This window comes from Sphaerodactylus townsendi, linkage group LG03, assembly GCF_021028975.2.
Source record: "Sphaerodactylus townsendi isolate TG3544 linkage group LG03, MPM_Stown_v2.3, whole genome shotgun sequence".
NCBI classification, from domain to species: Eukaryota; Metazoa; Chordata; class Lepidosauria; order Squamata; family Sphaerodactylidae; genus Sphaerodactylus; species Sphaerodactylus townsendi.
The window spans coordinates 148508903-148579798 of NC_059427.1; the positions used below are offsets into that span (position 1 = coordinate 148508903).

The 70896-nt window shown below is 53.1% G+C and overlaps 3 protein-coding genes across 3 annotated transcripts in view; 2 read left to right on the forward strand and 1 right to left on the reverse strand.

The window, feature by feature from the left end:
* LOC125427913 (keratin, type II cytoskeletal 75-like) overlaps window positions 1–6543 on the forward strand; it is a 17146-nt gene extending 10603 nt beyond the window's left edge. Inside the window, exons 6-7 of the mRNA XM_048487479.1 lie at window positions 1320–1445; window positions 6313–6543. Coding sequence (XP_048343436.1) covers window positions 1320–1445; window positions 6313–6543 — 357 coding nt within the window. The remainder of the gene's footprint in view (window positions 1–1319; window positions 1446–6312) is intronic.
* A 7231-nt stretch (window positions 6544–13774) lies between these two features.
* Window positions 13775–24257, reverse strand: LOC125427914 (keratin, type II cytoskeletal 1-like). The gene is made up of 4 exons (XM_048487480.1): window positions 23621–24257; window positions 17978–18192; window positions 16208–16268; window positions 13775–13882 (listed from the first exon to the last, which is right to left on the reverse strand). Exons 1-4 carry the CDS (start codon window positions 24158–24160, stop codon window positions 13775–13777), a joined length of 924 nt encoding a protein of 307 aa, XP_048343437.1. The 5' UTR covers window positions 24161–24257.
* Window positions 24258–24293: 36 nt separating this feature from the next.
* On the forward strand, window positions 24294–57417 carry LOC125427915 (keratin, type II cytoskeletal 60 kDa, component III-like). Its single transcript, XM_048487481.1, is given in 7 exon segments — window positions 24294–24313; window positions 25996–26059; window positions 39399–39524; window positions 42747–42967; window positions 54906–54940; window positions 55929–55978; window positions 55981–57417. Coding segments are annotated over 7 exon segments (768 nt in total). The 3' UTR covers window positions 56233–57417.
* Window positions 57418–70896: the final 13479 nt, after the last annotated feature.

Sequence of the window (70896 nt, forward strand, 5' to 3'; positions counted from 1 at the left end):
CATCTTCATTTTCTTGGTGTTTGCAGTTGCCACACAGCCTTCAACTGTAGACATTGGATGGTCAGGACAAAAGATAGGGTTTTCAATCTCCACATTCTGCTGGAATCCACTCTATGGAGTCAAATTCCTTCTGTGTTTTCTCCCCTCCCCTCCCCAACCTCCACTATCCACCAGTTCCACCCAGAGGTGGGATCCAAAAATTTTAGTAACAGGTTTCCATGGTGGTGGGATTCAAACAGTGGCGTAGCGCCAATGGGGCTGGGTGGGGCATTCCGGGGGCATAGCCAGGCATTCCAGGGGCGGGGCATTCCTGGGCAGGGCTGTGGCAAGGATGCAGGGCACGCGCACCCCAGGTGCAGTTTGCTTTAAGGAGTCTCCAAACAGCTAACAAACACCCCCCCCTTTCCTCTCCCCACAAACAACCCCTTGTGGGGCAGCAGGTGGGGCAGAGAATGTGGGGAATCAAACTCAGCTCTCCAGATTACAGCCCAGCCCCACAGCAAAAGTTAAGAAGCCAGGTGCTTCATGCCCCCCCCCCCCCATCAAGCGCCTTCATTCCTACAATTGCAAACAAGATTTTAGGGATAGAAGTGCAGTTTGGATTTGCACATTACCTTTAAGGAGTCTCCAAACAGCTAACAAACGCCCCCCCCCCCGTTTCCTCTCCCCACAACAAACACCTTGCAGGTGGGGCAGAGATTGCCTCCCCTAGTTTGCTCCATGGACTTCTCCTCCTGTGCTGGCACGGGCACCTGGTCTGCTGGGGAGAAGGCTTGAGACTGAGAGCAATGGCAAGGACTTAATGGAGAATAAGGCACTTCACTCTGGGTGAGAGGGAGGGGAGGCGGAGCTCCCCAGTCCTCATCCTGGGAGCACAGTGGTATTTCTCCCCCACCCTCTGGACACTCAGGGCCACCGTAGAGAGTGGGCGGGGCTATGTCAGGTTTCCTCAATTCCGGGCTTGGTGGGGCTTGCAAAATCAGTCTGTGTGGGGGGACATTTTGGCGCCCGCCCCACAAGACTGCAATGGATGCACCCAGGGACATGGGGTACCCCTTGTCCCTAGGCAAATATGCCACTGCCTCTGAGCCGACCCAATTAGTAACCCCCTCTCGGCACACACAAATAATGAGTAACCCACTCTCGGGAACCTGTGAGAACCGGCTGGGTCTCACCTCTGGTTCCACCCCAAAAATGTTCCAAGCTGAAGTAGGCAACCTTCCCAGGAGAATCCCTTCAGATGGCTGCATTTTGGCCACTGATTTATCCTAATCATGCGTAGTCCTTGACTCCTGTTGTAACATCTTGGCACATGCCAGTTTCAGGAACTCCAGCTCACGGCTGGGAAACACGATGATGACTTGAAAAACTCCAAGGCGGAGATTTCTGAGCTAAACAGACTCATCCACAGGCTGAGAGGAGAAACAGAAAATGTAAAGAAACAGGTAAGCTTTGCATTGCATGAGTGAGATACAAAATGTCTCAGCCTCTGGGATTTCATACACTGGAAGCAGAATAATGTAAGACATGCAGAAGAAGAGATTGGGAAATATTTTTTTAAAAAGGTGTTTAAAATAAACGAGATCTATATCATCATCAATAACCTTTATTAGGCATACAGAGTAAAAAATAAATAAAATAATGCAGTGAGTAATATAAGCAGGTCATGTTCCTTGCTATTTATTTATTTATTTATTTATTTATTTATTTATTTATTTATTTATTTATTTATTTATTTATTCATTCATTCAGATTTTTAGACCGCCCCATCCCCTAAGGGCTCTGGGTGGTGTACAACATCATAACCATAAAAACAGCTAAAACCTTTAAAAGCAGCAGTAAAAATAAGAGACTAAATATAATAATTAAATTAATTTGTAAAATGGCATCCAACAATCTCATTTTCAAACCCTCTTTCAGAGAGGGAAGGATAGTAAATCCCAAGATAACAAAGGCACAGATGTAAAGGCCATGGGAGGGGGCACCATCAACGGCTGGTACCTCCAAAGGCCCGGCGGAACAGCTCCGTCTTACAGGCCCTGCGGAATTCTGTGAGGGTCCTCTGAGGGGCCCGGATAGCTGATTGGAAGAGCTGCCGCTCTACTCCTCAGGCTGGGGCCAGGGCTGTAAAGGCCCTGGCTCGTGTGGAGGCCAGCCGTATCATCGAGGGGCCGGGGACCACCAGTAGATTGGCCTCTGCTGAACGAAGAGGCCGTATTGGGACATGTGGGGTGATGCGGTCCCGAAGATATTTGGTTCCGTACAGCAATCACTTGCAGTAGAAATTCAGCCGTCTTTTCCAGTGTCTCCTGTTTCTTGCTGTTGAGAAGGAAGTTTATTTGCAAGTCAGCTGGACAAGTTAGTGCTTTAAGGTATATAGATTGTGCTAAGAAGTATCTGATGTTTGAGTACTCAGGACAGAAGAAAATCATGTGATTTAAGGTTTCTACTTGGTTCAGACAATAGGGACAAAATCTTTCATTGGATGGAATAGAAAGTAGTCACCCCTCTTCTATTGCCGATGGAAACATGTTGCATCTGGTTCAGGTTAGGGCCTATCTCTGTGTTGGCTCCAGTAATAGGTCAATGTAGTGCGCCAGCTGCCGATGTATGGGTACTATATTGTGGTATAGGGGGGAGCATGATCAGTTTGCTGATGCTAGAAGCAGCTGTTGTTCCTGGTCTAGTAGTCTTGTTTTTAGTAAGGGGAAGATCTCATTTGGGTTAAGCATGTGGAATGTTTCCAGTGAGAAACCAAGAGATTTGATCTTCCTAATGATGTTGGACCACCAGTTGGAACTCATCAGATCAGGCATCGTGAGTTGGATTAGGCTGTCTTTTCCTGTATTGAAACAGAGTCTCAGCCAGAATTTCAGAGTAGATAGCCATGCTCTGGTTTCTAGTAGACTCAGGCCTGCTTCCAGACATAAAACTGAATAGGGAACAGAATGTGGCACCCCAAACACTTTGTAAAGAAAAACAGATTGTACTCTTTCAGATGACTTATTCCAAGCTTTTATCCAGATTGGTACGCCATACATAAGATGTTGAATAACTTTGGCTTTGAATACTTCAAGTGCTGCTGGTATATAGCCTTGCCCTTTGGAGAAATGTAATTTTAATACTTCCATTTGAGTATGGCATTCTTTCAGTACCCTGTCACGATGACTTGCCCAGTTGACTTTGTAATTGAAATTAAGTCCTAAGTATTTATGGTTCTTGATCTGTTCAAGTTTGTTACCATTAAGGTACCAGTTAGAAGGTTTGAAGGTGTTGGCACAAACCATGATTTTGGACTTTGTGGGGTTGATTTCCAGATCGTTTAGGACACAGTATGCATGCCACTTGTTAAGAAGGTGTTTCAAACCAATCTGGGTTCTTGATATCAGGATTGCGTCATCTGCCAACAATAATAGGTTCAAACTCCTGTTTCCTAGAGTTGGACTATGGGTACCAGCCTCACTCAGAGTTTCTGCCAGATCGTTGATGAAGAGATTAAATAGAGTCGGTGCCAGGACACATCCTTGTTTGACTCCTTTTTTCACCATAATTTTTGAGGTCAATTTTCCAGAGTTGTCACATTTGATCTGGCAGGTGGTATCTTTATGTAGGGACTTTAAAAGAAAAAGGAGTCGATTTTCAATCCCTAGTCTTTCAAGTTTGTGTCAGAGAAGTTCTCTGGAAACTGAATCAAACACTCCCTTTAGGTCGAGGAAGTCTAGATAAAGTTTGGAATTATTCTTCCTCATATATTTAGATAGTAGGGCGTTGAGAGTCATGCAATGATCGAGCATGGTGCTGTTGCTCCTGAACCCTGTTTGCTCAGGTCTAAGGATCTTGTTGTTGTTTATCCAAGTAAGCATTAAGTATTTTGCATATATTTTGCCTGTGATGGGAGATCTTTTAAAACAAATCTTTTAAAACATTTTGACGCAGGAAATAAAATGTTTCCTCCATGAAGTTCTTCATTGCCCCCCCCCCTTTGGTTCAAAGAACATTTTATTTTCAGTCTCAAAACATTTTCAGTTTAACCCTTTAAAAACAATTATTTAGGCTTAAGCATTTTCAAAATGGCTTCACTTGCTGTGCGATCTCTTTAAGACATTTTCCCTGCTTTTCTGCCATTCCCAAACTTTCTCCTTGGCATCATTTTCTGAGCTCGCTCTCTGTTCCCTCTCACCTATTTCTTTCCATCATTTTTGTGAGTTTCTTTGGTTTTTCTGGGGGGGGGGGATCAAGGCAAGATTATATGAGATATGAAGAATCACAGCATGAAGTTGTGAAGAGTTGAAGCTCTGATTAATTCAACTTACCAAAAAGGGGGGGCATGTATCATGAAGGGGGTGACTACAGACATACATCATGGTAAAGGGAGAGAAGAATTGAAAAGATTCTCCAAACATTTTAAGTGATTTGTGCAGAAATGAATGATGTTAATTTGACTACCGGTAGTTTAATGCACTTTAACAACAATAAAATACACAATGACAGTGTGATGCTGTAATCCCACTTTTCTGGGATTAAACCTCATTGAATAGAAGTGAGTAGGATTCTGAGACCTGCTCTGGACAGGACACTAAGAGCACAATCCTAAGCAGAAACAAGACCCGCTGTATTGAACAGGACGTATTCGCAGCTAAGCTTGTACAGGTGTGCCCTGTTAAGCTTGTTTGCTTCCAGCCAAACCTTCAAATTCAACAGAATTCCTTAATGGGATTATCATCAAAAAACCAAATCAAATATAAATAATGTTCAAATTTTAGAAGTAAATTCAACTAAATAGAATTGAAGAACATGATTTGTTTTTAACTGGTTTACTGTCTTTTTCTTCCAAATACTTACTTATTTTACAATCTGTTTTGGTCTGGTGTGCCTTCATTTATCAATGAATTGCTTTCATCCATTACTTTAATCCTGTATATTACATGGATTCCTAGATAGCTAAATTCATGAAAACTGATTCCTTCCTCCTCCTCAATGAAACAGAACAAAACATTTAAGGCAAATCATCATCATTATCATCTGTATTTATTCAGTCTTATTCTGTATAATTAATGTTAGCATGTCTCCTTCCAAGGGAATAATCTCCAAAGTCACATGGTCATTCCCTCTCAAGGGAACATGCTAACATTAATTATATGGAATAAGACGTCAACAATTAAAAGATCCAAGCACAAGAAATCCTGGGTCAATGTAATCTTGTGGCAATACAAAGGTTACTTGATATGTAATGATGGGGACTTTATCCTCCAACACAAAGTTAACTAAAAGATTGCTTGGGCAATTACGGGGATAAGAATGGCCAAAGCATCAAAACAACAAGGGTAGTATTATGCTTTTTCTAATATCTACATAAAATTGGAAGTGCAACAATATATGAGTAATTGTCTGCCGGTATACCTCTGAACACTAATCCAAGATAAGGTCAAATACAGCAGCTGTGGTCTGGCAAAGCTGACCTCAAGTCCAAACAAAGTCATGAGGTAAAGTCATGAGGACAAGGGAGGGAGGGTGAGGGGGTGAGGGTGGCATGCAAGGGAGGGGAGGGGGCCCAGCATCTGGACATGGTCCACCCACCCTAGCGAAGAGAGGGGGAAGGGAGGGAGGGGTGGTATGCAAGGGAAGGGGAAGGAGTGAGGGGAGGGAGAGAAGGGTGGCATGCAAGGGAGGGGAGGGGGCCAGGCATCTGGACATGGCCCACCCACCCTAGTGGAGGGAGGGGGAGGGGAGGGAGGGGGAGGGGTGGTATGCAAGGGAAAGGGAAGGAGTGAGGGGAGGGAGTGAGGGGTGGCATGCAAGGAAGGGGAGGGAGGGATGGCATGCAAGGGAGGGGAGGGGGACAAGCATCTGGACATGGCCCATTCACCCTAGCGGAGAGAGGGGGAGGGGAGGGAGGGGAAGGGGTGGCATGCAAGGGAAGGGGAAGGAGTGAGGGGAGGGGAGGGAGGGGAGGGGAGGGGAGGGAGTGAGGGGTGGCATGCAAGGGAGGGGAGGGGCCCGGCATCTGGACCTGGCCCACCTACCCTAGCGGAGAAAGGGGAGGGGAGTGAGGGGGAGGGGTGGTATGCAAGGGGAGGGGAAGGAGTGAGGGAGTGAGGGGTAGCATGCAAGGGAGGGGAGGGAGTCAGGGGTGGCATGCAAGGCAAGCAATGTACTCATTGCTAGTACATGGGCACAAGTTTGTTGTCGTTGGCCATTTTTGAACCTTCCCTATTAATAGGACTGATGGAAATTTAAGACAAATCTGGAACCTTCATGCCTTAGAATGTAAAATCCATGCAACTTGGTTTCTGTTCTTTGTGCTTTGCCCAGTGCGTTCATCTTCAGTCAGCCATTGCTGACGCCGAAGACCGCGGAGAGACCACCCTCAAGAATGCGAGGGAAAAACTAACAGATCTGGAGAATGCCACCCAGAAATCTAAGGAAGAACTGGCTCGACTCCTGCGTGATTACCAGGAACTCCTGAATCTTAAGTTAGCCCTGGATATTGAGATTGCCACCTATAGGACACTTCTGGAAGAAGAGGAGTTCAGGTGGGGATGACGATGGAACAAATTATTAGGGATGATTATGAAATCCAGTTAGACTGCACTTGCAATCAGGGACATTCCCCCATTCTCTCAGACTGCTGTTTGTTGGGGTCGCCAACCTCCAGGTGGTGACTGGAGATCTCCCAGACTTACAACTGATTTCCAGGTTACAGAAATCAGAAGAAAATGGCTTCTTTGGATGGTGCACTGAATGACCCTTCTGAGGCTCCTCCCGAAATCACACCCTCCTCAGGCTCTGCTCCCAAAATCTCCCAGAATTTCCTAACCTGGAGTTGGTGACCCTGCTGATTGGATTGAACCTCATTCCATCCAATGGCCTTCTGATGCCGAGACCAAATGTTAGAGCCAGTGCCGGCACCTAGAGATGCATGCTTCTCAGCTCTGAGACATCATCTGGGTCAGGGGTCTGCAACCTGCGGATCTCCAGATGTTCATGGACTACAATTCCCATCTGCCCACTGCCAGCATGGCTGCTGGCAGGGGCCGCTGGGAATTGTAGTCCATGAACATCTGGAGAACCGCAGGTTGCAGACCCCTGATCTGGGTACTTGGAAGAACTTTGCTGCAATTGTCATTCACATTTGGGGGAAATGGGTAAAAAGACAGGAGAGGGAAGCAAAGGAAAGACCATCCCCTCACTTCCGGTGGTCTGCTGTACTGCCGATTTCAAACTTTGGTGGAAGACCCTTACATCAAATCACCAAGAAGGGACACTAGAGGAATAATCTCCACAAATATATTGCCATCAGTGGTGTATTTGCCTAGGGAAGAGGGGTACCCTCTGTCCCCGGGCGCCACTAATCTGGTCATGTGGGGGTAGTGGTGCAAAATCGGCCCCCACATGACCAGGAAGACATCAAGGCAGCAGGACGTTCTGCTGCCTTGTCGTCTTCGGATATCTTTGACCTCGCCCTGCCACTCCAGCCCCCCTTGCTCCCGACTCCCAGCCCTCCGGGGAGGCCAGAAGCAACTGCCGTCCCTCGGCCTCTGAGACCTGCTTTTATAAGCACCACTGGCATAATGCCCATTGGGCAAGGTGGGCAGCTGCCCAGGGGGGGGCATCAAAATGCTGGGTTTGTTTTTGGGTATTTTAGTGGTTTTCCATTTTTGGCCTGCAGGGGGCGCAGTTTTTAGGCTAGCGGCACCAAAATCTCGGCGTATCATCAGGAGACTGTCCTTATGCTACCCCCCAAGTTTGGTGAGGTTTGGTTCAGGGAGTCCAAAGTTATGGACTCCCAAAGGGGGTGCCCCTATCCCCCATTGTTTCCAATGGGAGCTAATAGGAGATGGGGGCTACAGTTTTGAGGGTCCATAACTTTGCCCCCCCTGAACCAAACTGCACCAAACCTGGGGGGTATCATTAGGGCAGTCTCATGATGAGACCCTGAAAGTTTTGAGACTTTTGAGTTTTGAAATGTACCCCCCACAGCCTGCAACCCCCATTGACAGCAATGCAGAAAACTCAATGCAGAACAAAGATTCTTCGGCAAATTTCTAGGATGTTCCTGCAGGGGGTGCATTTTTGGATGTATCGGCACCACAATTTCAGGGTATCATCTGGAGATGATGGCACCCCCCAAGTTTGGTGCAGTTTGGTTCAGGGGAGCCAAAGTTATGGACCCTCAAAACTGTAGCCCCCATCTTCTATTACAGGGGTAGGGAACCTGCGGCTCTCCAGATGTTCAGGAACTACAATTCCCATCAGCCCCTACCAGAAAGAGATTATTCCTGTCCTGTCATGCAAGCGGAGGAAATCCTGGATGGCACCAGTCACATGATTGGCAGTTGCGTTTGTTATTCATTTGACTGTGCATAGCAGTTCTCTAGAGGAACTCTTGGCAACTTTTAAAATAAACAAGGAGGAGCTTTGAAACTTTCCCTCCATCTCCATAGCACCTCACCCCTTGTTAAATTCTCCTTTTCTGAAATGCAACTTTTATGGAAAAATAATTCCAGCACCAAATCAGTCAAAGCTTGTATTCATCATACAGCCAATTTGGGGTGGGGAAGGGGCTTGACTGACATCCTCTAAACTTCAGAAATGCTTGAGGTGTAATTGTGAGGGGAAAATGTCAGCAACTTCCCAAAGACTGAGTGTAAGATTTGGCCACAAAGCAAGGGACAGAGGGTGCTTCTTCCTGTTATAAGGCAGACCATACGGTAGATTGCAGTCAAAGTAAAACAGATGGAGCCTTCTATTTACCTTCCTGAAGCAGAAACAACAGGAAACATGATTCATGTTAGGAGAAACAAAGCCTCCCCTGATCTTCGTTTACAGATTCATTTCCAACACTGTAGCCAAATTAAACAAAATTATGCTGCCAAAGGAAGCCCCAAAACACATTGCTTCAGTGACTACAACTTACCATTTGACAAGCTGTTATCCCACACAATTGCTCAAGTCCCCAGAGTCCCTTTCAGCTGCTGGTATTGAGATATCTATATCTAGATAAGGCAGACCTGGGCATTGCTCTGACCCCTTGAGACCACATCCGACCGCTGGATGACCCTGACTGGCCCAGGGGAAGAAGCCAGCAGCCTCAGCCGAGCAAGGGCCACCCATGCCCGCCCCTGGACTCTCCTGACGGCAAGGTCAGTCCTGGCGGCAGGGGAAGCCCTGCCCAGAATAAGCCCAGCCCCCTGCCTTAAAGGCAGGGCGGGATGAGCCTAGAGGCGGAAGGGTGGGCCAGGAGGAGCATTCTTGAGATTGGCTTATGTCGTCCTGAGGGATAAAAAGGAAGAGTGGAGAGGTGGAGGCTGTGCTGAGAAGAGAGAGAACCTTGGACTGGAGTAAGCGGAAGAAGCAGAAGGCGAGCCTGAGGGATTTCGGGACAGGCGGGTTACCATTGCATTCTGGGCCTGCATGGGAGAGAGAAGGCGGAGAGGCTAGACTTGAAGGGACAGACCCCCACCCCAATCCGGGGAGCTCAATTTGAAGTAGCGCTGCCCAACTGAGAAACGAGGGTGAGGCCAGCGTTACCAGCAGCTACCGTGAAGAGTTGGAGGGCCGGATTGGCCTAATATTTTCTGTTTCTTATGCATTTATGGAAAAAATAATTGCCCACCCTGAGATAGGTGTGTCAGGACTGGGTAGTCAGCTCAGAGTCTGAGCAGAAGAAGTAGCCTTTCCAACATGATTTTTTGGGAGGCCCCTCACAGTGCAACAGTAAAGCTGTGAGGGTCCAGCTTCTTCCTCCTGGTTCCATATCTCATTCGTTTTAAGGGGGGAGGGAATTTTTCCCGCCATACTGGTTGTGATGAGCAAATAGAGCAGACCAAATCTGAGACTAGGGAGAAGCGTTCTCCAGGTGAGCTGAGAATGCTATTACAACGATCTCCAGGTGACCAAAGATCATTTCACCTTCTCCCCCACAAATCTCAGAGTGCGATCCCAGCCTGAACCTGGCAACTCTATCTGGGACTCACCAAGAATTCCTAACACTGCCTTGCATGGGAATTTGGTAGAAGGAGGGACTGGGTTCAAGAGGATGTGATGTTATTTCCAGATGATGCCGTGTGGTCTCTCTGGTCCAGAGGCGTGTCGGGGGGGGATGTACCCTGAGACAAATGGTCTCTGGGTGCTACACTCATGCGGGGTGGAATGCCCCACCCCAGCACCACGCCCAGCCCGGGCTCCTGGAGCCCTTGGCCGGCAACCTAGCTTCTGCTTTCCCTACTGGGGACAGCAGAAGAGACTGAAGAGGTGCTTTATAAACACTGGGGCTGGGGTGGAGCTTAATGATGACATGCTGGGTGGGGCTGAGGCCGAAGGGAGCCCCGAGGGGGGGGGGAGCTCGGGGACTTCCTGCTGCCTGCCTTCGTGCCCAGACCAGGTCACAATTTGAGCCCCCCATGTGACCAGATTAGTGGCTGAGGCAAGGGTACCCACAATCCCTGGGCAGATCCTACTACTCTGGTCTTAACTAGAAGACTAGGAGGGATTTCTAAAAGCATAGCCATGTGGAGGCCATTTTTCTCCCTCCTCAATTCTTTGTGTGTGTGTGTGTGGAGATAAGGCCCTGTGTGATAAATTATGTAACTCGTCCATTCCCAGACCTGTTCACTAAGACTAGGGATATTTGGATATGTTTATCTTATTTATTTGTTCCATTTGTACCCCACCCTCTCTCCTGGCAGAGCCCGCCCATTAAATTCCTTTGGAAAAAATAGAAGTCATTAAGGTTGTACTAACTCTCTAGCAGAATCCCAACCCAGAGGGATTCTGGGAAACTCTCTTGCTCTGGGTGAGATGGACCCCCATATTGTTATATATGAAGCTTGGGTTGCTACAGCATCTTTGGCAATCTAATACTTCTTGAATAGGTCATCCTGGGGCATGCCATAGCTTTTTTAAAATTATTACTGTTCTGAATGTGTTGTTTTCTCTTACATAACTCAGTCTCTCCTCTAGCACTGAGATATCTTTGAACTTCCCTCCCTTGCCTCAGGGAAAAATTATTCCCTTGGAAGAAACACAGTAAGTTATATATACACCCAAGATCATGCCTATAGGGCAGGGAACTTTCTTTTTTGAAAAAGCAGTCACTGGCAGTGATGGTGGATAGCTCTAGGATCACTGGAAACTCTAAGATTTTACCCATGGCTCCCTGGGAGCTAGCTGCTGTCAATTCTATGGCCTTGCACAAATCACCTGAAACATTTCTAAAATGTTTCAGTCCCCCTCCTTACCATGAAATATGTCTGCACTCACCCCTCAAAATGATTCATGGCTGCCATTGCTGCATGTTTCCCCTACTTTTTTGGAGTAGGCATTGAAACAGTGCTTCTTCTATTCTCCTGCAATTTGGTGAAAATAAGCAAGTGAGGGGGAATGGAGTGAGTTCAGAAAATGGTGCTGAGTGAGGAGGAGGAGGAAGTTTAAGGAGACAACACAGAGGTGTGGAAAATGTTATAAACAGATTGCACAGGCAACTGGAGATGCTTTAAGCGTTCCACCAAAGAATCGTTTTAAAGGAGATACTTTAAAATGTTTCACGGTTGATAAAATGTTCTCGGGGAGGTAAGGGGAAAAAAGAAGACAATGCAGGAATCCATGGAGGAAATGTTTTATTTCCTGCCTCAAAACTTTTAAAAAGGTTTGTGTGGAGACGAATTATGTTTGGACTAGCAGTAAAGCCCATTTTAAAATGAAATAAAATGGTCTCTAGACATCGGGGGTGTGAGGATGGCCGCTCCCACCTTGTTTCCAAAGCCCTGCATGGCTTGGGAAACAGCGAAGGGTCTCCAATCCTCCATGAAAACCTGCACAGCTTGGGAAACAGGAAAGGGGCCCTGATCCTCCATGCAGGGCTCAGCTAGAGAATTGGGTTCTTCTTCCTCTTCTCCATGTTTCCCAAGATCTGTGCAGCTTAGGAAACAGGGAAGGGAGGTGGGGGGCTGATCCTCTGTGCTCGACTCAGCATGCTTCTCCCCCCACCTCCCTGCCCAAGGCCTGCAGGTCTTAGGGAGACGGGGGGTGGGGGTGGTTGGAATGTGAGGGACCGATTTCTAACCAGTGGGTGTGCAGGACTCACTTTGTGTGAATCCTGCATGCCCATTAACAGGAGTTTGTCGTCAGGACATTAAACCCTTAGCGAGGTATGTTTAAGGGCGTGACATGGTTATGCTGGTGCTGCTGCCTTGTTTCTCTGCCCCCACTTGAATATTAAGTTCCCCAGTGACAGTGGATTCAGCAGTAGGAGTACCTAGGGAGGTGGTGAGTTCTCAGTCTCTGGCAGTCCCTGGAGCCAGAGGCTGGATGAACACTATCAGGGGTTCATATAGGCTGATTCTACATTGAGCAAAAGGTTGGACAAGATGGCCTGTCGTGTCCAGCCCCTTCCATATTCTATGAGTCTATGGGCGTTCCCCACTTGCCACAGCCCCCTATGCGTGTGCTACTCTCCAGCGTGCATCATTTCTGAGATTGCATGGCTTCCCGACCCCGGTCTGTGAAGGTCATCAACAAGCCCGTTTGGAAGGCGCCAGGAATGATCTTGGCTGGCTGACAGCCCTTGGCCGATGGTAAACTCGCGTTATTAGCGCTTACTCTGTAGTGGGAGTGCTGGGGACCCCAGCTATAGCTACAGTAGCCAGCAGCTACTAGTAGTGGGAAAAGCGCTCTATGTTTTCCATGATTCTCAGTTCTCCCTACTCATAGGGACTTTCTTCCTCCACTCCCTAGTTCTCCCCCTCAAAAATCTAGCCAGTTCATTTTCAGAGTAATTTGCTGATAAATGCTTAGGTCTGAGAGCTTGAGTCTTGTCCCTGGTCAGAGGGGACAAACTTGTAGTAAACCCTCTTTAGAGAGTAGAGTTAACCAGCATCCCTTGCCTCTAAAGCAGCAATACATATGAACTGTACAGGGGCTTTAACAAAGGTCACAGAGATTACTTCATACACATTAAAAAAATATAAAGAAGTTTAATAAAATAAACAGTGCACGGCCTTAAACACAACAGGCAGGGAAATGGACCAAAAACAAAGCTCGTACAAATGAAGGGAGGGAAGGGAAGGGGAGGGGAGGGGAGGGAGCCCGGCATCTGGACATGGCATCTGGAGAACCCTTAAGTATGCCACTGCTCTGCAGAGTTTTCCTTGACGTCCTCCCTTCCAAGCACTGACCCTGCTTAGCTTTTGAGAGCTGATGAGGTTGGACCACACCACACCACCTCCCACTCCACAAGCCCTAAATCCACCTCTTGAAAAAAGAATCTCTCATCATCTAGATTAATGGGGGCAGCACAGTCCACGATTCATTCCCTGTTCTGCATGTAGAGAGCAAGAGATGAAAGGGCAGTGTTGTGACTCAGCCCCCTGATGGGCCTCTGAAATATCACATTTGAGAATCTGAATAGCAGGTCACAAGTCTGGAAAGGCACCAGTCACATTTGCTCCTGATTCATAAAAGGGATGTTTGCAGTGGTCCACTCTTTGCAAGTTGTAGTGCAATGCAAAGACTGGCCCTCTCAGCTTGACCTATCTCACAAAGTTGTTGGAGGAGGGGAGAGCAATGTTGTATGCTACTCATGGAGGAGAAAAATGTGGTATAAGCGACCTAAATATCTAATGAACTAATATCAGTCAGATTCCAATCTACCCCCTGCTGATTGAGGTGAATCTTCTTCACAGAATGCTACAAGTTCGATCAGCGGAGCAGGCCTCAAAAATGATTTGAAAGTGTTTGCAAGATAATAATTTTAAAAAATAAAAGAACAGCAGAATTAAGCACTTACCGCATCATAGAGCGCTTTCAGGAAGTTTAATTCATCTGTCAGGCCATCTGACTTAGCTTGCATCTCCACTTTGTTCATGAAAGAACCATCTACTTCCTGAAATAATGTAATGAATTTGTATTCTGTTAAAACGTGGCAGCAGCAGCTGAGAACATAAGAAGAATTGGGGCTGAATTGGACCAAGGGTTCATCTAACCCAGTATCCTGTTTTCAGTGAGGGCAGCCAGATGCTTCTTAGCATTCACAAGCAATATCAAAACAGGACTGATCATCTCTGTCCCCAATGAAGTAGACTCAATGTCACATATCTTACTGCATTGCAAGTTACATGAAGGTGAAAGGAAGCTGTTGATCCAACCATTGTTAACTCATCATGTATATCCATTCATAGATAACTCAGATACGAATTCTGTAAGAATATTATTAGAAGATCGTGTTTCTGCCATTTCACAGAAGGTAGCTAAATTTTGTATATTGGTACACAACAAGCGTAGTTCCTTATTAAAACAAAGAGCCGCACTGTGTGATGAGGACTGTAATAATGCCTGAAGCTAATGTTATTTATGAATAGATTTTATAATGGATTTTAATTTATATTATATTTTTGTATAAGTGGAGTGCTATGTATTCACATGTACTCTGATTTTAAACTATTGGCTGGCCAAAAGGCCGTAATTAATTAATTAATTAATTAATTAGTTAATTAATTAATTAATTAATTAGTTGATTAATTAATCAATCAATTAATTGATTAGCTAATTAGTTAATTAATCAATCAATCAATCAATCAATCAATCAATTAATATCTATCTATCTATCTATCTATCTATCTATCTATCTATCTATCTATCTATACTCTCTGTCCCCAAGATTTTACATTCAGAATATACTTCCTCCATAAATAGACATTCTTATAGCTCTCTTGCAGTTACTTAGTGCTTCATATTGATTACTTCTATCATCTTTCCATCAATCCTGCAATGTAGAATTACATTATTGTAGCCATAGCACAGATCGGGAGGGAGGGCTGAAAGAGAGCACCTTTCAAAGCCAGTTTGCTGAAAGATATGTGGTTTAAACAAAGGCTCCCAGCTCACTCTCTTCAGCCCTGCCTGGGACAGATCCTCCCTGTTGGTTTGCCTGCCTGCCTGCCTGCCAGCCAAGCAGAAGTCCACCTGGTGAGATGCCACCTGCTGCCCATGGGAAAGAGTGAGAGTCCTTCGCCACCCACCCCACTGGACACACCTGCAGGGGGTGGGGTCCTATGTTTATTAATTTTTTTGCTGGATGTTATTGCTGATGTTTGGTATTATACTGTTGTTGTTCAACGCCCTGAGCCCTTCAGGGGAGGGCGGTATACAAATCAAATAATGCCATACAATACAATATGGTAAAGATTCTGGGGAAATCTCTCTTCCCTTAAACTGAAAGCATTTTCTGTGGTTGCTATCAGTTGGCTGCTGCCAATGGAGACAAGTAATGACTAAAATAAGAGATCCACCCTGGCGATAGGAGAGGACTGATAATTCAATCATCTGGAGAATGACTGGATGATGTCCAGTTTGAATCCCACTGCCTCCTCTAATACTCACCCTAAGAGCTTAATCAAAAAGTTACTTCTCCCTGGACATACAGCTGGGAGAATAAAAATATGTTCTTTGTACGTAAGCCTCTTTTACTAAAACAGGAGTCCAGAACTGCTGAACAAGAAGGCATTATTCATTTACAAAAGAACTTCAAAGGGAGAAACCAATGGGAAATTGCTGAGGCAGCATTCTTCGGGGGGGGGGGAGTTCAGTGCTATCTCTTCACAAGGCATCAGCAAGGACCTACCATTTCTCACATAGGTGCAGATATCTTAGCACATCCAACCCTTTATGGATGTTAGTTAGTATAGCTACCCAGCACTAAACCTGTTTTGTGTTGATTCTACTTTGCCTGTCAATAGTTCTTTTGATTGGATATTGTTTGGAATTGGCCTCCCTTTGTAATATCTCCCCCCCCCCTTCATACACACACACACACACACATCATTTTGTTGCCTGCAGCTTTGAGCATAAATACATCTGCCTCATGATTGAACACTGCCTGCATTTGATGAAGCAATCCCGGACTCATGGAAGATATGGCTGGAATAAATTTTGTTAGTCTTTAAGGTACCAATTGAATGTTGTTTAATTTTGCTACAACAGAACGACCCAGGCCCCTCCCACACATGCAGAATAATGCACTTTCAGTCCACTTTCAATGCACTTTGTAGCTGGATTTCACTGTGCAGAATAGCAAAATCCACTTGCAAACAATTGTGAAGGAGGATTGAAAGTGGATTATTCTGCATGCGGGGAAGGGGCCCAAGTTACACACCAGGGATCAAGCATCTGTTAGTTAGCCACGAAACAGTTTTAAAGAACAGACTATTACCTTCTTGATGGCGACAAATTCATTTTCAGCTGTCGTGCGCCTGTTGATTTCGTCCTCGTATCTGTTAGGGATAGAAAGGCAAGTGTGTTGTAACTATTTTTTTTTTTTAAGGGGAAGGGGACAACGAGCAAAGTTAGGCATCAAAAGAATGTCAAGAAATGTCATTCCAACATTTCCGCCTGTGATGTTATCACTGGCGTAATGCCCATTGGGCAAGGTGGGCAGCTGCCCAGGGCATCACCTTGTGGGGGGCATCAAAATGCTGGGTTCGTTTTTGGGTATTGTAGTGGTTTTCCATTTTTGGCCTGCAGGGGGCGCAGTTTTTAGGCTAGCGGCACCGAAATTTCAGCGTATCATCAGGAGACTGTTCCTATGCTACCCCCCAAGTTTGGTGAGGTTTGGTTCAGGGAGTCCAAAGATGGGGGCTACAGTTTTGAGGGTCCATAACTTTGGCCCCCCTGAACCAAACTGCACCAAACTTGGGGGGTATCATTAGGGCAGTCTCCTGATGAGACCCTGAAAGTTTTGAGACTGTGCCTTCAGAAATGTGCCCCCCACAGCCTGCAACCCCCATTGACAGCAATGCAGAAAACTCAATGCAGAACAAAGATTCTTGGGCAAATTTCGGGATGTTCTTGCAGGGAGGGCATTCTTGGACGTATCAGCACCAAAATTTCAGGGTCTCATCTGGAGACTGTCATGATGGCAACCCCAAGGTTTGGTGCAGTTTGGTTCAGGGGGGGCCAAAGTTATGGACCCTCAAAACTGTAGCCCCCATCTCCTATTAGCTCCCATTGGAAACAATGGGGGATGGGGCACCCCCTTTGGGAGTCCATAACTTTGGACTCCTTGAACCAAACCTCACAGTCTCCTGATGATATGCTGAAATATTGGTGCTGATATGTCTAAAAATGCACCCCCTGCAGGCACCAATGTCCTGGTGCAAAAAAAATTTGGTCATGGTGAAGTGGCCACCCATGGGGGGGGGGGCATCCAACTCAGGTTTTGCCCAGGGCTACAGTTTGCCCAGGGCTGCCTCGTTACGCCCCTGGATGTTATAGTCTCAATCACTGTGTTTACTGATAACCACATCTCTTTATATTGAGTCTTTTCCCAGTATCTGCCATTTAGGACAAACTGCTACCAGTTTCAGATAGACATTTTTTGGTGGCTGTGTACTCTTGCTTGGGAGAAAACCCCATTGCTCATTCTGAGCAGGAGTGCCTTCATTGTTAAAAAACATTGAAGGAAAGTTTTCCTGGCACATCTCAAACATTTTTTATTAATGGGATGAGCAGTCATGTTATATATGACACTAATTACAACTCCCTGGATGTTATTGCTCTGTTCCACAATTTTTACAGTCCTATAAAGACTTGTTATAAATGCCCTCACTTCTTTAATGTGCCATGGATGCATCTCCTGTCTCAGCCATTGGCCAGAGTCCATGCCGGAAGAATCAAGAGATCATGGTCTGATACAAAGCCCTTCAAGCTCTACCTCATTCGTACTGGTGGATTGACCAGTGCAGAAATGAATGGACTGCTCCATTTCAGAGGGTGAGGCAGAAGCACCCAACTTGCTGAAAACAAGAACATCAGGCAAATAGATGGGGTAGATCGTTTCTCCAGGAAATGCTCATTTCTACCTGTGAGGAGCATTTTTTCCCTGAAGGGAGCATAACAAATGGTGTCCCCACTGCCACCATCTGAGGTCATGGCTAATGCCCTGTCTTGATGAACTTCCTGCATCCTTCCCGGGCTCACTTACTTCTTCCTGTAATCTTCCACAAGATCCTGTACATTTCTCAGCTCTCCATCCAGTTTTGACCGGTCATTCATCAGGGAATCCATCTGCTTCCTCAGGTTGTTGATGTAAACCTCAAACATGGGTTCTATGTTGATTTTGGTGGCCGTGCTGCCATGTTGCTGCAGGAGACTCCATTTGGTCTCCAGAACTTTGTTCTGCTGCTCCAGAAACCGCACCTGAAATCCATCAAGGGACATTTCAGTGGCCTGAAAAGCACAGCTGGAACCAGACCACACAATGGTCAATGCAGACAACCTCAATATGATGCATCTATGACTGGTTCTTGGTAGCATTGAGGTGAGCAAGCACACTTTCTGCCATCTAAATCCTCCATACATCAACAGCAGACAAGACTATGTTAGAATGAGCCAGGAACGGCATAAAGGCTCAGGAACCATGGTGCAGATTTCAGTACAGATTTTACCTTAACAACAATAACTGCCACATGGAGTTGTATAGTGGTTAGAGCAGTGGTAGTCATTCTGTGGCTCACAAAAAGCAATATTTGTGATTACCATCAACCAGAAAAGCCATGTTTACTTTCATTCCTGGCTTGAGGCCTGCACCCACTGGCATAATGCCCATTGGGCAAGGTGGGCAGCTGCCCAGGGCATCACCTTGTGGGGGGCATCAAAATGCTGGGTTCGTTTTTGGGTATTTTAGTGGTTTTCCAATTTTGGCCTGCAGGGGGCGCGGTTTTTAGGCTAGTGGCACCAAAATTTCAGGGTACCATCTGGAAACTGTTCTTAAGGTACTGCCCAGGTTTGGTGCAGTTTGGTTTAGGGAGTCCAAAGTTATGAACCCTCAAAGGGTAGCCCCCATCTCCTTAGCAAAGAATGGGGGATGGGGCACCCCCTTTGAGGGTCCATAAATTTGGACTCCCTAAACCAAACTGCACCAAACTTGGGGGGTATCATAAGGACAGTTTCCAGATGATACCCTGAAATTTTGGTGCTGATACGTCCAAAAACGCGCCCCCTGCAGGAACATCCCAGAAATTTGCCCAAGAATCTTTGTTCTGCATTGAGTTTTCTGTATTGCTGTCCATGGGGGTTGCAGGCTGGGGCGGGGGGACATTTCTGAAGGCACAGTCTCAAAACTTTCAGGATCTCATCAGGAGACTCCCCTGATGATACCCCCCAGGTTTGGTGCAGTTTGGTTCAGGGGGGCCAAAGTTATGGACCCTCAAAACTGTAGCCCCCATCTCCTATTAGCTCCCATTTGAAACAATAAGGGATGGGGCACCCCCTTTGGGAGTCCATAACTTTGGACTCCTTGAACCAAACCTCACCAAACCTGGGGGGGTATCATAAGGACAGTCTCCTGATGATATGCTGAAATTATCGTGCTGATATGTCTAATAATTCACCCCCTGCAGGCACCAATGTCCTGGTGCAAAAAAAATGTGGTCGTGGTGGAGTGGCCGCCCATGGGGGTGGGGGGGATCCAACTCAGGTTTTGCCCAGGGCTACAGTTTGCCCAGGGCTGCCTCGTTACGCCCCTGCTCAGGGACCATTGTGCAGATTAACAACAATAACTGCCACATGGAGTTGTATAGTGGTTAGAGCAGTGGTAGTCATTCTGTGGCTCACAAAAAGCAACATTTGTGATTACCATCAGCCAGAAAAGCCATGTTTGCTTTCATTCCTGGCTTGAGGCCTGCACCTCGGGGAAACTCGCAGCTTACCTGTTATTTTGGCAATGGTTGCTTCAAGGTGCAAGCCACCTGTCAGCCACAAACCCCGCCAGAGAAAGGGTTTGCCCACTTTCCTGAAGCATGCAGTAAATGCCACACTGGGGATCAGTGCTGAGAAGACCACAAGGGGCATGTCGAACAGCCACATGAGGCTCCTGAGTCACTGAGCAATTATCAGTGGGTTAAATCATTGGGTTAAATTGCCAGACTAGCAGTGGAGAGACCCAAATCCCTGCTCAGCTGGGCCAGTCACCAGCAGTGGTGCAGGAGGTTAAGAGCTCGTGTATCTAATCTGGAGGAACCGGGTTTGATTCCCAGCTCTGCCGCCTGAGCTGTGGAGGCTTATCTGGGGAATTCAGATTAGCCAGTACACTCCCACGCACGCCAGCTGGGTGACCTTGGGCTAGTCACAGCTTCTCGGAGCTCTCTCAGCCTCACCCACCTCACAGGGTGTTTGTTGTGAGGGGGGAAGGGCAAGGAGATTGTCAGCCCCTTTGAGTCTCCTGCAGGAGAGAAAGGGGGGATATAAATCCAAACTCTTCTTCTTCTTTTGGCATAACCCACCTCAAAGTCATTGTGAGGATAAAACAGAAAAGGAAAAAACCATGAACTTCAAGTGCAAGATTTTTCACAAGTGATAAATAGATCCAGAGGTGGGATCCAACCAGTTCTCACCACTTCTCTAGAAGTGGTTACTAATTTTTTTCTGAGTGCCGAGAAGGGGTTACTAAGGCAACCTCCCTGCCCAATGGGGACCGGAGGGGCGTGTGTGTGGCGGCGCCACTGTTTGAATCCCACCACCATCGGAGCCTGTTGTTCACATTTTTGGATCCCACCACTGAATAGATCCATTAATGTTGTTGAAATAAACTCAGGGATAGTTAAAATTGCACAAATGTTCACATTTTCCTGAAAACCATTGGCAATATCTTTGCAATCCTGAACCGCAGTCTCACAAGGAAGCACAGTCTAGTGGTGGGATTCAAATAACTTAACAACCAGTTCCGGAGGTGAGATTTAAATACTTTAACAGCTGGTTGTTTACAAGCACCATTTTATCAACCGGTTCGGCCGAAGTGGCGCAAACCTGCTGAATCTCACCACTGGCATTGTCCTATCACACCCTGCGCTGTGGTGGCGGCAGGGACTGGAAATGCAGTCACTTGTTTATGTCTGCTGAAAGAGGTCAGAGTTGCCATTTGAAACAGGGATTCTCTGGCTTGCTGCGGTCCCAGCATGATGTGTTTTGAAACATAAAAGGAAAAAAAATGGAGGGAACAGGACTTTAAAGCCCCATCCTCAAAAAAAGAGTGAAGAGAGAATGTGAATTCTAAGCCCACGCAATAAGAAGAGTTTGGGTTTTATACCCCCACTTTCTCTCCTGTAAGGAGACTCAAGGTGGATTACAAACTCCTTTCCCTTCCTTTCTCCACGACAGACACCTTGTGAGGTGGGTGGGGCTGAGAGAGTTCCAAAGAACTGTGACTAGCCCAAGGCCACCCAGTAGGAATGTAGGAGTGGGGAAACAAATCCAGTTCACCAGGTAAGAGTCTGCCACTCACATACAGAAGTGGGGGATCAAACCCGTTTCTCCAGACTAGAGTCCACCTGCTCTTCAGCACAACACCACGCTGGTTCTATTGTGAGATACAATGAATTGTCCAGTGCAGTTCCATGTAGATTTTCTCCAGTCTAAGTAACTCTGCATATTTTATTCATTGTTGCATATTTTTTCTTGTATATTTATAATGTTTTGAATACAGTTGTTGATGTTTTGTTTTGTAATGGCCTATGGCTACATTCAAATAAATTCATTCATTCATTCAAGGAACTTTGAATAGGATTGCATTGTTTTTTGCCCCATGCAAATGCTTATCCTTTTGTAACAAAGGAGGGACTTTCAAAATGTTTTAAATTGCCGAAGTCTGGACTTCTCCTGTGATTACCTAAACTCTTTGGAAGTATCTTCATGGTATGGAAGAGCTTGTAGTCATTTGTCCTGATCCTAGTCTTCACTGAAACATGATGGGTAATGTGATTGAGAGTCAGCGTGGTGTAGTGGTTAAGAGTTGGTGGATTCTAATCTGGAGAACCGGGTTTGATTCCCCACTCCTCCAGCTGAGTGGCAGAGGCTTATCTGGTAAACCAGGTGTGTTTCCACACTCCTACATTCCTGCTGGGTGACCTTGAGCTAGTCACAATTCTTTGAAACTCTCTCAGCCCCACCTACCTCACAAGATGTCTGTTGTGGGGAGAGGAAGGGAAAGGAGCTTGTAGGCCACCTTGAGTCTCCTTATAGGAGAGAAAGGTGGGATATAAATCCAAAACGATCTTCTTCTTATGTGAATCCAGTCTGTCCTGGCTACTCTCTTTTGCTTTATAAGGTCATTTGAAACATACCTTAACTGATGTGAACTGAGTCAAGTGAAAACATTTTAGATTTTCCTTCCTTTGCTAAGGCCCCTTCCGCACACGCAAAATAATGCGTTTTCAAACCACTTTCACAACTGTTTGCAAGTGGATTTTGCTATTCCACACAGCTTCAAAGAGCACTGAAAGCAGTTTGAAAGTGCATTATTCTGCAGGTGCGGAATGAGCCTAAGTTTGTATTATGGACAATCTATATAGAGAGTTTTTATTTAGAGTTTTTGTGGTTTTTAACGTAATTATGTTATCAATCCGTCTGATCAATGACTGTGTTAAATGGAACTTCAGCTACATTTCTTATGTGCAGCAAGCTCTCCATCCCTTGCCTTGTGCAGATGATGGGCGAGCCATCCACTACAATAACAGGCTCCAGATAGTTACTGACAGAACTGCAAATCAAGGACATTCAACTGACTTTTGTTTTAGTGCAAGAAAATGGCTCACATTTGTCACAAGGCTGGTTGCCAACACGCCAGAAAAAAGTCCTGCTTGTCCAAAATTTTTTTTGCACCAGGACATTGGTGCCTGCAGGGGGTGCATTTTTAGAGACTATCCTGATGGGACCCCCCAAGTTTGGTGCAGTTTGGTTTAGGGGGTCCAAAGTTATGGACCCTCAAAGGGGATGCCCTTTGAAGGTCCATAAGTATGGACCCTCTGAACCAAACTGCACCAAACTTGGGGGGTGCCATCATGGCAGTCTCCAGATGATACCCAGAAATTTTGGTGCGGATACATCCAAAAATGCACCCCCTGCAGGAACATCCCAGAAATTTGCCCAAGAATCTTTGTTCTGCATTGAGTTTTCTGCATTGCTGTCAATGGGGGTTGCAGGCTGTGGGGGGGCACATTTATGAAGGCACAGTCTCAAAACTTTCAGGGTCTCATCAGGAGACTGTCCTAATGATACCCCCCAGGTTTGGTGCAGTTTGGTTTGGAAGGGGCAAAAGTTATGGACCCTTAAAACTGTAGCCCCCATCTCCTATTAGCTCCCATTGGAAACAATGGGAGATGGGGTCACCCCTGAACCAAACCTCACCACACTTGGGGGGTAGCATAAGGACGGTCTCCTGATGATACGCTGAAATGTTGGTGCCGCTAGCCTAAAAACTGCGCCCCCTGCAGGCCAAAAATGGAAAACCACTAAAGTACCCCAAAACGAACCCTGCATTTTGTTGCCCACCACAAGGTGGTGCCCTGGGCAGCTGCCCACCTTGCCCAATGGGCATTACGCCCCTGAGAAAATGCCTCTGAATACAGTAACACTTTCCTTAAAAGCTTTTATAGCTAACCTGTAAGGAGCATAAATTCCCTTTGGAGCATAAGGAGCATAAATTCCCTTTGGTAAATTGGCTGTGACTTTGGCTCTTGAAATCTGCTCTTGCCGCTGAAAATGTGCTTGTGATCTTATCCTGGGATTCGTTTCTCGACTACCCTGTCCCATAAATCTCCTGGGCCCAAACACATCAATGTAACGGACTCACCTTGTCAATGAACGATGCAAACTTGTTGTTGAGGGTCTTGATCTGCTCCCTTTCCTGCACGCGCACTTTTTGGATCTCTGGGTCAATCTCAAGGTTGAGCGGTGACAGGAGGTTGGAGTTGACAGTCACTTGTTGGATGCCCCCAGGAGGGGCAATGGGGCCCATTCTTCCGCCTCCGACAAAACTCCCCATTCCAAAGCCGCCACCGTATCCTCCAGCTCCATAGCCCATTCCTCCATAGCCTCCAGCTCCCCCAGCACCAAATCCACTGCCACCAAAACCACTGCCACCAAACCCACCACTTCCACCCATGAAGCTTCCCCCACCGGCACTGATGGAGGTGCTCTTTGTACCCCCTAGGCTGTAGAGACTTCTACTACCAAAGCCACCTCCTACCCCTACATTTCCTCGACCACCACGGGACAAAGAAACTGAACTGAAGCTCCCTTTAGACCCACCGGGAAGGACCGTGTTGGAAGAGGCATAGCCACTGGACATCCTGACCCCACTCCCCGATTTAGAACTGAACTGCCTGCTCATTGTGTCTGATGCCAAAGAGATAGAAGAAGTTAGCAAAGAAATAGCAAGAGGGCTAGAAAGAGAGAGAGGACACCGGACCCCTCTCTGAGATGGGACCTTGGTCTCCCCTCTACTTATATGTCTAGGTGAAGAGATGGGTGTGGCTGGCATCAGGTAATTAATTAAGACTTAAATTATTGGGTTGGGTTAGATCTGGCAGCCACAAAATCCATTTCAACGGCCTTCGGTGTTTCTTTGAAGTGAAGCAAGACGCAAAAATTGCTTGGCTTGCAGGCTTTAATGGCAGGAAAAATGTGTATGCTAACAAATTAATTTTCCCACCACCAACACCGCACCTAAATGAAATATCATCATTGCATCTCAACAGGGTTTTAAAGGGTTTTTTTTAAAAAACACACATTCACTTTAATTGAGGATGATGGTTCTTTAGAATCTGACTTCAAAGGTTCATTGCCCTCCCCCCCTCCCCCCCATCCTTTCTTTTTAAGCTCTCCCTCTGGCTTCAAATCTATCATTCTTCAATGATAAGACTGAATCATAAAGTCGCCTTGAGGCAGTTTTGGTTTGTAGTATGTCTCTTCCAAAAACCAATTCTCTTTTTGGAACACGAAGAAGTACTTTTCTTAGCCCCTGGCTATTTTCGGTAGGTGCCTTAGGAAAAAAAAAACACTTCAGTTGCTCTTGTTGAAAAGAACTTTTTCTTCCCCCCACCCCCAGCACAACTTGAGTTGTTTCTGCTGAAGAACAACAGAGGTCAATGGTGTTCTTGGTAGGATGGCCAGCTAAGGGTGGCAAAAAAACCAGGAACACCTTAAAACAGAGGACAACATTTGCATATTTGTGTAGCTACTGGCTTAATGTCAACCTACGCATCCCCTCAATGACCAGTCCTGGATTTCATGAATCAGGTTTTTTCATTCATTAACATGAATGCGCTCATAGAACAATGGGTTGGTCACTGTGCACCATGTCAGGAATTTCAATCTAGCAGTCACAGAGAGCCAATGATCTCCCATGGCATCCCAGAATTGCCTTGGTTCAAGTTGGCTACTAACGGTTTCGACATCAATGGCCAGTCCTATTTGATAGTTATTATTATTCCAAATACCTTGAAGTTGTGCTGCTGCCTGACAAGATGGCTGACATGGTGGTAGACAAGATGAAGGCACTGTTCACTTATCATTTTATTCATGGAGAGCTCATAGGTGACCATTTCCCATTTGTGAATTCCATGATGAAACAATTTGCATCTGAATAGGACATTCCCATCACCCACTCCAGCCCTGGCTGTCCCCAATCCAATGGTCAGGCCAAACACCTCTGATCTCAGCCTAACCTACCCCAGGGTCATTGTGAGGAGAGCAATGGAAACTGCTTTGGGTCCCCATCATGGAGAAACACAGGGAACATGAGTTGTCTCCTGGACAGTAGCATTCACTCAGGCACCGGTTCTTGGGACCATGATCCAGCAGAGACATGCTGCTCCAAAACAACAGCTTTTTATTTGCAAGAAGGGCAGCCCTTACAACCCTTTCAGCTGATATACAAGAACTGGGAGCTGAAACCAAGAGCTCCACCCCATGGGATCAAACTAAGGCCGTTTCCGCACGGCCCCCCAGGCGCCCCCACGCCGGCAAGAATTCTGCCGGCGTGGGGGCAGAGGCCGTTCGCACGCAAGCGTGCGAGCGGCCTCAGGAGAGGCCGGCGGATGATGCATGCTCCGGGTGATGGAGTCAGCTTTCTGTCTCTTCCTTGTCCCATCTCACCTTAAACCTCACTGCCGCCTGTTGAAAGCTCCGAAGCCTCGCCACCACGCTGCCTCCTGACCTCTCCAGGGGTCGGAGGACAGTGAGGGAGGGGCTTCGGGAGGCTGTGCAGGCTGGGACGCATCGGGACAAGGTGAGTGGGAAAGGGCAGGGAAACAGCGTGTTTCCCTCGGTGCAGGTTCGCACTGGGTGTCATTGAACACGCTTGTTAGGGGCAAAAAAAAAACAACCCTTTAAAGGGTTAGTTTTAGGGTGGCCCACGCCGCTCTGGGGGAGGGGGAGCCGAAGGTTATGCGAGCTTGGCTCCCCGGGAACGGCATGCTTTGTCATCCCCCAGGGCGCCATAAAAGGGCCGTGCGGAAACGGCCTAAATCAAACAGATAATAGGGGACAAGAAGACTGTGTTTCTCCATGATGGGGACCCAAACATATATACATAGTGAATATACCACATTCCCCTTCTTTACTTTGGTGTGGTCACAGAGCTCGATGGTCATAAATCATATTTCAGACCCACTTTGGGTGCTCTCTGTATAAGACAGAAAATAAATAAAAAGGGTTGGGCACAGTAGGTCTGCTTTGTGAAAGGTGGTTTGCTAAGCCTGCGCACATCTTTCAATGTCAGTTATCCAGTACTAGCCTGAGCCACCCCTTGTACTCTAGTCTGTGCCTAGCTCTACAGGTATTTTATGTATTAATATGCCTCTTCTCACAAAGAGATCCATGGAGCAAGTGGTACCGTTAGGATTGGGGCCTCAAAGTGGGGGCTAGAGTGCTACCCAATTACAACTGAGATCAGTTTTCCTTAAAGGAAACAATTACTTCAGAAGGCAGGTGCTATGGTATACCATAGAGTCTAGAAGAGAGAGAAGCCACATACACATCCAAAGAAATGAAATTCAAGAGTGACATTCTATCTCAGCCAAGCTCCTTCCCTTCTGTAAACTTCATCTTCCCAGTTACCACCTTGGGGAATTTCCCAAGCTAGAGTTGGCAACCCCAGGTAGAGTTCATATGTAGGCTTACTAGCTCATGCATTTTGTGCATCCTAGGCTTAAGTGTCTGCATGGCCACACCTTGTCAATCAATTTAGATTGTTACCTCCTCAGGGCAGGGGTTGTCTTTTTTGAACTCAGTCCAGCATTGTGTACATTAATGAAGTTATATACAGTAATAAATACTACTAGTAAGAACACTTGCATGGGCAGTTTGGTTTTTTCCTCAGTTGGAGAAGGCCAAATATGACCATGGATCCATATAGCATCAACACACATTTTTGCTTGTTTTCCTTTAGATCTAAACACAAAACAAGTATAAATCAGCACAAAGTGTGCATCAAATTCAGTTGGACCACTCAAGCTATATGGCAGGATAGGATAACAATGTGAATTCAGGAATATCTGAACTCTGTAGCACATAAATAAAATCCAAATTTTGCACCCAAGGTAAGTTTAATGATCCAAATTCTCCATTGTGTGTATCTAAGATTTGGGTTTGTTTGTTTTTTAAGTTACCAATAGTAACTAGGTGCTATTTTGCTTTTGTAACAGAGTCATAAAATAGGGACAAAAGTGATAAAGAATCCTCTGACTTTTAAGATGTCACCAGGAATTACTGCCATATTTTTTGAGTTTTTTTATACAGCCACAAGAGCAAGAATCTTGTCTTGGAAAATGAAAGATTAGGGAGGAAGTCACACATTATGTCCAAATGGATGGAGGGAAACCATTAAAAAATACAATATACTGTAGCCTTGAAAGGCTGCAATTTTGAGTGAAAGAGTGGAGGATGGAAGGATATATAACCTATTCCCCATTATTTTTCTGTTCAAAGTGCTCCCTTTCAAATCATTCCCTCCCCCATGTGTGTGTCTGTTTAAGAAGGCAGATATACATTTGGAACTCTGGGGTGGTGAAGCAAATAGCCACACAGGAAGGTAATTCTGAATGGCAAACAGCCAGGGGGGAAAATAGCTAAACCTGCTTCCAATCCAGGGGCGTAACGAGGCAGCCCTGGGCAAACTGTAGCCCTGGGCAAAACCTGAGTTGGATGCCCCCCACCCCCATGGCAACCACTCCACCACGACCAAAAATTTTTTTGCACCAGGACATTGGTGCCTTCAGGGGGTGCATTTTTAGACATATCCGCACCATATCATCTGGAAACTGTCCTTATGGTACCCCCAAAGTTTGGTGCAGTTTGGTTTAGGGGGTCCATTCTTTGCTAAGGAGATGGGGGCTACCCTTTGAGGGTCCATAACTTTAGACCCCCTGAACCAAACTGCACTAAACTTGGGGGGTGCCATCATCTCCAGATGATACCCGGAAATTTTGGTGCCGATACATCCAAAAATGCCCCCCCCCCCTGCAGGAACATCCTAGAAATTTGCCCAAGAATCTTTGTTCTGCATTGAGTTTTCTGCATTGCTGTCAATGGGGGTTGCAGGCTGTGGGGGGCACATTTATGAAGGCACAGTCTCAAAACTTTCAGGGTCTCATCAGGAGAGTCTGCCCTCGACACTCCCCAGGTTTGGTGCAGCCGGTCTAGGGTGTGCCAAAGTGCTATGGACCCTCGAAACTGTGGCCCCCATCTCCTATTAGCTCCCATTGGAAATGTCATTAGGATAGGGGCACCCCCTTTGGGAGTCCCATAACTTGGACCTCTTTGAACCAAAACCCTCACCAACCTTGGGGGGTAGTATAAGTACAGTCCCCCGATGATGCGCCGAAATTTTGGTGCCGCTACCCTCCCCCCCCACCCCCCCCCCCCCCCCCCCCCCCCCCCCCCCACCCCCCCCCCCCCCCCCCCCCCCCCCCCCCCCCCCCCCCCCCCCCCCCCCCCCCCCCCCCCCCCCCCCCCCCCCCCCCCCCCCCCCCCCCCCCCCCCCCCCCCTCCACCCCCCCCACCCCCCCCTCCCCCCCCCCCCCCCCCCCTCCATCCCCCCCCCCCTCCACCCCCCCCCCCCCCCACCCCCCCACCCCCCCACCCCCCCACCCCCCCACCCCCCCACCCCCCCACCCCCCCCCCCCCCCACCCCCCCCCCCCCCCACCCCCCCCCCCCCCCCCCCCCCCCCCCCCCCACCCCCCCCCCCCCCCACCCCCCCCGCCCCCCACCCCCCCCCCCCCCCACCCCCCCCCCCCCCCACCCCCCCCCCCCCCCACCCCCCCCCCCCCCCACCCCCCCCCCCCCCCACCCCCCCCCCCCCCCACCCCCCCCCCCCCCCACCCCCCCCCCCCCCCACCCCCCCCCCCCCCCACCCCCCCCCCCCCCCACCCCCCCCCCCCCCCACCCCCCCCCCCCCCCACCCCCCCCCCCCCCCACCCCCCCCCCCCCCCACCCCCCCCCCCCCCCACCCCCCCCCCCCCCCACCCCCCCCCCCCCCCACCCCCCCCCCCCCCCACCCCCCCCCCCCCCCACCCCCCCCCCCCCCCACCCCCCCCCCCCCCCACCCCCCCCCCCCCCCACCCCCCCCCCCCCCCACCCCCCCCCCCCCCCACCCCCCCCCCCCCCCACCCCCCCCCCCCCCCACCCCCCCCCCCCCCCACCCCCCCCCCCCCCCACCCCCCCCCCCCCCCACCCCCCCCCCCCCCCACCCCCCCCCCCCCCCACCCCCCCCCCCCCCCACCCCCCCCCCCCCCCACCCCCCCCCCCCCCCACCCCCCCCCCCCCCCACCCCCCCCCCCCCCCACCCCCCCCCCCCCCCACCCCCCCCCCCCCCCACCCCCCCCCCCCCCCACCCCCCCCCCCCCCCACCCCCCCCCCCCCCCACCCCCCCCCCCCCCCACCCCCCCCCCCCCCCACCCCCCCCCCCCCCCACCCCCCCCCCCCCCCACCCCCCCCCCCCCCCACCCCCCCCCCCCCCCACCCCCCCCCCCCCCCACCCCCCCCCCCCCCCACCCCCCCCCCCCCCCACCCCCCCCCCCCCCCACCCCCCCCCCCCCCCACCCCCCCCCCCCCCCACCCCCCCCCCCCCCCACCCCCCCCCCCCCCCACCCCCCCCCCCCCCCACCCCCCCCCCCCCCCACCCCCCCCCCCCCCCACCCCCCCCCCCCCCCACCCCCCCCCCCCCCCACCCCCCCCCCCCCCCACCCCCCCCCCCCCCCACCCCCCCCCCCCCCCACCCCCCCCCCCCCCCACCCCCCCCCCCCCCCACCCCCCCCCCCCCCCACCCCCCCCCCCCCCCACCCCCCCCCCCCCCCACCCCCCCCCCCCCCCACCCCCCCCCCCCCCCACCCCCCCCCCCCCCCACCCCCCCCCCCCCCCACCCCCCCCCCCCCCCACCCCCCCCCCCCCCCACCCCCCCCCCCCCCCACCCCCCCCCCCCCCCACCCCCCCCCCCCCCCACCCCCCCCCCCCCCCACCCCCCCCCCCCCCCACCCCCCCCCCCCCCCACCCCCCCCCCCCCCCACCCCCCCCCCCCCCCACCCCCCCCCCCCCCCACCCCCCCCCCCCCCCACCCCCCCCCCCCCCCACCCCCCCCCCCCCCCACCCCCCCCCCCCCCCACCCCCCCCCCCCCCCACCCCCCCCCCCCCCCACCCCCCCCCCCCCCCACCCCCCCCCCCCCCCACCCCCCCCCCCCCCCACCCCCCCCCCCCCCCACCCCCCCCCCCCCCCACCCCCCCCCCCCCCCACCCCCCCCCCCCCCCACCCCCCCCCCCCCCCACCCCCCCCCCCCCCCACCCCCCCCCCCCCCCACCCCCCCCCCCCCCCACCCCCCCCCCCCCCCACCCCCCCCCCCCCCCACCCCCCCCCCCCCCCACCCCCCCCCCCCCCCACCCCCCCCCCCCCCCACCCCCCCCCCCCCCCACCCCCCCCCCCCCCCACCCCCCCCCCCCCCCACCCCCCCCCCCCCCCACCCCCCCCCCCCCCCACCCCCCCCCCCCCCCACCCCCCCCCCCCCCCACCCCCCCCCCCCCCCACCCCCCCCCCCCCCCACCCCCCCCCCCCCCCACCCCCCCCCCCCCCCACCCCCCCCCCCCCCCACCCCCCCCCCCCCCCACCCCCCCCCCCCCCCACCCCCCCCCCCCCCCACCCCCCCCCCCCCCCACCCCCCCCCCCCCCCACCCCCCCCCCCCCCCACCCCCCCCCCCCCCCACCCCCCCCCCCCCCCACCCCCCCCCCCCCCCACCCCCCCCCCCCCCCACCCCCCCCCCCCCCCACCCCCCCCCCCCCCCACCCCCCCCCCCCCCCACCCCCCCCCCCCCCCACCCCCCCCCCCCCCCACCCCCCCCCCCCCCCACCCCCCCCCCCCCCCACCCCCCCCCCCCCCCACCCCCCCCCCCCCCCACCCCCCCCCCCCCCCACCCCCCCCCCCCCCCACCCCCCCCCCCCCCCACCCCCCCCCCCCCCCACCCCCCCCCCCCCCCACCCCCCCCCCCCCCCACCCCCCCCCCCCCCCACCCCCCCCCCCCCCCACCCCCCCCCCCCCCCACCCCCCCCCCCCCCCACCCCCCCCCCCCCCCACCCCCCCCCCCCCCCACCCCCCCCCCCCCCCACCCCCCCCCCCCCCCACCCCCCCCCCCCCCCACCCCCCCCCCCCCCCACCCCCCCCCCCCCCCACCCCCCCCCCCCCCCACCCCCCCCCCCCCCCACCCCCCCCCCCCCCCACCCCCCCCCCCCCCCACCCCCCCCCCCCCCCACCCCCCCCCCCCCCCACCCCCCCCCCCCCCCACCCCCCCCCCCCCCCACCCCCCCCCCCCCCCACCCCCCCCCCCCCCCACCCCCCCCCCCCCCCACCCCCCCCCCCCCCCACCCCCCCCCCCCCCCACCCCCCCCCCCCCCCACCCCCCCCCCCCCCCACCCCCCCCCCCCCCCACCCCCCCCCCCCCCCACCCCCCCCCCCCCCCACCCCCCCCCCCCCCCACCCCCCCCCCCCCCCACCCCCCCCCCCCCCCACCCCCCCCCCCCCCCACCCCCCCCCCCCCCCACCCCCCCCCCCCCCCACCCCCCCCCCCCCCCACCCCCCCCCCCCCCCACCCCCCCCCCCCCCCACCCCCCCCCCCCCCCACCCCCCCCCCCCCCCACCCCCCCCCCCCCCCACCCCCCCCCCCCCCCACCCCCCCCCCCCCCCACCCCCCCCCCCCCCCACCCCCCCCCCCCCCCACCCCCCCCCCCCCCCACCCCCCCCCCCCCCCACCCCCCCCCCCCCCCACCCCCCCCCCCCCCCACCCCCCCCCCCCCCCACCCCCCCCCCCCCCCACCCCCCCCCCCCCCCACCCCCCCCCCCCCCCACCCCCCCCCCCCCCCACCCCCCCCCCCCCCCACCCCCCCCCCCCCCCACCCCCCCCCCCCCCCACCCCCCCCCCCCCCCACCCCCCCCCCCCCCCACCCCCCCCCCCCCCCACCCCCCCCCCCCCCCACCCCCCCCCCCCCCCACCCCCCCCCCCCCCCACCCCCCCCCCCCCCCACCCCCCCCCCCCCCCACCCCCCCCCCCCCCCACCCCCCCCCCCCCCCACCCCCCCCCCCCCCCACCCCCCCCCCCCCCCACCCCCCCCCCCCCCCACCCCCCCCCCCCCCCACCCCCCCCCCCCCCCACCCCCCCCCCCCCCCACCCCCCCCCCCCCCCACCCCCCCCCCCCCCCACCCCCCCCCCCCCCCACCCCCCCCCCCCCCCACCCCCCCCCCCCCCCACCCCCCCCCCCCCCCACCCCCCCCCCCCCCCACCCCCCCCCCCCCCCACCCCCCCCCCCCCCCACCCCCCCCCCCCCCCACCCCCCCCCCCCCCCACCCCCCCCCCCCCCCACCCCCCCCCCCCCCCACCCCCCCCCCCCCCCACCCCCCCCCCCCCCCACCCCCCCCCCCCCCCACCCCCCCCCCCCCCCACCCCCCCCCCCCCCCACCCCCCCCCCCCCCCACCCCCCCCCCCCCCCACCCCCCCCCCCCCCCACCCCCCCCCCCCCCCACCCCCCCCCCCCCCCACCCCCCCCCCCCCCCACCCCCCCCCCCCCCCACCCCCCCCCCCCCCCACCCCCCCCCCCCCCCACCCCCCCCCCCCCCCACCCCCCCCCCCCCCCACCCCCCCCCCCCCCCACCCCCCCCCCCCCCCACCCCCCCCCCCCCCCACCCCCCCCCCCCCCCACCCCCCCCCCCCCCCACCCCCCCCCCCCCCCACCCCCCCCCCCCCCCACCCCCCCCCCCCCCCACCCCCCCCCCCCCCCACCCCCCCCCCCCCCCACCCCCCCCCCCCCCCACCCCCCCCCCCCCCCACCCCCCCCCCCCCCCACCCCCCCCCCCCCCCACCCCCCCCCCCCCCCACCCCCCCCCCCCCCCACCCCCCCCCCCCCCCACCCCCCCCCCCCCCCACCCCCCCCCCCCCCCACCCCCCCCCCCCCCCACCCCCCCCCCCCCCCACCCCCCCCCCCCCCCACCCCCCCCCCCCCCCACCCCCCCCCCCCCCCACCCCCCCCCCCCCCCACCCCCCCCCCCCCCCACCCCCCCCCCCCCCCACCCCCCCCCCCCCCCACCCCCCCCCCCCCCCACCCCCCCCCCCCCCCACCCCCCCCCCCCCCCACCCCCCCCCCCCCCCACCCCCCCCCCCCCCCACCCCCCCCCCCCCCCACCCCCCCCCCCCCCCACCCCCCCCCCCCCCCACCCCCCCCCCCCCCCACCCCCCCCCCCCCCCACCCCCCCCCCCCCCCACCCCCCCCCCCCCCCACCCCCCCCCCCCCCCACCCCCCCCCCCCCCCACCCCCCCCCCCCCCCACCCCCCCCCCCCCCCACCCCCCCCCCCCCCCACCCCCCCCCCCCCCCACCCCCCCCCCCCCCCACCCCCCCCCCCCCCCACCCCCCCCCCCCCCCACCCCCCCCCCCCCCCACCCCCCCCCCCCCCCACCCCCCCCCCCCCCCACCCCCCCCCCCCCCCACCCCCCCCCCCCCCCACCCCCCCCCCCCCCCACCCCCCCCCCCCCCCACCCCCCCCCCCCCCCACCCCCCCCCCCCCCCACCCCCCCCCCCCCCCACCCCCCCCCCCCCCCACCCCCCCCCCCCCCCACCCCCCCCCCCCCCCACCCCCCCCCCCCCCCACCCCCCCCCCCCCCCACCCCCCCCCCCCCCCACCCCCCCCCCCCCCCACCCCCCCCCCCCCCCACCCCCCCCCCCCCCCACCCCCCCCCCCCCCCACCCCCCCCCCCCCCCACCCCCCCCCCCCCCCACCCCCCCCCCCCCCCACCCCCCCCCCCCCCCACCCCCCCCCCCCCCCACCCCCCCCCCCCCCCACCCCCCCCCCCCCCCACCCCCCCCCCCCCCCACCCCCCCCCCCCCCCACCCCCCCCCCCCCCCACCCCCCCCCCCCCCCACCCCCCCCCCCCCCCACCCCCCCCCCCCCCCACCCCCCCCCCCCCCCACCCCCCCCCCCCCCCACCCCCCCCCCCCCCCACCCCCCCCCCCCCCCACCCCCCCCCCCCCCCACCCCCCCCCCCCCCCACCCCCCCCCCCCCCCACCCCCCCCCCCCCCCACCCCCCCCCCCCCCCACCCCCCCCCCCCCCCACCCCCCCCCCCCCCCACCCCCCCCCCCCCCCACCCCCCCCCCCCCCCACCCCCCCCCCCCCCCACCCCCCCCCCCCCCCACCCCCCCCCCCCCCCACCCCCCCCCCCCCCCACCCCCCCCCCCCCCCACCCCCCCCCCCCCCCACCCCCCCCCCCCCCCACCCCCCCCCCCCCCCACCCCCCCCCCCCCCCACCCCCCCCCCCCCCCACCCCCCCCCCCCCCCACCCCCCCCCCCCCCCACCCCCCCCCCCCCCCACCCCCCCCCCCCCCCACCCCCCCCCCCCCCCACCCCCCCCCCCCCCCACCCCCCCCCCCCCCCACCCCCCCCCCCCCCCACCCCCCCCCCCCCCCACCCCCCCCCCCCCCCACCCCCCCCCCCCCCCACCCCCCCCCCCCCCCACCCCCCCCCCCCCCCACCCCCCCCCCCCCCCACCCCCCCCCCCCCCCACCCCCCCCCCCCCCCACCCCCCCCCCCCCCCACCCCCCCCCCCCCCCACCCCCCCCCCCCCCCACCCCCCCCCCCCCCCACCCCCCCCCCCCCCCACCCCCCCCCCCCCCCACCCCCCCCCCCCCCCACCCCCCCCCCCCCCCACCCCCCCCCCCCCCCACCCCCCCCCCCCCCCACCCCCCCCCCCCCCCACCCCCCCCCCCCCCCACCCCCCCCCCCCCCCACCCCCCCCCCCCCCCACCCCCCCCCCCCCCCACCCCCCCCCCCCCCCACCCCCCCCCCCCCCCACCCCCCCCCCCCCCCACCCCCCCCCCCCCCCACCCCCCCCCCCCCCCACCCCCCCCCCCCCCCACCCCCCCCCCCCCCCACCCCCCCCCCCCCCCACCCCCCCCCCCCCCCACCCCCCCCCCCCCCCACCCCCCCCCCCCCCCACCCCCCCCCCCCCCCACCCCCCCCCCCCCCCACCCCCCCCCCCCCCCACCCCCCCCCCCCCCCACCCCCCCCCCCCCCCACCCCCCCCCCCCCCCACCCCCCCCCCCCCCCACCCCCCCCCCCCCCCACCCCCCCCCCCCCCCACCCCCCCCCCCCCCCACCCCCCCCCCCCCCCACCCCCCCCCCCCCCCACCCCCCCCCCCCCCCACCCCCCCCCCCCCCCACCCCCCCCCCCCCCCACCCCCCCCCCCCCCCACCCCCCCCCCCCCCCACCCCCCCCCCCCCCCACCCCCCCCCCCCCCCACCCCCCCCCCCCCCCACCCCCCCCCCCCCCCACCCCCCCCCCCCCCCACCCCCCCCCCCCCCCACCCCCCCCCCCCCCCACCCCCCCCCCCCCCCACCCCCCCCCCCCCCCACCCCCCCCCCCCCCCACCCCCCCCCCCCCCCACCCCCCCCCCCCCCCACCCCCCCCCCCCCCCACCCCCCCCCCCCCCCACCCCCCCCCCCCCCCACCCCCCCCCCCCCCCACCCCCCCCCCCCCCCACCCCCCCCCCCCCCCACCCCCCCCCCCCCCCACCCCCCCCCCCCCCCACCCCCCCCCCCCCCCACCCCCCCCCCCCCCCACCCCCCCCCCCCCCCACCCCCCCCCCCCCCCACCCCCCCCCCCCCCCACCCCCCCCCCCCCCCACCCCCCCCCCCCCCCACCCCCCCCCCCCCCCACCCCCCCCCCCCCCCACCCCCCCCCCCCCCCACCCCCCCCCCCCCCCACCCCCCCCCCCCCCCACCCCCCCCCCCCCCCACCCCCCCCCCCCCCCACCCCCCCCCCCCCCCACCCCCCCCCCCCCCCACCCCCCCCCCCCCCCACCCCCCCCCCCCCCCACCCCCCCCCCCCCCCACCCCCCCCCCCCCCCACCCCCCCCCCCCCCCACCCCCCCCCCCCCCCACCCCCCCCCCCCCCCACCCCCCCCCCCCCCCACCCCCCCCCCCCCCCACCCCCCCCCCCCCCCACCCCCCCCCCCCCCCACCCCCCCCCCCCCCCACCCCCCCCCCCCCCCACCCCCCCCCCCCCCCACCCCCCCCCCCCCCCACCCCCCCCCCCCCCCACCCCCCCCCCCCCCCACCCCCCCCCCCCCCCACCCCCCCCCCCCCCCACCCCCCCCCCCCCCCACCCCCCCCCCCCCCCACCCCCCCCCCCCCCCACCCCCCCCCCCCCCCACCCCCCCCCCCCCCCACCCCCCCCCCCCCCCACCCCCCCCCCCCCCCACCCCCCCCCCCCCCCACCCCCCCCCCCCCCCACCCCCCCCCCCCCCCACCCCCCCCCCCCCCCACCCCCCCCCCCCCCCACCCCCCCCCCCCCCCACCCCCCCCCCCCCCCACCCCCCCCCCCCCCCACCCCCCCCCCCCCCCACCCCCCCCCCCCCCCACCCCCCCCCCCCCCCACCCCCCCCCCCCCCCACCCCCCCCCCCCCCCACCCCCCCCCCCCCCCACCCCCCCCCCCCCCCACCCCCCCCCCCCCCCACCCCCCCCCCCCCCCACCCCCCCCCCCCCCCACCCCCCCCCCCCCCCACCCCCCCCCCCCCCCACCCCCCCCCCCCCCCACCCCCCCCCCCCCCCACCCCCCCCCCCCCCCACCCCCCCCCCCCCCCACCCCCCCCCCCCCCCACCCCCCCCCCCCCCCACCCCCCCCCCCCCCCACCCCCCCCCCCCCCCACCCCCCCCCCCCCCCACCCCCCCCCCCCCCCACCCCCCCCCCCCCCCACCCCCCCCCCCCCCCACCCCCCCCCCCCCCCACCCCCCCCCCCCCCCACCCCCCCCCCCCCCCACCCCCCCCCCCCCCCACCCCCCCCCCCCCCCACCCCCCCCCCCCCCCACCCCCCCCCCCCCCCACCCCCCCCCCCCCCCACCCCCCCCCCCCCCCACCCCCCCCCCCCCCCACCCCCCCCCCCCCCCACCCCCCCCCCCCCCCACCCCCCCCCCCCCCCACCCCCCCCCCCCCCCACCCCCCCCCCCCCCCACCCCCCCCCCCCCCCACCCCCCCCCCCCCCCACCCCCCCCCCCCCCCACCCCCCCCCCCCCCCACCCCCCCCCCCCCCCACCCCCCCCCCCCCCCACCCCCCCCCCCCCCCACCCCCCCCCCCCCCCACCCCCCCCCCCCCCCACCCCCCCCCCCCCCCACCCCCCCCCCCCCCCACCCCCCCCCCCCCCCACCCCCCCCCCCCCCCACCCCCCCCCCCCCCCACCCCCCCCCCCCCCCACCCCCCCCCCCCCCCACCCCCCCCCCCCCCCACCCCCCCCCCCCCCCACCCCCCCCCCCCCCCACCCCCCCCCCCCCCCACCCCCCCCCCCCCCCACCCCCCCCCCCCCCCACCCCCCCCCCCCCCCACCCCCCCCCCCCCCCACCCCCCCCCCCCCCCACCCCCCCCCCCCCCCACCCCCCCCCCCCCCCACCCCCCCCCCCCCCCACCCCCCCCCCCCCCCACCCCCCCCCCCCCCCACCCCCCCCCCCCCCCACCCCCCCCCCCCCCCACCCCCCCCCCCCCCCACCCCCCCCCCCCCCCACCCCCCCCCCCCCCCACCCCCCCCCCCCCCCACCCCCCCCCCCCCCCACCCCCCCCCCCCCCCACCCCCCCCCCCCCCCACCCCCCCCCCCCCCCACCCCCCCCCCCCCCCACCCCCCCCCCCCCCCACCCCCCCCCCCCCCCACCCCCCCCCCCCCCCACCCCCCCCCCCCCCCACCCCCCCCCCCCCCCACCCCCCCCCCCCCCCACCCCCCCCCCCCCCCACCCCCCCCCCCCCCCACCCCCCCCCCCCCCCACCCCCCCCCCCCCCCACCCCCCCCCCCCCCCACCCCCCCCCCCCCCCACCCCCCCCCCCCCCCACCCCCCCCCCCCCCCACCCCCCCCCCCCCCCACCCCCCCCCCCCCCCACCCCCCCCCCCCCCCACCCCCCCCCCCCCCCACCCCCCCCCCCCCCCACCCCCCCCCCCCCCCACCCCCCCCCCCCCCCACCCCCCCCCCCCCCCACCCCCCCCCCCCCCCACCCCCCCCCCCCCCCACCCCCCCCCCCCCCCACCCCCCCCCCCCCCCACCCCCCCCCCCCCCCACCCCCCCCCCCCCCCACCCCCCCCCCCCCCCACCCCCCCCCCCCCCCACCCCCCCCCCCCCCCACCCCCCCCCCCCCCCACCCCCCCCCCCCCCCACCCCCCCCCCCCCCCACCCCCCCCCCCCCCCACCCCCCCCCCCCCCCACCCCCCCCCCCCCCCACCCCCCCCCCCCCCCACCCCCCCCCCCCCCCACCCCCCCCCCCCCCCACCCCCCCCCCCCCCCACCCCCCCCCCCCCCCACCCCCCCCCCCCCCCACCCCCCCCCCCCCCCACCCCCCCGTATGGACTCCCAAAGGGGGTGCCCCCATCCCCCATTGTTTCCAATAGGAGCCAATAGGAGATGGGGGCTACACCTTTGAGGGTCCATAACTTTGGACCCCATGAACCAAACTTCATTAAACCTGGGTGGTATCGTCACTAGGGGCTCATGAAGATACTCTGAAATTTTGGTGCTGCTATATTAATAATTGCACCCCTGACAGCAGGCACACCCTAAATTTTTCCCCAGACTCTCCTTTTAAATCCACCCCCTTCCTGCCAATACTTGTTTCCTTTCTTTCTTTTATTCTTTCAATGCCTTATGAAGGTTGTTGTTGTTGTTGTTGGGGGGGCATTAAACTCAGGTTTTGTCCAGGGCTCCAGTTTGCCTAGGTACGCCACTGGCCCCACCTACATCACAAGGTGTCTGTTGTGGGGAGAGGAAAGGAAAGGAGTTTGTAAGTTGCTTTGAGTCTCTGTCTGGTGGAGAAAAGCAGGATATAAATTCAAATCCTTCTTGTTCTTCTTGTGATGGACCAGGGGAAGTTTCCAAATCAACTCGATGGGCAGCCCCCTCTGCAGCTTATTTCACAACCTAAATGTCACCACAGCCCAAATAGATTAAATGCAAAAATCATAGCCCGAATGGAGGGAATCAAGGGTAGGGCACAGACGCCTTAATTAAGTACCCCTACTAGCTAGGAGACAGCCCTTCATTCCTAATAAATGTCTTCACCACAGTTTCAGGAACTTCAGAGCACAGCCAGTACTCACGGCGATGACTTGAAGAACACCAGAAATGAGATTGCTGAGCTGAATCGGAACATCCAGAGGATGAAGGCAGATATCGACAATGTGAAGAAGCAGGTATGAACTGTGTTCCATAAAGAACCAATTTCACATCTTGCATCAATCTACCTATATATTTGTATGTTTCATTGCTTCCTTTGTGGAAATGGCCCTAGTTCAAGATCAGAGAGCATATTTTGCATGTAGAAGTTTCACAGCTCCAGTCCTGGGGCCCCAAGAATCTTAGGTGGAAGGAGTGGGGAAAATCACTTGGTCTTAAACATTGACAAATCATGGCCAGTGTTGACCAGATGCTGTGAAATTCATGGACGGTTCTCGCCATTTTTATCGGTAATTGCCTGGGAACGTTTGTTAATTAGATCGTCAATTCTACCCCAGGAAACTCAGAATGGTGTACCTCATCCCCTATCCACACTGAAACCTTACAATCACCCTATGAGTAGTCAAGGTGGAAAGAAAGTGACTGTCTCAAGGAGACTCAATGATTTCGGTGGCAAGAGTAGGGGTATCTCCAGTAATCATCAACCAATCAAGTCACTATAGCTCACAGACTTCCCAGTTGAGGACAAGGGAACAGCATGACAGAAGAGATGAATCTGTATTTTTGCCCATGCTGTGCCTCAATCGTGGAATCAGAGAGTTGGGAGGGGTCACAAAGGGCATCTAGTCCAATCCCCTCCTCAATGCTCCATCAGCCTAAAGTGTTCTTGACAAGTGTTTGTCCAGCCACTGCTTGAAGATTGACAGTGAGGGTGAGCTCACTTCCTCCCTGGACAGTCTATTTCACTGTTGAATACATACTGTAATCCCCCCCCTTAATATCCAGACAGTATCTTTCTGCCTGTATAAACCTGTTATTGTGAGTCCTATCCTGTTCTGGCCATCGGAACATCCCTACCTTTCTTTAAGTGACAACCTTTCAGATACTTAAAGAGAACAATCATGTCCCCCTCAACCTCTTCTTCGCCAAACAAAACGTTCCCAATTTCCTCAGAGTTTCCTTTTATGACTTGGTCTCCAGCTGCCCTGCTCATTCGTGTCGCTCTCTTCGGCACCCAACTCCATTTTGTCCACATCCTTTCTGAAATGAGGCCTCCAGAACTGCACACAATGCTCCAGGTGTGTCCTGACAAAGGCAGTATACTGTGCGATGATGACATCTTGCGATTTGGAGGTTATGCTCCAAGACTTCATTAGCCTTTTTTTGCTACTGATGGCTCAAACTTAGCTTTTGGTCCACCCATACCCCAATATCTTGTTCACACGCTACTCCCCAGAAGTGTATCTCTCAGCCAAGTATGCACGTTTCTCATTTTTGTTACCCAGATGTAGAACTCTGCATTGGTCCTTGCAGGATGGCCCCTTATTTACATCCACCCACTTCCCCACTTCTCCAATCCATTCTGGGGCTCCAAGCAGCCACTGATGACCAGTGATAGCATTAATGAAATCCATTCACAAATCCCTAAATGTTTAATCCCCTCTCTACACAATCCTATGTATTGTCGAAGGCTTTCACGGCCGGAATCACTTGGGTGCTGTGTGGTTTCCGGGCTGTATGGCCGTGTTCTAGCAGCATTCTCTCCTGACGTTTTGCCTGCATCTGTGGCTGGCATCTTCAGAGGATCAGAAGTGAATTCCACTATTTCCAATTATGGTTACTTCCAGGTGCATAAGAAGAGACAATACTAGGCTTGACCAAGAACTGGGATGACTATGTATGAGCTATTTTCTTCTCCTATAGAACTCATAGTGCTCAGCACCCCAGATTTTTTCATGTAGGAATTCCTCTAGGGTTAGCAGCTCTTTGATCTTTCTTTGTTTGATATTACAAAACAACATTTTTTCTGGATTACAAATGAAATAGAAATGCATATGCTAGTGGTGCACATGAGATTGGCCACTTCCGCACACGCAGAATCATGCACTTTCAATCCATTTTGAATGCGCTTTGCAGCTGGATTTTACCGTGGGGAATAGCAAAAATCCATTTGCAAACAATTGTGAAAGTGGATTGAAAGTCATCTGGAGGTCAATTGTAATAGCCGGTGATCTCCAGGTACCAGCTGGAGGTTAGCAACCCTCCTTCCCACATACTTAATGATGCCACTGATGCGCCAAGTAACAGTGAGACAAAAACTGCCCCCCCAGCAAACTGACCATAGTTTAAAACATTTTTTTTATCCAACATACTCCTACACCTTTCAGAAGTCTAGCAAGACCTACCAGGGCTAGGGGAGGGTCAATGAATTTGACAGAAGTTTTATTCTCTTCCGCTTGGGTGTTGCTTCTTTTCAGGAGCAGAAAATAAATAATTCAGTGAACAGACACTTTTGACAGCTCCATGCCTTGCATCCCAATCTAAATCAGGAACAAAAAAGGCAACACAGAACGTATTGTCGAAGGCTTTCAGAGCTTTGGTTAGAATCACTTGGGTGCTGTGGCGGAAGTTTCCAGAGACTTTTCACGCTAGACGGTGGCTGGCGTGTTCAGCAGGACCTTCTCTCCTGACGTTTCGCCTGCATCTGTGGCTGGCATCTTCAGGAGAGAATGCTGCTAGAACACGGCCATACAGCCCAGAAACCACACAGCACCCAAGCAACACAGAATGTTTATAAGAGTGTAAAGAGAAAAACTGTTGAGGCTAAATGTCCATTGAGTCACAAAGAACAATGTACCTAAGTTTTTACATTTGCATCTGAATATGTTGTTAAACATGAATAAAAATTATTTTCATCAGCTATTAATGCTTACAAAAAGTATAAATAATAAAAGACAATCTGTAGGATGCTTGTGGGAGAATGATTACACAACCAAGATTGTTTCAAGTCAAATTCAAATAATTTAACAACTGGTTGTTTATAAGCACCATTTTAACAACCGGTTCTGCCAAAGTGATGTGAGCCTGCTGAATCCCACTGCTGTTAAGAAGCCTTTATTGGTAGATCCATAGGTAAGAGGGGAAAAGCTGGTTCTGCCAGAACCTTCACCCCCCCCCCCAGAATATCAATCCCTGTTTCTCCTCCCCACTCCCTAGCCCATAATACCATCCCAAGCAACAGAAGGCTCAAAGAACAGGAATGTAAGATGAGCCCAAGGACAGAGTAATGAGATAAGGACATTAGCTGTGAAAGCCTCTTCTCGGGAAAATGAAAGTAACTTGGATAACTTTATGGAGCTCCCCTCCCCCCATGCTCCTCTCCTGGTTGCCAGGCTCCAGCCTGATATGAATCTCCCGTATGGATGGTTTTTCTCAGAACTTTTCATCTTCTGCTTTAGATTGTCAATATCCAAACAGCTATTGCGGATGCCGAACAGCGAGGGGAGATGGCCGTGAAAGATGCCAGGGGGAAGCTCACGGACCTGCAGCATGCCCTGCAAGGTGCCAAAGACGAGCTGGCCCGTCTCCTGAGAGACTATCAAGAACTGATGAATGTCAAACTGGCCTTGGATGTCGAAATTGCTACCTACAGGACTCTGCTGGAAGGAGAAGAATGCAGGTGAGTGTTACCAAGGAACATCCAGAGATGTTTTGGATACATATCATTTTTCAGCTTCATATTTAAGCAGTTTTACTGTGCTACCTAACTTCTAAAGTTCAGCAGATTTGGCTGCTAAATTCACCCAGCAAAATACGCACATTATCATTTTATTCAGTTATTTCAGTCTCTGGAACCAGCAGAGAAGAGTAGCAGTGAAGAAGAGGAGTGGGCCAGAAAGGGCTGAGTGAGCTCTGGTTTTTCTTTTCAGAGGGCTAGTTTAAACAGTGTATTTTAAACAGGGGGTTTCTCTTTTTTTCTCCTTGTCCTGGGGCTGCTGATTGGTGGAGGCTGCTGAGGCTGCTGATTGGTGGGGCTGCTGAGAGGTGGGGCTTCTCAAATGTTTAAATCTTTTCAGTTAGTCTCTGGAACCAGCGGTGCCCGCCTAATGGCACACACAGGTGTTTTACTAAATAAGAACATATTTTAAGGGATAGTAGAAGGTATAGAAACCTTAAGAGGGAGGCACTAATTAAAATCAGTATTTGAATATCTAAACAAAATTAGATATGAAGGCAGGAAGCCAGCAGGGGGGTGGGGGGTTTCCAGTGTTTTGCACTGAGTGTCACATGTGTATGAGCTATCTGCCACTCAGGATAGAGGTGTGCGTGGGTGTGCCCACTAAGCTGCAATGAGCTCCTGGCACTCAACGAGCCCATTCTCTTGAAGCCAAGGTGGCAGACCTGGAGAAGCTGAGAGAGGCAGAGAGGGGGCAACAAAGCGAGGCTTTCAGGGGACTCTGCAACAGATGGGTCCCACTTCTCCCAAGGTGACATCTCTTCAGATGTCATGGAGGAGAATAGAGTCTGGGGGACAGTAAGGGTGCCAGTCTGAGAGGTGGTGAAAGATGCTCCCTTTAGATGGGACCCCTTCCTTAGCTGGTGATCAGATATCCTCTTGCACTGAGAGATGCCCACCCCTCAGGGGAGGTGGGCGGCTCCTTGTAGTGGGTGTGATTCGGGATCATTATGCAGGAATATAGAGAGTTACTTGGGTTTGTGAGAGGCGTGATGACCGCGATGTGGTGACTTGCCTGCTACCCTGGTGTGAAAGGTTCTAGCGGATGTCACACTTCATCTATAGATAGGCTGTTAGACAGTGCTGGGGTGGAATCAACCCAGTTGTGGTCCATGACGCATTGGTACCAATGACATTGGGAAATGTAATATCCGGGAGGAGTTCTGGAAGCTAAATTTAGGCTGCTAGGAAACAGGTTAAAATCCAGGACCCCTCAAAGGTGGCATTCTCCGAGAAATGCACTACCCTGTTCCGACGTGCAACGAGAGGCGAGCTAGGCAAGCGGAGATACAGGGTCTCAATGTGTGGATGAGAAGGTGGTGTAAGGCAGAGAGTTTCAGATTTGTCAGGAACTGGGGAACCTTTTGTGACAAGGCAGGCCTGTACAAAAGGGATGGGCTTCATCTTAACCAAAGAGGAACCAGGCTGCTGGTGCTCAACATTAAAAAGGGGGCAGAACAGCTTTTAAGAAGCCTTGATCCTTGGGGAGAGAAGCCAACAGGAGCTGAGGTGACTTCGGTTGAATACAGAGTCCATAGGGATGCAGATAGAGAGGGAGGTTTATCTAAATCAACCCACATTCAAGCAAGGAGCATGCAATGTGATAAGTGATAGTGTCTACCGAAGGCTGAGGAGGAGCAAAACACATAGAAATCCCAGGTTAGGGACAGAGACAGAGAATACAACTGTCTCTATGCTAATAGTAAGAAGCTCTTCAACCCTACAAATGGGGGAGCTGGAGTACAGAGTTTTTTGAAGGAGGAGACTTGTGATATAGTGGGCATCACAGAGACATGGTAGGAATGAGGAGAACCAGTGGGATGCTGTTATACCAGGCTACAGGCTCGACAGGAAAGATAGGACAGGGCGTATTGGGGGTGGGTTGGCCTCTCTACATCAAAAGAGCTATTAGCATAGTGCTCACATAAAATAGACAATGCAGGGGAGCTGGATTCCCTCTGCCAAGAAGCTAACTGTGGGATGATATCAATACCAGGGGGTGAAGCATAGTTTAACATTAGGAATATATTATCGTCCCCCTGAGCCAAAGCTGCACAAGAGGATTCTGGAGATGGAAAAAAAGAAAGAAATTAGAGAGGCCAACAAAAGCAAAAATGTATATATAGTGGTAATGGGTGATTTTAACTATCCCCATATAAACTGGAGAAGAAAATGCATGTTCAGGTCATGCAGTAAGGGAGAGAACATTCCTGGATATTGCTAAATGACTGTGGCTTAGAGCAAGATGGTTGTAGAAACCAACTTCAAGGGGAGAGGTGATCCTAGATCTAATTCTATGGCGGATTGGGACCCAGGACCTGAATTTGCAGGAAGTCAGTGTTTGTTATTGAGCCCGATAGGGGAACAAGCGACCACAATGCTGTCAGATTCAGTATCTCTGCATGCTTGAACAAGTGACAACTACTAAATGTAAAGTTACATTTCCTTCAAGAAAGGAAATTTCTCAAAGATACCAAACAAGTTAGCTGTAAAGAGGAGGCCAAAAAAGCGATTATAGCAGGAACACATGGCTGCTTGAACATCAAGACTAACAGCAACAAACAGTTCTTCAAGTACATCAAAAGCAGGGAGCCAGCTAGGGAAGCGGTAGGCCCGTAAGATGATGAAGGAACAAAAGGTGTGCTAAAAGATGACAGGGAGATTGCAGAGACGCTGAATGAATTCTTTGCCATCTGTCTTCACCAAGAGGAGGTGGAGGGAAAATTCCTGCACCACTGAACCAAGCTTGTTAGGAGGTGAATCCGAGGAACTAGCGAAGATAGTGGTAGACAAGGAAGAAGTTCTGGCAGCCATTGATAAACTAAATGCTACCAAATCCCCTGGCCCAGATTGCATTCATCCCAGAGTTCTTAAAGAGCTCAAGCATGAAATTGCTGATCTTCTCACTTTAATATGCAACTTATCCCTAAAATCGGCCTCCATCCCTGAAGACTGGAAGATGGCCAATGTCACACCAATCTTTAAGAAAGGGTCTAGGGGGGGGACCCAGGAAATTACAAGGCCAGTCAGTTTGACATCTGTTCCTGGTAAATTAGTAGAATCTATCATTAAAGATAAAATTATTAGAAACATGTAGAAAAGCAAGACGCAAGCTGAGGAAGAGTCAGCATGGCTTTTGCAGAGGCAAGTCCTGTCTTACAAACTTACTAGAGTTCTTTGAGAGGGTTATGTAAAAGCAGGCATGTGGATAGAGAGGGAACCAAGTGGACATACTGTCTACTTGGATTTCCAAAAGTTGCTTTTGACAAAGTTCCTCACCAGAGAGCTGTTGAGAAAACTCAGCAATGTGAAGGAATAAGAGGGGAAGTCCTCCTATGGATTAAAAAAACTGGTTTGAGGAACAGGGAAACAAAGGGTGGGTATAAATGGGAAGTTCTACGCGAATGGAGAGATGTAGGGGAGTGGTGTCCCCAAGGATCCTGCTTTGGGACCAGTGCTCTTTTAACCCTATTCATAAATACGCTGGAAGTAGAGGTGGGTAGCATGGTGGCCAAGTTTGCAGATGATACCAAATTATGTAGGGTGCGGGTGAGAACCCACACAAAGGATTAGCTAAGAGCTCCAAGTGGACCTTGATACAAATTAGGGTAGAGTGGGCCTTAAGAAATGGCAGAGGTGCAGGTTTCAATGCAGCAAAATATGCAAAGTGATGCACATAGGGGCAAAAAATCCAAACTTCACATACAAGCTACACAAGGGTCAGTGCTATCAGTGCACAGACCAGGAAAGGGGATTTAGGTGTCTTAGTTGGATGGGAGAATGTCAGCAACTCAATGCATGGCAGCTGTGAAAAAAGGCAAACTCTATGCTGGGGATCATTAGGAAAAGGGAAAGTTGATAATAAAACTGCAAAAGAGTTGTCATGCCCATATATAAAACCATGGAGTGCGACCGGGCACTTGGAGTACTGTGTTCAGTTCTGGTCACCCACATCTCAAAAAGTATATAGAAAGAGATAAGAAAGAAAAATGCAGAGAAAAGGGGCAACAAAAAAGGGATGAAGTTGAGGGACTGGAGCACCTTCCTTATGAGGAGGAGGCTGCAGCCGCTTTGGGACTCTTTTAGTTTGGAGAGGAGAGCGTCTGAGGGGGGGGATATGATTGAAGTCTATAAAGAATTAAGTGCATTAGGGGTAGAAAATGTTGACAGAGAGAAATTTTTCTCTCTTTCTCACAATACTAGAACCAGGGGGCATTCATTGAAAATGCTGGGGGGAAGAATGAGGACTAATAAAAGGAAACACTTCTTCACCAACAATGTGTGATTGGTGTTTGGAATATGCTGCCACAGAAGGAGGTGAGTGATGGCCACTAACCTGGATAACTTTAAAAGGGGCTTGGACAGATTTATGGAGGAGAAGTCGATTTATGGCTACCAATCTTGATCCTCCTTGATCTGAGATTGCAAATGCCTTGGCAGACCAGGTGCTCAGGAGCAGCAGCAGCAGAAGGCCATTGCTTTCACCTCCTGCACATGAGCTCCCAAAGGCACCTGGTGGGCCACTGCGAGTAGCAGAGTGCTGGACTAGATGGACCCCGGTCTGATCCAGCAGGCTCGTTCTTATGGTCTTATGTTCTTATTTGTATAATCTATTTGAAACATTTTATGGCCACCATTCCACCTACACTAGCTCCCTAAAGCAGTGCTCGTCCTCTTTGCTCTCCACAAGATGGACTATGCGTGAACATTCTGTGTTCTCCCGGTGGTTCAGCCTACGGTTTAGTGGACTCCATCAGCTAAGTTGTGCACACCTGAAATATGGAGTCATCCTATCAGTGGCTTTTCTTCTGCCCTGAATGGCCTGTGGGCTGTAATTTGGGTTGGCAGCTCTGAGTAGGGAAATACCTGGAGATTTTGGGGAGTGTTGCCTTAGCAAGGTGGGGTTTGGGAAAGGGAGGGACTTCAGTGCCATTGAGTGTACCATTCAAAGCAGCCATTTTCTTCAGGTGAATGATTTATGTCACCTGGAGATCAGTTCTAATCCCCAGTGATCTCCAGGCACCACCTGGAGGTTGGCAAGCCTAGCCGTAATAAAAACTGGTCTGAAGTGATCGATTTAGGGTTGTGCAGGAGAATCATTCTGGTGACGATGGGAGATTATTAATTAATTCCTGTGCATAGTGATGCTGCTACGTATCTCACGAGGCAGAAATGTCTGACATTTAATGGGTACATTTATATTTAGAATAGCCAATATCTATGTGCATATTTTGGAAATGTGCACATTATACATAAGCAGGAATATTATACACAAACTGTCACACAGTTAGATGTCTGCATATGTATTTTATTTACATTCAGATTAGCTGAGCACCTTACCATACAGGGTGGAATATAAATGCAAGTAATAGGTATACATACTCGCGCCACATTTACTAGTTGTTATCCATATCCATTTGCAATTGGGTTTTTTTTAGCATCTAATATAATATTCTCCTGAAGTTCTGGTTTCAGTGAATGGCAATAATAATTCCACTGAATTCAAGAGAGACGGGTGCAAAGTTCTGTGGCGACAATCCTTACCCCTAGTCACAGATTCAAAGGCAATTGTTGTGGTTGTTCGATGATTAAAGAAAAGACTCCACACAAAGCATTTTTTTTAAAGCAGGATTACCCCGGGATTACCTTTGAGACTCATCCTGGAACCCAGAGTTAGCTGGAATAAGCTTCTCAATTTCCTAGTTCGTTCGCCAGTCTGCGTTTGGATTACGTTCGTTCGTTCGTTCGTTCGTTCGCTCTGCGTTCGTTCGTTACGTTAGATTCTCTTCTTTCTTTTCTTTCTTTCTTTCTTTCTTTCTTTCTTTCTTTCTTTCTTTCTTTCTTTCTTTCTTTCTTTCTTTCTTTCTTTCTTTCTTTCTTTCTTTCTTTCTGAGGGATGTCAGATCACATTAATTTAGTGAGCCATTGTTGACTTTATGTTTTGAAGTTTCCAGGCCAGCATGATCTCATCTTGGTAGCTAAGCAGGGTTGGTCCTGGTGAGTACTTGGGTGGGAGACCACCAAGGAAGTCCAGGATCACTATGCTGAATGATATACCAAATCACTTTTGTGAATCTCTTGCCTTGAAAACCCCCCTTTTTTTGGGGGGGATGTCTCTGTAAGTTGACTGCAACTTGATGACACTTATACACTATAGATGGCAGAGCTCATTTGTCCTGAAGTTGCTTGATCAAGACTCTGCAATTGTACAGCAGCTTCACTCTCCCCTTCTCCTTCCAACTGCTCCTTCACTCATCTGCAAACTCCCCCGGCTTTAGTTGGAGAAGAAGCAAAGAAGGAATGGGGTACAAGGCAAAGCCCTAAACCAGTTGCATAATTCCCTCTCCTTTGAGTCATTCAAGCTGGGGTCTCCAGATCAAGATCTAGCAACTTTATCAAACCACCACAGGCTGGTTCAATGTAGTGCCAGTGGACCCCCAGCAACACCTTTTCTTGACACCCATCAACTCCTTCCCTGAAACCCAATGAATGTTTTTAAAATGTGGTCATGGCAGGGTGGAACTTTTCCCAGCAAGGCTTCTGACTGGCCGTTGGATATTTGATTAGCTGCTTTAAAAAAAAAGTGACTGGCAGCAGCTGCCACCACAACACAAGAATCTTTACTGTGTGACTGAAGGTAAACTGTGGCAGCCATTTTGTAGGGCTTTTCCTAGCAAGGCTTCTGACTGGCCGTTGGATATATTAGCTGCATTTTTTAAAAAAATGTGACTGGCAGCAGCTGCCACCACAACGCAAAAATCTTCACCATGTGATTGAAAATAAGCTGCAGCTGCCATTTTGTAGTTGCCATTTTGTGACTGTGTCTACCCTACTGTGTCAGAAGTCCAGAGGTGCCTTTAGCCTTAAAAGTTGGGGACCCCTGCGTTACAGCCTCTCTTTGCTTGGTTTTCTTTTAACAGGGAAGTTTTTTAAACAAATAAATCAATTTCTTTCCACTTTGGGTTGCTGAGACTGTGACTAGCTGTAAGTGATTAACTTGACCAAGACAGAGCCATATTCATTTTTATGCCACTTTCTCCAAAATAAACCTGAGTTTCTTCAAGATAAGCCAGGAACATAAACCAGAGTTCATGGGTACAAACCCAGACTTGTTTGCCCAGGCTAGTTTACCTTCAAAATTACATCGGAAACCTGCAGGTCACTATTTTTATTAGTTACTAGCGGGACCCAGCCACGCGTTGCTGTGGCAATTGTCCTTCTCATCACAGTCCGCAACCCACACAGATGTCCATGCAGGTCCAATGATCCGCAGCATAGCCTTTTGGGGTGGTCAAATGGAATCCCTCTTTCCCTTTTCAATTCACATTGTTATATGGTGGTGCCTTGTGTTTTTAATATAAGGTTACCCTTTCCATTCCACAATGGAACTGTCCAGAGTGCGAATCCTGCTGTCCATGAGGCTGGTTGACACGCACAGTCCTGGCTTGGGTAAGGCAGAACTGGGGCAAGGAGGCTATCCCAGTCAGGCAGCAGAGGCAGGGTGGTGAGGCGCTCAGATCGAGGCCAGCCCCCTGGGTTCTTAAAGGGCCACGTGCAAAAGAAGCGGAGCTGGTAGTGTTGGTTCGCCCCCCACCCCATGGATTTTCCTAGAAGAAAAAGGCAAACTCCAGCTCGCTTTTAGTAAAAGAGAGCTGTGGCGAATGTGGGTGAGGAAGTGGGTAAGTGGTGGTTGGATGTGAGGGAGGGAAGAGTGAGGTGTGTGAGGATGAGCTGGATGTGTGTTGTGTGGTAGCAGTGGGTGAGGCACAGAGAGTGAAAGTTACCTGCGTGTGAGGGGGGGGAACCCCACCTGACGTCTCACATGGCAAAGTGTGTATGTGTTTCACTTCCACTCGTATTACCTACCAGTATTACCTATTTACTGTTTTCACTGCTCATTTCTGCCCATCTGCACGAACATTCTAAGCCCTCAGGCCACAGACAGACAGGCTGCACGAACATTCTAAGGGTGACAGTTAAACTGAGCCAGCTTCATTGGCTGGTGCGCCAGGAAAAAGATGTTTTACCTGGCTCAGGTATGGACTTTTGGCGGTTTGAAGGTCCGAGTACCTGCCAGCAACAGGGAGGGATGTCCTGTGAAAATTTGGGGGCAATCCGTCCAGCAGCTTCTGAGGGACCCCATCAGGGACAAACACACTGTTAGATTTTTATATATATAGAAGATAAGGAATGAAGAGTGTTCATAGCTGCATTAGCCCTCAATCTAATTATGACACCAAACTCCTGGCTTGTAAAAAAAATCTGTTAATGGATATTCAGAGAAGAAGAGTAGATACTCTGAGTGTGCCAAAATGTTCACAGAAGTCACTGTGGTATAGTGGTTAGAGTGCCGGATTAGAATCTGAGAGACTTGGGTTTGAATCCCCACTCTGTCATGGAAGATTGTGGGCCCATCACACACTCTCAGGTTAACCCAAACCACAGGGTTGTTGTGAGAATAAAGTGGAGGAGAGGAAAATTATGTTAGCCTCTTTGGCTCCCTACTGGGAAAAAAAAAGGTGGGCCATAAATGAACTACATAAAGAAACATTTGTCTCTAGCAATAGTTGATTTGAGAAAGAAGACCACATGGTATAGCTCAGGGGTCTGCAACCTGCGGCTCTCCAGATGTTCATGGACTACAAATCCCATCAGCATGGCAGGGGCTGATGGGAATTGTAGTCCATGAACAGCTGGAGAGCCGCAGGTTGCAGACCCCTGGTATAGCTGTATCCTGCCAGATCTCAGAAGTTCAGCAGGGTCAGTACTTGGAAGAGAGACCACCCAGGAAGATTAAGCAGAGGTTGTCTGCCATTGCCCTCCTCTCTCTCTCTCTCTCTCTCTCTCTCTCTCTCTGTGTGTGTGTGTGAGTGACTCCAGTTGGGGCCTACAAGGTAAGTGATTGAGCAAACAATCGATGGCAAACCTCTGCTTAATCACTTGCTTTGGAAGCCCCTTGCTGGAGTCACCATGAGTTGACTGTGACTTGGGGGCGCTTTACACACACACACTCTCTCTCTCTCTTTTGCACACACACACACACACACACGCACATTTTGTGCATTGGCCCCAGGCTGACCCCAGCCTTCAAAGATTCCAGAATGAACTCTGCTTGCGCCCTGAATAAGCCTTGCTGTCCAAAAGAGGCCGAAGGAATGACTTTGATTTTCCTGCCCAGTTTGGAACCCAGCATGTCCAGTCTGCAGAGGAGCACACTTTCCACCCGAGGGCGCTCTTGGACGGTTGCACCATAGCAGAGCTAGCTTAATCTGATGCGCTAACCAGATCCCAGTGATGGGTTTGGCAACTGGGGTAGGGAGGGGGAGCGTTGGGTGGTGGTTATGCCATCCTCATTACAAAACAGTTGGTACAAAATGTTTTTCTTTCTGGGCTGAACTACACCGTGACAACCATCACATAATGCTGGTTCTCCCGGAAGTGAAACACTGGCTCTTCTGGCATAATAATAGGGCACCCTCCACCCCAGGTTTATGGGAAACAATTTAGGCTGCAACTGAGGAACAACCACAGAAGCCAGTCGTTCTCGGCCTGTGGTTGTGATTGCGGAATCTCCAGAGGCAGAAACTCAACCACTGGGAAAAGAAAATGGGGCCATGCTTCGTTTATGGGGCCGAGAATCCCGTAAATGTCACGCTCCTTCACGGGATTTTCGACAAGCTTGAGGCCAGGCCAGGTTCTTCTCTCTGATTCAATCAAAAACAAAAATCAAAAGACACCTTAAGCAGGAATAAGCAATCTCCCAGTCACCCAATTTGCCAGGAATTAAGAAGAAGAAGAAGAAGAGTTTGGATTTATATCCCCCCTTTCTCTCCTTGTAGGAGACTCAAAGAGGCTTACAATCTCCTTGCCCTTCCCCCCTCACAACAAACACCCTATGAGGTAGGTGGGGCTGAGAGAGCTCCGAGAAGCTGTGACTAGCCCAAGGTCACCCAGCTGGCGTGTGTGGGAGTGTACAGGCTAATCTGAATTCCCCAGATAAGCCTCCACAGCTCAGGCGGCAAAGCTGGGAATCAAACCCGGTTCCTCCAGATTAGACACACGAGCTCTTAACCTCCTACACCACTGCTGCTCCTCCTTAAAGGTCTCTTTTTTTTGTGGTGGTAAAACTTTCTTCGCCTGGTAATTCTTGCTCCCATTAGAAGACCCCTGTTGGATCAAAGGGGGTACCAGTGAAAATTCATTAGAAAGAGGGACAAGAATGATTTTTTAAAAATTATTATGGGTGGAAGAAGCATCACTTTGCCAGCTTTGACTCTGCTTCCTGTCCCACTACTGCCTCCATAACATATTCTGAAGTGAAAGCAACTCTCCAGTCATGATCTATTATGCATGGCTGGGCAGTGCTGTAAACGCACACATTTGAAATTCATATTGCCAACAGGATTGCCAGGTGGCCAGAAACAAAGGATCCCAGCCTGCTTTATTTTCACTTTAATAGCAGCTTGGTATGTGGGAGTCAGCCAGTGAAACTTCACGAAGTGAAATTCAACTTTGCCAAGCATTAAGGCTATGGTGCAAACAGCTGTTAAAAGCAGGGGAGCAGAAATCCCAGCTTGACTTGCCCTTTGGATTCTCTGTTGTGAAGTGAAGCAAGCAAGCTTGTTAACTCTTTCCTGGAGGAAGACCACATTGTTTACAGATGTCTTGCCCTCTGGGATGCAGGGTCCCTGACTGCTCTTGTTTCTTTAAGGGCCCATCGATTTCTGCAGAGAAAGTGTCCTTGCCTGCTAATAGTTATGCCTCCTGTTGTTGTTAAAGGTAGACAGGCAGGGCCTGGTTCAAAAGCCGCAAGCCACAGAGTGTAAGGAAGCCCATAAAGGTTGTGGATTTAGCAGCGCAGGATCGTTGACTCCACAACATTTTCGAAAGAGTCGTATAGGTAACCGGATGTGCTTCCGCACTCCTACGTTCCTGCTGGGTGACCTCAGGCGAGTCACAGTTCATCGGAACTCTCTCAGCCTCACCTGCCTCACAAGGTGTCTGTTGTGGGGAAAGGAGCTTGTAAGTCACCTTGAGTCTCCTTACAGGAGAGAAAGGTGGGGTATAAATCTAAACTCCTCCTCCTCCTCCTCCTCCTCCTCCTCCTCCTCCTCCTCCTCCTCCTCCTCCTCCTCCTCCTCCTTCTTCTTCTTCTTCTTCCTCTTCTTCTTCTTCTTCTTCTTCTGTGCTAAAAGTGTCTGCTTGCCCTGATTGGGTGGAACACGCTAGCCCAGTGGTGGCGAACCTTTGGCACTCCAAATGTTATGGACTACAATTCCCATCAGCCCCTGCCAGCATGGCCAATTGGCAGGGGCTGGTGGCAATTGTAGTCCATAACATCTGGAGTGCCAAAGGTTCGCCACCACGGGGCTAGCCTAATGTTGCCAGCTCTTGGAAGCAGAACAGTGTTGACCTTGGTTATGATTTGGATGGCAGACCACCAAGGAATACCAAGGAATACGCAGAGGGAGGCAATGGCAAACCACCTCTGAATGTTTCTTGTCTTGAAACCCATACGTGGTTACCATAAGTAAACTGAGTTGATGGAACTTTCCACCATCTCTAGGCCCCTTCTGCACATGCAGAGTAATGCACTTTCAATCCACTTTCAGTGAACTTTGCAGCTGGATTTTACTGCGCGGAATAGCAAAACCCACTTGCAAACAATTGTGAAAGTGGATTGAAAGTGCGTTATTCTGCCTGTGCGGAAGAGGCCTTAGTGCCTGGTCATGCTACTTTGATTGCCTGCAGAAGGTAACGTGGCATGGGGTATAATAGCCTTTGCCCTTGCTGTGGGCCAGAGGAAGGACTTATGATAAGTTCATTCTTAACCTTTGTGAATGTGATAACTTATTGGCAACATTTCCTGTCTCTTTTCCAGGATGTCCGGGGAGCTCAGTGCTCCTGTGAGCATATGTAAGTATTTCCAGCGATACCTCTTGCATGTGACTAGAAACAGTGAGGCATCCTTTCCTGTAGAGCTTTAAGGGGGAGTCTTCTAAATTCAGAAAATGGATATCTTTGTGGGGTCTATGTCATGGGGAGCTCTGTTCCCCTCCATAACCACTGCCCTGAGCTTCCATTTTGCAGGCATAGTGGAGTGGAATTGGCAGGTTTTCACTGCCCTCAGACTGATAGTGTAGAACTGGGAAGGATCAAGACAGAGTTGAATTTTTCAGGCATAATAAATAAATCCATGAAACTGCCTTCTACCAAGGCAGATGATTGGTCCTTCTATCTCAGCACTGTGCCCTCTGATCAGGAGTTGCTTTCCATGTTCTCAGACACAGAAAGATCTTCCCCAACAGTAGCAGCCTGATCTCTTTTAAATGGGAGATCCCCAGAACTCAGGGTCAACATTTGACAAAAGTCATTAAAAAGAACCTAAAAGAGAAGCTGAAAATCTCCCCAGGAGGCAGTTGGACCATTAGTCCGATGCTGAACTGGATGGGATCTTGGTTTGCACAGGCAAGTCTTTTCTTAGGTTCCCCAAAGAAACTCACCTTAGTTCTAAACAATGTCTTAAGCAGTGGCACTAAGTTGGAATGGGTTTTCTGTGCTGAGCAACGGTAGTCAGGTAGCTTTTGTTGCTAAAGTTTCACCCGCATCTGTGGCTGGCATCTTCAGAGGCATGTCATGGAGAGATGTATTCCCATGCCACAGAGAAAAAAAAACCCCTGTGTCACAGAGAGAAACACAACTTACCTTGACACATCTCTGAAGATGCCAGCCATAGATGTGTGGAGAAATGTTAGGAGCAAAAACGGCCAGACCACAGCTGCTGCGCAGCCTGGAAAACCCACAACAGCCAGTTGATTCTGGCCGTAAAAGCCTTTGATAATACTATAAGGCTGGAAGTTTGTCTGGAGAGGCTCTTTTAATAACAACGTTGTCTTCCTTGCAGCTGTGGTCAGCAGCTCTTCCACTGTAGGCGGAAGCAGCTACGGCCTCGGAGAGGCGGAGGACGGATGAGCAGCGGTGGATTTGGCCTGAGCAGTGGCGGAGGTGCTGGTGGCGGTTACGGATTTGGAATGGGTGGCGGAGGAGCCGGTGGGATCGGCGGTGGGATCGCTGCTGGCGGAGGGGGAGGTTACAGCTCTGGAAGTTCACGAAGCTATGGAGGAAAAATGAGCGTCGGAGGGGGAGAAAGCTCTAGCACAAAATATGTCTCCACAACTTCATCATCAAGCAGGAAGGCAGTTAGATAAAAAAAATATTTTTTTAAAAAAATACACAACCGAACCGATCAAGTTCTGCCTCTTCAGGGAAAGCTCTTGTTATATTCTACTAGCCAGCAGCCTTCAAGCCAGTTGCCCTTCATATAGTCACAAAAAAAGGATACAGTGACAAAAACTATCCCCTACACAATCACGTGACCAGCTGGGCAAACACCTAGACCACCCCTGCCATTCACAAATATCCGGGGGCACAATCCATCCAACGTGAAGCACCTTATGTTTCTCTTGGATTCAGTGAGACAGTTCGACGCATGTTCCTTCCTCACCCCCTGAAGTCAATGGTTCATTTTGGCTGGATTGGGCCCCTCCTTTTTAAACAGTAATGAATAATCTCTCTTTTGGAAGGTCATTTTGGATCACATCTGAAATCCTCCTAATTTATGAGGCCTTCTTGTTTCTATGGTTTTAGCCTGCAATCCTATACACATTTATACTCACTTAAATCCCACAGATTTCAGTTGGATTCAACCTGAGTAATAGTGTTAGTTATTGCCGAATTGAAGGTCTAACCCCCTCCACCATAAATTTAATTACCCCATTTGCACCTGTGTAAATGGCTGACCTTGTGGAGCAATTATAGGTGACAAATGCAAAGTCCCATTGCTCGACTCCCCACTCATGTGACCAAGGAGACACTGATAATGAAAGAACCGTTTTATTATGGAAATAATTTTCTTCTAAAAGACATCAGATGTCCCAGCCAAGGATGACTGAGAATCTGAATTCTTTGATTGAGCATAAACCATTTCTGGAACCATGTGATGTAAGCACAGTCAAAACATCACCAAAGTGTTGAGCTGTGCCCTCCAACCGGTCATTGCCTTAATGGTTCGCTTTGGATCCTTTTGGTGTCCAGAAATGTGATAGAGTAAGGCTCAAGTAACATCGCAACATTCAGTCCAAAAGAGAGCTCTGTAGGTTGCAGGCCTTGAATTAAGTATATGTCTTCTTGGTTGACCCTTTCTGTAAAATGGTGGTTCTCACTAGCTGGATGAAACACATCTGTGACTTGATACCCACATATATTTTGCCTATTTTATAAGCAGCAACTCTTGTGTCTTGTAAATAAAACTGCACTGGCTCTGCCTCTGCTCAGTGTTCACGATTCTGCATACCTTCCTGCTCTTTTTTTTGCTAATAAACTGCATTGTGATATTTCTGTCCCTAGAGTGTTTCTCCTTTTTTGTGTGTCTATATGACTATTCAAAGAACTGAAAAGCAATTTTCAAGGACATTCCAAATTCACCAAAATCTCTCAGCCTTTTTTGGCATCTCATACACGTACTGCCTTTGAAATGTGGTAAAGCACTACAGCACTGATGCATTTTATTTATTTATTTATTTATTTATTTATTTATTTATTTATTTATTATTTCATTTTTAAATCGCCCTCCCCCGAAGGGCTCAGGGCGGTGTACATCAACATCATATAACACAAATATCAAACAATCTATAACAATTTTAAATTAATAAAATTTGAACAATTTAAAATTTGCAGGTGGCGACTTATCCCAACCCCATTCCCGCCCATGGGAGACCAAGATGGTATGGGGTCAGATGGTCATCCCGGCTGGCCAAGGCCTGGTGGAACAGGTCCGTTTTGCAGGCCCTGCGGAAACTCTGAAGGTCCCGCAGGGCCCTGGTCTCCTTAGGGAGCCTGTTCCACCAGGTAGGGGCCAGGGCAGTAAAGCCCTGGCCCTTGTTGAAGCTACAGCCGGATCTTTTTTTTGGGCCAGGGATTTTAGCAACCTCCTCCTCAGATGAGGGCCCTAGTAGGGCAGTACGGGGAGATGCGATCCCTCAGATATGTAGGCCCAATGCCGCTAATGGCCTTTTAAGGCAATTATATTAATGTATGACACACCCAGTTGTTTTACAGCTTGTCTTTCTTGCCTTAAATTCCCCAAGGAGTTCATAAGTGCATATTGTAAAATTAAATTAAGATAATCTTTTCATCTGTTACAAGAACATCAAGATTTACTATAAACAGTCTTGTATTCTGTGTAAGTTTGTATAAAGAGACAGAATCCAGGTGACAGATAGACGTTCCTCGGGAGAAAATGGCTGCTCTGGAAGATGGTATTATATGGTATTATACCTCACTGAAGTGCCTCCCTCTAAAACTCTACACTCCCCAGACTCTACTACAAACATATCCAGGAATTTCCCAAACAAGAGCTGGGGACCTTAAAAAGTAGCATACCTGCCTCTAGGGCCCATAAGGCTTCTTCCGCACACGCAGAATAGTGCACTTTCAATCCACTTTCAATGCACTTTGCAGATGGACTTTAAGAACATAAGAACATAAGAACAAGCCAGCTGGATCAGACCAAAGTCCATCTAGTCCAGCTCTCTGCTACTTGCAGTGGCCCACCAGGTGCCTTTGGGAGCTCACCTGCAGGATGTAAAAGCAAGGGCCTTCTGCAGCTGTTGCTCCTGATCACCTGGTCTGTTAAGGCATTTGCAATTTCAGATCAAGGAGGATCAAGATTGGTAGCCATAAATCGACTTCTCCTCCATAAATCTGTCCAAGCCCCTTTTAAAGCTATCCAGGTTAGTGGCCATCACCACCTCCTGTGGCAGCATATTCCAAACACCAATCACACGTTGCGTGAAGAAGTGTTTCCTTTTATTAGTCCTAATTCTTCCCCCCAGCATTTTCAATGGATGCCCCTGGTTCTAGTATTGTGAGAAAGAGAGAAAAATTTCTCTCTGTCACATTTTCTACCCCATGCATAATTTTATAGACTTCAATCATATCCCCCCTCAGACGTCTCCTCTCCAAACTAAAGAGTCCCAAACGCTGCAACCTCTCCTCATAGGGAAGGTGCTCCAGTCCCTCAATCATCCTTGTTGCCCTTCTCTGCACTTTTTCTATCTCCTCAATATCCTTTTTGAGATGCGGCAACCAGAACTGGACACAGTACTCCAAGTGCGGTCGCACCACTGCTTTATATAAGGGCATGACAATCTTTGCAGTTTTAGTATCAATTCCTTTTCTAATGATCCCCAGCATAGAGTTTGCCTTTTTCACAGCTGCCATGCATTGAGTTGACATTCCCATGGAACTATCAACTAAGACGGCTAAATCCCTTTCCTGGTCTGTGACTGATAGCACTGACTCCTGTAGCGTGTATGTGAAGTTTGGATTTTTTGCCCCTATGTGCATCACTTTACATTTTGCTCCACTACAAACATATCCAGGAATTTCCCAAACAAGAGCTGGGGACCTTAAAAAGTAGCATACCTGCCTCCAGGGCCCATAAGGCTTCTTCCGCACACGCAGGATAGTGCACTTTCAATCCACTTTCAATGCACTTTGCAGCTGGACTTTACTGTGTGGAATAGCAAAATCCACTTGCAAACAATTGCCATCTGAGGGTGGAACCTTCTCGTGGATCCTCTCCCAATAATCACACAACACCTTGGCTGGGTTAAATCAATTGTCCATAGCCATTTATTAGACAAAAGACAAAAGACAGAATATTGAGGGGCCTGCCGCCCCCCCCTCTTTTGGGGTGGGTTGAAATTGAGGCGGGACGCCTTGTTTAAATGTTAATTATTAACTGCTGGTTTTAAGTATTTTAAGACGTTTTATTGATGGAGCCTATGTATTGTGTACTGGATTCGCTCCTGTTTAATGCTTCATGTTTTATATTATGTTGTTCACCGCCCGGAGCCCTTCGGGGATCGGGCGGTATAGAAATTGAATAAATAAATAAATAAATAAATAAATAAATAAATAAATAAATAAATAAATAAATAAATAAATAAATAAAGCGTGAGGCAAAGCATCTGATTGTCATGGCGAAGCTCCCGCGGGCAGATGCCTTGTACTGGAACTCCACTCCACTGAGGGACTCTGCCGGGCAGTTGCTCCTGGCAAGAGGTGTTCCCCATTGGCCCTATCCGGCAGGGCGGTTGCCTCTTGCCGCCATCAGCCACTCGAAGTGGGGGAAGAGATAGCTCCCTAGATCCCTTTCCCTGGCCCTTCCGGATCAATACCCATGCGCCAACCGCCACAAGAGCACGGGGGCCCACCCCCGTCTCCTGCCAAATGGTTCCTAACACCCCAGCCAGTCCTACGCCGCTGACTGTGTGCCACGCTGCTGCTACGCCATGCCCTGGATGACAGGCAGACACCATCGTCCGTGTCTGGGCATCTCCCCAAAAGGGGCAGGCATGGGCGGTGCGCTTGCCGCCAGCAGCACTCCGCAGAAGGGACGGCCATGTGGGTGGTGTGCCCGCCGTCAGAGGTGCCCACAGGAAGGCCACACTTTTTGAAGTGGCTGAGTCGGCGAAGTCCCACTTATGCCATCCAAGCTCCGGTGGTGCATGCGGGCTTGCCGCGGCCATTCCTGTGGCCCGCCCCAGCTGGGGACCGGTGGCATCGCGATGCCCCGTAGGCATTGCCGTAGTCCACCATTCCCAAGTCCGGCCTGCAGGATGCGATTCCTAGGTGAGAGAGACCATACCCCATCATGTCATCAGGTGCCCCCTCTGGTCGGTGGTCTCACAGGGATGGTTCCAGCCAGAAACTGGCCCCCAAGCACCAGCCCTCGCACCTTTCTTCCGGAAGCAGGACAGTGTTCCAGCCTTGCCGATTCTCAAGCCTGGAGGAAACTCTGCACAAAAGCAGTTAGTCAACCAACAACCTATTCCCAATCGTTGGACGGGCTGTGGCCAGAGCACACCTCCCCTCCCCAACAGGGAAGAGCTGGGGGGCGGTGGGAGAGCTGTTGGTGGCGGCTGGCCCACACTGGGCTCCTGAAGGGGCAGCCCCATTCCAGCTCGGCAGGGGAAAGAAGTGCAGTAGAGCCCCTCAACACAGCGGGGGGGGGGGCAGGGAAGACGGGAAGCGGAGCAAGCCGTTTGGTCCAGCTCCCGCCACAGCAGGGTGTAAGGAATCAGTAAGGACCAGACTTAAAGTAACTTTAGCAGTTCTTTATTTCTTAAACTTCCATGATGCACAATACAGGAAATGCAGACTCTGACCTTCCCCCGACGGGCAGCTGCTTTTACGAGCTCCTCCGTCTCCAGCCCAAAGCATAAGGTAAACAACTCCAAGCTCCAACCTCCAATGTAGGTTCTCACACAAACAGAAAGTAAGATTCCACACACATATAGAAAGCACAGATAGACAGCAAGGTTAACGATAACAGCAGTCCTGGGCACTCAGCCCAGTCTGAGCAATGCTTCCAAAGCCAAACTGCCTGACTGAAATCAAACCACAACCTTACACAGGGAGACCCTGGAGAGCCCCACACTGCCGGCAACAAGGCGGGCAGGGAATAGTCCAGATGCTCAAGCCTCTCCCCAAAGCAGCAGACAGGGCCGGGGGAGCGCCCACCCACCACTAGCGAGGTGGGCATGGAACTGGGCAAGTCATTTGGGCCCTGTCCTGCAGCAATGGGGAGGGCCGGAGAGCACCCACTCTGCCCTTGTGAGGTGTGCGGGTAGAAGGACAAACAGTCGGTTTCGCTCCCACCCCAGCGAAAAAGGCCAATAGAGCGCCTCCACGTGAAGCCTCCTGGGTGGCCTTTGGTTAGTCACAGTTCTTTCAGAACTCTCTCAGCCCCACCTACCTTACAAGGTGACTGTTGCAGGGAGAAGAAGGGAAATGAGTTGGTAAGCCACCTTGAGTCTCTTTACAGGAGAGAAAGGCAGGGTATCAATCCAAACTCTTCTTCTTCTTGCACCCAGGAGGGATAGATGAGATGACTAAGAGCCTGCTGTAAAAAACTCATCTCCTATCAGCTGAAGACCAACTCAGACTAAAAAGATAGAAATCAGTGAAATTTGCTGGTTTTTCTCTATTCTAGTCTACCAAGTTAGACTGCAGAGTACCTTGATAACCTGGATAAAGCAAAAGCAGATTATCAGATCAAAACTGTGCATGCTTACTCAGAAGCAAAGGTGTAGCTACCGGGGGTCAGGGTGTGTGCGTTGCACCGGGCACGTACCTGGGGGGGCAAAAAATTTAAAGTGATTCCCCACAGTACATTCAGTTGAGCTCGACTTGAGTTCGCCGGAATTTTGCATCATGAATTCGACTCGCTGTCATTCTGCACAGCAGCAGAGCTCGATCCTCCTTAGCCGAGATCAGAGGGCGGGATGTGCTGAGCACGCCTCCTCTGGCTTCGCATTCTATTGGCTGCTGCGAAAAGTTAGCACATGAGTTCGATTCGCCGTTAATCTGTTGAGTTCGCCGGAATTTCGCATCATGAATTCGACTCGCTGTCGTTCCGCACAGCAGCAGAGCTCGATCCTCCCTAGCCGAGCTCAGAGGGCGGGATGTGCTGGGCACGCCTCCTCTGGCTTCACATACTATTGGCTGCCGCGAAAAGTTAGCACAAGAGTTCGATTTGCCATTAATCCGCACATTGCCGGGCTCGGCTCTCCTTACCAGAGCTCAGTGGGCGGGCTTGACTCTGTGTATCATCCACCCCTCTGCCCCGATTGGTTCCCTTTCCCATGGCAGGTGAAATTCCGATTGCTTTCGAGCATGTCGCAAAGTTGGAGGAACTGTGCAACACTGTCGCGAAGTTGCGACTTTACATCCTTCCACAGAAACATCCTGGTGAACCGTCATGGATCCTGATTTTGAGGAGCTGTTTCTTGCCATTCTGGCAGTGCTTGCACATTTGAGCAACCTGCTGAAGACAGCGGCGATGGTTTGCTGCCACATCGTCAGGCTGCTGAGTCACAGCTACTCTGTTCCTCTTGCCCACTTGACGGCCCTTTCAGCGATTCCCCAGAGTCCACGTCAATGGGTGTATCCCCACCGCTCCACACAATGGTGGAAAAACTGCGTGTTGCCACACTGGGATGACGACAAGTGGATTGAAAACTTTCAGGGTCTCATCAGGAGACTTCCCTGATGACACCCCTCAGGTTTGGTGCAGTTTGGGTCGGGGGGGTCAAAGTTATGGACTCTCAAAAGGGGTGCCCCATCCTCCATTCTTTCCAATAAGAGCTAAGGAGATGGGGGATGTCCATTTGAGGGTCCATAACTTTGGCCCCACTGAACCAAACTGCACCAAACTTGGGGGGTACCCTGAGGACAGTCTCCAGATGATACCCTGACATTTTGGTGCCGATACAACCAAAAATGCGCCCACTGCAGGAACATCCCAGAAATTTGCCAAGAATCTTTGTTCTGAAGTGAGTTTTCTGCATTGCTGTCAATTGGGAATGCAGGCTGGGGGGGGGGGAGCTCCGGTTTGTCTCGTTACACCGCTGGCTGCAGGAACTGTATCCTCCGTCCCTTTTACCGCAACAAAAGCAACAGATTGCTGGGGTGGGAGTTTCCGGCTCTATGCATGCTCTGCATGGTTGATTATGCTTGGCTTGCCGAAAACACGCCATGATTGGTTAAAGTGAAACTAAGCCCTGATTGGCCAGAGAAAGGAATGACACGATTGACTGGAGGGGCGAGTCGAGTTGAGCTCAACAGACAGTCCACAAAGACGAGAGGTTGACACGACTTCATGAAAAAGTACTCCCTCGCAGCAGGATCGAGATACTCCGGCTTAGGCGGGTCGAAGGAGAGTCGGACTTGTGTCGAGATCTGCGGCTGTGCGGACAACCCGAGCTCGACACAGGTTGAGCTCCGCTGGTAACGTGCTGTGTGGAATCACTCTTAGGTTCGTTTGTAGGGGTTTTGTATTTTTTGTGTTTTTTCAGTTTTCGGCCTGCAGGGGGTGCAGTTTTTAGGCTAGCAGCACCAAACTTTCAGGGATTTTATGAGAGACTCACCTGATGATCCCACAATGTTTGGCTCAGGGGGTCCAAAGTTATGAACTCCCTTTTTTTTCCAATGGGAACTAATAGGAGATGGGGGCTACACATTTGAGGGTCCATAACTCTTGACCCCCTGAACCAAACTTCACCAAACCTGGGTGGTATCATCAGGAGAGTCTCCTAAAGATACCCTGAAATTTTGCTGGTGCTAGCTTAAGAACTGCACCCCTGACAGCAGGTACCCTCCAAATTTCCCCAGATTCTCCTTTTAAATCCACCCCCTTCAGCATGGAGTTAAAGGAAGAATCTGAGGTCCCCAGTTTAAACATTGAAAGTGATGCTGTTTCAGGGTGGGGGATAATCCACCCCAAAACAGCATCACTTTCAATGTTGTTTTAACTGGGGACCCCAGATTCCCCCTTTAAGGTGGATTTAAAAGGAGAATCTGGGCTCCCTAGTTTAAACACCATTGAAAATAATGCTGTTTGGGGGTGGATTCCAGCATCCCAGCAGCTGCCCATGGGGGGGGGAACGCAAAACTCAGATTTTGCACTCCATTCTCCCTAGCTACACCTATGCTCAGAAGTAAGCCTTATTGAGCTAATGAGGTTTATTAGCAGGAGTATAGACTGAAACCATTTTGAGGGAAGGGAGGTTTCTTTATTTACAAAATTTATATCCCACCTTCCCTCCCTCACAAGAGCCAACAAAACAGCTAACAATTTAAAACACACATGACAGTTTAACTACTTGTCAATTTAAAACAAATCAAAATATACATAATCATGAGGGCTCAATGTACTTTGTATGTTGCCACATTTATTCCTTTGTTTAGCCATCAATACCTACAGTTTTCTCCCCAATAGAAGAAGAGTACTACTACTACTAGTAGTAGTTAGTAGTAGTAGTAGTTTGAATTTATATCCCGCCTTTCTTTCCTGTAAGGAGACTCAAAGAGGCTTACAATCTTCTTTCTCTTCCCCCCTCCACAACAAACACCCTGTGAGGTGGGTGGGGCAGAGAGTTCCAAAAAGCTGTGACTAGCCCAAGGTGCATTCGAGTGCACAGGCTAATCTAATTCCCCAGAAAAGCCTCCACAGTTCAAGTGGCAGAATGGGGAATCAGACCCAGTTCTACAGGTTAGAGTGCACCTGCTCTTAACCACTACGCCACTGCTGCCCCCAAAAGTGGTTTAAAACATCATTCTCCCCTCCTCCAATTCTCTCTGGCTCATTCCGCACATGCAGAATAATGCCCTTTCAAACTGCTTTCAGTGCTCTTTGAAGCTGTGCGGAATGGCAAAATCCACTTGCAAACAGTTGTGAAAGTGGTTTGAAAACGCATTATTTTGCGTGTGCGGAAGGGGCCTATGTGAGGTAGGCAAGGCTGAGAGAAAGTGACTGCTCCAAAGTCACCTAGCAAGCTTCCATGTCAGAATGGGAATTTGATCCTGGGACTCTAACCCATGAACCACTATTTAGTTATTTGTTTGTTTATTTAATTGGATTTGCATCCCGCCCTTTTCCCCACAGGGCTCACGATGCCATTGTGGCTTGGCATTTGGCATCGTAAGCTGCCTTGAGCTGCTAATTATGGGTGAGGTAAAAACATTGTAATTCATCCAGTCATTACTACATTTAGTGCCAACTACCCTGTTTCCCCAAAATAAGACCTACCCCCAAAATAAGCCCTAGCACAGTGGTGGCAAACCTATGGCACAGGTGCCAGAGGTGGCACTCAGAGCCCTCTCTGTGGGCACACACAAATAGAGTGCCCCCCCATCTAGGCTGGCCTGGGCCGCTGGGCTCGATTATTGGCATCAAAACTAAGAACTAGTTTTGGGGAAGCAGTGTTAAGTGCTGTTAAACCCCACTGATTTTCATGAGAACTAAAGCGCAATCCTTTACCTGGGAGTAAGCTTGGTTTCTGGCAATGGGGCTTGCTTCTGAGTAAACCCTCCTAGGGTCGTGATTCACCCGTTGGAAGAGTTGCCCAGTTGCTTCAAAGCAAAGCCACTGACCGCCACCAAGCTTACTCCTGAGTAACGCATGCCTCAGAGCCAATCGGTTTTTCTAAATAAGACTGTGTTGGCACTTTGCGATAAATAAGTGGGTTTTGGGTTGCAATTTGGGCACTCGGTCTTGAAAAGGTTCGCCATCACTGCCCTAGCATGATTTTTCTTGAAATATAAGCCCTACTCCAAAAATAAGCCCTAGTTACAGAGTCCCCGGCACAGCTGATCTGGTCATATGGGGTGGGGGGGGTGCGCAAAATCATGGAAAAAAATAAGACACCCCCTGAAAATAAGTCCTAATGCATCTATTGGAGCAAAAATTAATATGACCCAGCAGTGGCATAGGAGATTAAGAGCTCGTGTATCTAATCTGGAGGAACTGGGTTTGATTCTCCGCTTTGCCGCCTGAGCTGTGGAGGCTTATCTGGGAAATTCAGATTAGCCTGTGCGCTCCCACACATGCCAGCTGGGTGACCTTGGGCTAGTCACAGCTTTTTGGAGCTCTCTCAGCCCCACCTACCTCACAGGGTGTTTGTTGTGAGGGGGGAAGGGCAAGGAGATTGTAAGCCCCTTTGAGTCTCCTCCTGGAGAGAAAGGGGGGATATAAATCCAAACTCCTCCTCCTCCTCCTCCTCGTCCTCCTCGTCCTCCTTCTTCTTCTTCTTCCTCCTTCTTTTGAGGAAACACGGTAAGAATATGCTCATGCCTAGATGCACTACTGACCCCATGGCCGTTTGTTTCACAGTGGGGTTTCTCCACTTTTTACTTGATTTCACAGGGATTTTCCTGCTGCAAAGTGTCTCTAGCTGAGCTGAGCTGCCATTTTGCCCCCTGCTGCTTCCTTTTTCGTTCCATGCAACCTCCAACTGGGGAGCTTCCCTGCCACTTGTTTGTTTGGTTTGCCATCTTTGGTTGCTGTCTTTGGTCTAGGCATTTCAAAAACAAAAGCCCTTCTGATTGTTCTGAAACGATCGTCCGGAGTGTGGGAGAAACGGCTGTTGTGTGGATGGGGGAAGGCAGGGAGGAACCAGAAAACCCAAAGAAAGATTAATACGTGGTGATGTCCTTTGCTTTCCCAGCAAAGGGAGGAAACAGTCACACTTTGACAGGTTTCGGAAATGCTGGAGAATGGAGATTCTCTGATATGAGAATGTGGTCAGTTCCGAAGCGGCGGAAGGAAACGTGCATAATCGTGAATCCAACCCGAAGGGGATGTTCGCTCAATGGGAAGCAGTTCACAAGTCTGTACTATGATTACTACCTCACAATCTGATTTTCACCCTAGTCCTTAGTTTGGAGAGGAGGTGGCTGAGGGGGGATATGATTGAAGTCTACAAAATTATGCATGGGGTAGAAAATGTTGACAGAGAGAAATTTTTCTCTCTTTCTCACAATACTAGAACCAGGGGGCATACATTGAAAATGCTGGGGGGAAGAATTAGGACTAATAAAAGGAAACACTTCTTCACGCAATGTGTGATTGGTGTTTGGAATATGCTGCCACAGGAGGGGGTGATGGCCACTAACCTGGACAGCTTTAAAAGGGGCTTGGGCAGATTTATGGAGGAGAAGTTGATTTATGGCTACCAATCTTGATCCTCTTGATCTGAGATTGCAAATGCCTTAACAGACCAGGTGCTCGGGAGCAACAGCCGCAGAAGGCCATTGCTTTCACTTCCTACAGGTGAGCTCCCAAAGGCACCTGGTGGGCCACTGCGAGTAGCAGAGAGCTGGACTAGATGGACTTTGGTCTGATCCAGCTGGCTTGTTCTTATGTTCTTATGTTCTTATGTCCCGCTGACTTAATGAATCTTATTCCCCAGTAAACAACTATCAGATCAGTTCTAGTCCTAAGACTACATCCTTTGGCTATTTAGTGGGTGATTTCCATCTCATACTCGCTGCAATCCAATTTGAAACGACTCGAACAATAACTCTTTGGAAGCGTGCAAGGCTTTCTGATGTGCATTGATATGGGGCACCACCCTCTAGTGTACTCCGCACTGTTGTCAAAATAAGTGATGCTGTTGTTGGCTTGCAGACCAGTGGCTGAGAACTGGAGCTCGCTAGAAACTGAAGCCAGCGCAACAATGCCAGATTATCTGCAATGTACATCATCCTTGTTCTTGCCCTGACCTATATACATGCCAAATTTTCTGTGTGAACTTTCTGGGGAAAAGAGGATTGTGGCATGAAGGGGTTTTTTTTTATTTTCCTTCCTGAAAACATACACACCCACAAGAAGATTTGGACACCCTGCCTTTGAAGTAGAAGCCTGATATATTAATTATAAGCTTTGGTGATGCCCAGAGCCATATGCACGGTACTCGTTGATGCTAAGTGCCCCCAAGACATAAGTTCCACCTCACTGTGCCAAACCAGTGGCGCAAGAACCTCTCTGGCAGAGCTGTCGAAATGTTCCAGCAGTCTGCTCTGCCTCACCCTGTTGCAGATCTCCACGATGTGAGGAGCCAGGACCTTTAGTGGGGAGCTGATCAGAAAGGCCCACGCGGTGGGAGGTCATTGCAGACTCCAAATGAAACCTCTGTCTTGCTACAGCTTCCAAGATAGACTGGCACAGGGCCAGAAGTTGCATCAGGAGACAACTTGCTTGCACCAGAGGATGCTGAAGGCAGCTGTGTTAAACGTGCCCTTCAGTTTAGATCAGGGGTGTTAATACAATTCAATACAATATATTTTATTTCAGTCAAAGACTGAGGCAGCTGTGTTAAACGTGCCCTTCAATCCCTGGCACAACTCACCTATGGAGCCCCATTGGCAATAATTTCGGATTTCACTCTATTAGAGAGAGTCCTATCCACATTCCTTAGAGCTCTTTTTAACACTCCTAAATGTACAGCTAATGTAGTTCTAAGACAAGAAGCAGGGTTGGTTAAAGTCGAGACAACCTTTTGGAGGCTTATTATCAAATACTGGCTTAAAGTCCTTTCCCACCCCATGGGCTTATTGCCTTTGCTACTGGCAGCAACACCATATCCAAACTGGCTAGAAAAAATAACACTTAAACTTACACAGTGTGGCTTGGATCCTGTACAACTATTGGAACTGGATCATTGCAGAGCAACAGCCTTGGTCTATCAACGGCTCAATGACATTGAAATGCAAACAGATTTCTCCTTGTTACCGGTGTTATATAAACCATTAAAATCTTGGGCAGGTATCTCAGCTGCCCCTTACCTGTCCAATATAACATCTACGAAATGCCGCTGGGCCTTTTCCAGGGCCCGTTTTGATGCTTTTCCATCAGCCAATCTAATGGGCAGATTTCAAAAAATCCCACGACATAGGAGACTATGTGTTTGCAACTCAGGGGAAGTGGACTCTGTATTACATATTTTATTGCACTGTGAACTCCATAAAGGGGAAAGGGAGGCTTTAATTCATCCATTGTTTATCCAGTACAGAAATTTAACTAGAGTTAATTCCGATTCAGTTCTTGTGAGAATTTTGCTGGAAGACCGAGTTTCTCTTATATCTCAGCAGGTAGATAAATTTTGTATGCTGGCATATAGTGAGAGAAGAGTCATGTTGGGACCAAGAGCCGGACCACATGAGGGTGACCATGGTAATGCTACAAGCTGATGATATTCTTTGTGTGGATTCTGTATCGTGGATTTCTGTACAAATTTGATTTTTCTTTTGTTTATTGTTCTTCCCTTTTCTTGTTCTTCTCTATTCTTTTTTGCTGGCCTAATGGCCGTAATAAAACTGACTGAAAACTGACTGAAACGTGCCCTTCAGTTTAGATCAGGGGTGTTAATACAATTCAATACGATATATTTTATTTCAGCCAAAGACCAGAAGATATCAAATATAGAATATAAAATCCACATTGTACATTTCCAGACCAAATACAAAATAAAATTGAGGTAACCTGTTTCCAAAGACTGTTTGTCCAAACCCTAATATAAGTTCAAGTTAAAAACTGGAATAAAATTGGAATAAAAGATAAAATTAGTGATCCAGACTTCCTATCCTTATTGCCCTACTTGTCCACACCTTTTAACAACATAAGCATTCAATTTTGCCACCTCTCTGGTAATATTAGGATTAGCATCTTCCAGTAGACTTTTCATGGCACAATCCTCGGGGCCAAGAAAAATGGTTGTTGGAAGAGAGACAAACAGATTCGTCTGGTGGGGTGTCCAACTCTGGCACTTCAGATGTTCACAGTTCCCATCAGCCCCTGCTGGCATGGCCAATTGGGCATGCCAGCAGAGGCTGATGGGAATTGTAGTCCATTAACATCTGAAGCGCCAGAGATGGACACCTCTGGCTTAGATAGTTTTGAGATCAAAATGATACTTCTGCCCTCTACTTATTAAAAAAAGAGAAATGGCACCATAATAGTACCTTTTCTGGAATCTGCCATCTGAAGTGATGGAGGAGCTGTGGCTCAGTCATAAAGCATGTGGAAGGTCCCAGCGTCTGGAGCTGGAAGAACCTGGCGGAAGATGACGTGCAAGACCTCAACCTGAGACCTTGGAAACCCCCTGCCAGTCTGATAAGACCACACTGTCTTTGATGGGCCAATGGTCTGGTTCAATAGAAGGCGGCTTCTTGCGAGTGCTCGTGTTTGGCACGAAGGGCTTTGCATGCATGTGGCAACTTGATTCAGCGCTCCTCCTCCTCCTCCTCCTGGAGCAGCAGTGGCGTAGGAGGTTAAGAGCTTGTGTATCTAATCTGGAGGAACCGGGTTTGATTCCCAGCTCTGCCGCCTGAGCTGTGGAGGCTAATCTGCGGAACACAGATTAGCCTGTACACCTCCACACATGCCAGCTGGGTGACCTTGGGCTAGTCACAGCTTCTTGGAGCTCTCTCAGCCCCACGTACCTCACAGGGTGTTTGTTGTGAGG

Coding starts and splice junctions, on each gene's coding strand:
- LOC125427914 (XM_048487480.1), bottom strand. CDS start 24,160: ATGAGCAGGCAGTTCAGTTCTAAATCGGGGAGTGGGGTCAGGATGTCC. Junction 16,269..17,977: donor GTGGAAGATTACAGGAAGAA/GTAAGTGAGCCC, acceptor TATCCCTAACAG/ATACGAGGACGAAATCAACA. Junction 13,883..16,207: donor AATTTGTCGCCATCAAGAAG/GTAATAGTCTGT, acceptor ACATTATTTCAG/GAAGTAGATGGTTCTTTCAT.